Source organism: Acomys minous, assembly GCF_964271855.1.
Source record: "Acomys minous genome assembly, chromosome: 17".
Classification (NCBI taxonomy): Eukaryota; Metazoa; Chordata; class Mammalia; order Rodentia; family Muridae; genus Acomys; species Acomys minous.
In genome coordinates, this window is record NC_140500.1 from 53,075,518 (window position 1) to 53,138,238 (window position 62,721).

General features: G+C 50.8%; 1 protein-coding gene across 2 annotated transcripts; it reads right to left on the reverse strand.

The window, feature by feature from the left end:
- Positions 1-24,793: 24,793 nt before the first annotated feature.
- On the reverse strand, positions 24,794-44,075 carry HDAC11 (histone deacetylase 11). 2 transcript variants are annotated; one of them, XM_084765617.1, is made up of 10 exons: positions 43,921-44,075; positions 43,218-43,366; positions 41,518-41,618; positions 35,074-35,190; positions 34,485-34,527; positions 32,868-32,944; positions 31,898-31,960; positions 31,153-31,249; positions 27,154-27,332; positions 24,794-26,413 (listed from the first exon to the last, which is right to left on the reverse strand). In XM_084765617.1, coding segments are annotated over exons 1-10 (1,044 nt in total). In that variant the 5' UTR covers positions 43,923-44,075; the 3' UTR covers positions 24,794-26,197. The 2 variants fall into 2 exon arrangements, with proteins under 2 accessions (XP_084621743.1, XP_084621744.1); XM_084765618.1 differs by lacking the exon at positions 43,921-44,075 and adding an exon at positions 43,690-43,708.
- Positions 44,076-62,721: the final 18,646 nt, after the last annotated feature.

The window sequence follows — 62,721 nt, forward strand, 5'->3', positions numbered from 1 at the left end:
CCATCAAAGCCTGCAAGGCGTGACCAAGCCCCCAGAAAGGCAATACTAGGTGGCCCTTTTACAGATGAGAAGCTGCTGGTCCACACAAGCTCAGCTCCAAATGACTTGAGGAGTCCAGATGGTGTCACCTCACTGCCCACACCCTGGAACCCTTTTAGCTAGGACAGGCTTTCTGCCACTCTCTCCCCTTTTCTCCTGCTCTGCTGTCCTTCATCCTCTGATGTCCCTGCTGCCTCTCTTCCTGGCTGATTGTACTCAGCACTCCTTGATGTGCTTTGTACTGTGCCCTTCTCAGCCCTTCATGTCTCTCAACTGAGGCCCAGGAGAGCTTATAAAGCAAGAAAGCAGTGTGGCCAGGTGTCTGCACCTATCACAGTACAAACCTTCATGCAAATGAAGGATTGTGTTTGCACCAATCAGAGACCTCTTGCTGGGTACCAGAAGAAGCATCCCCTCTACCCCAAACCCCAGGGGACCACAAGGGCAGTGCAGCCTCTGAGTACCAGAGAGGAGTCTACCAACTGTCAGTTATGGATGCAAATTGGCCCAGCTCACATCTTAGCTTATTTAAAGGAAAAATAGACACTAAAAAGGGTGCTTAAAACAGGCCTGCTATTCACATTAGCAACACCTACTAGTATCTTTGTTGTTTGTTTGTTTGTTTGTTGTTTTTGTTTTTGAGACGGAGTTTGTGTAGTCCTGGCTGTCCTGGAACTTGCTCTGTAGATCAGACTGGCCTCAAACTCACAGAGATTCGCCTGCAGCTGCCCCGTGAGTGCTGGGATTAGAGGTGTGTGCTACAACTGTCCGGCCTCAGCTACTATTATCTCACAAAAGAAAAAAATAAGTAAAATAAATTAGAAAAATAGTATCTAACAGCTAAAGGGGGAGTGGTACCTCTGCTTTGTCTCACAGGGACAGAGGCCACCTGACATTTGTAGGGCAACATCAAGAGAGAGATGAGTCTAAACTCCCATCTACCGCTTGGTCCCCAGGGAGCAGCTAAGCAGCCAGCCTTGCTCCCTTTGCCTACAGCAAGCCAGCTGACAGAAGACCTCCTGCAGAGTCCAGCTCAGAGGTAGAACTGCCACCCACCAGCTGTGGGAGCAGTGAGGCCCCTCTGGGTTTAATCTGAGGGAAGCAGATGAGAGCAGCAGGGTGCATTTGACACACCATGTGTGTGCATAGGAAAGCACTGCTGGCACTGAAGGTGTGAGGTGGAAACGTGAGGGTGGGTATTAAATGGAAGCAACAGGGGTTCTTTCCCACCGCTGTGGAAGTACAAAAGGGGACAGTCAACTGGGGGAAAACAGGACTGGGCTCCAAGGAGACAGATGTAAATGATGACACCGTGTGAGTGTGTATTCTATAGAATCCTACAACAGGAAATTTTTATAAATATTTATTTATTTATTTATTATGTGCCACCATGTGGTTGCTGGGGATTGAACTCAGGACCTCTGGAAGAATAGTCAGTGCTCTTAACCTCTGAGCCACCTCTCCAGCTCCAACAACAGGAATTTTTTCTGAGTTGTTGGGAGTCAGGGATACTGTTCAGTGTGAGACCTTTGCCTAGCATGCTTGAGACGTGGGTTCCACCACTTGGGTGGGTATTATGGAACCAGTTACAGGAGGGTATTTATTTGGGTCATGAGAAAACAGCTGGGCACACACTGCAGACATGAGCCTAGAGAGAGCTAACGAGTGCCAGGCTGCTGCACCCTGCTGCTGGGCTCTATGGCCTTTGTCCTCAGCCCCAGAGCCAGAGATCATCTGCAGAGCCTCGTGTACGGTCTACCCCTTGGTACAGATGGCTTCCTGCTTGCCTGCCTATGGACAAAGCAGCCTCAAAGCCTGTAGATGCTGCCCCGAGCAAAGAGGCAGGCTGAGGGTTAGATAGCTACCCAAAAGCCTGGGCTTGCTGGGATGTGTGTGGGGTGTGGCCTGCAGAGTCACTCTGCATCCAGCCACATTGAGCCCTTTGCTCCCAGGAGCAATGGCATCTTCCTTCTCCTGCCTCATCTTCGCCCTGCCCTCTGTCATCATCTCCCCATCAAACTGTTTACACCCAACTCTGGCTCCCTCTTCTGTGCCCCCAGAGTTGGGACACAGAGTTGGGAGGAAATGAAGCAGGAACGAGTGAGGAAATGGTCTGTACCTGTATGTGGGTGTCAGGAGGAGGGTGGTGAGGCTGGGTATAACCAGGGTGCACTGTGAGGCTGTGGGCAAGTCCCCAGCCTTACCTAAGTCTCACTCAGCGGATCAGGATGTTGAGGAACAGCTCATTCTGCAGGATTTAGTGGCCTAGGCCCCACACTCAGGACAGAGAAGCATCCCAAAACTTGCTTTCTAAAGGGAGCCAGAGTCACATAGGAACCAGATATAGCCTGTGGCCTCTGGAGACTGAGTGCCTGCAAAGAGGGAGGTGGGCTTCTGTCATGCATGCCTGTCCTCCAACCCAAGCTGTCTTGTGGTGTCCTGGGCTCCAGGCTCTGATGACCCATGTTTTTTTATCCACAACTCTGGGAACTCCCAGCTGGATTTGTTGATGGTCCACATTCCCACATAGAGAGGTGGAATAAGGCTGGATGTTCTTGCCTGAGTAGCCTGCAGCTCCCTACCACCTGGCAACACTGCAGGTAGCACATGGTCTGAGGGAAGGGCTAGAGTATTTCGAGGCAGGAAATGACTGGGGGGTCCATCTACAGCTATAGGGAAGCCCTCATCCCTGCTGGTAAGGCTTTCCAAGTAAAACCAGTTGGGGGAGAAATGCCCATATCCCTATACCCCTTACCTATGCTTTGTATGAGAGCACAATAACCCATTGGTTCCCTAGAGTAAGCTTTGTCAGAATTATGCCCTTGGGGAAAGGCTGTTTCTCCTCTGGGAAGAATTTTAGCAACAGTCCCCCTCTCCCTGGGATGTCACCTCACGCTGTGATCACAGCTCTGTGCCCTGGCCTGAAGATTAGAGGAGGAGTGGGAGGGGCTGTCAGGCAAGAGTTTCTTTAGGTCAAATGGCTGCACTACAGGGAGTCTGGCACGGGCTGTCTTGTCTGTTCCTGGACATGGGGACATGGGAGCAGCAGGGGCTATGCTTAAGGTGAGACGGGTCCCTCCTGGTGCCAAATGCCCAGCAGAGAAGGCCTCCCCCAATAGCAAGCACTTCCGAAAGAATGCACCAGTGGGGTACCTCTTCAAGGGCATTTGCCTCACTGATAGCCAGCCACTGAGGCAAGGAGTTACAGAGAGGCCAGTAGAGTCAGTCCAGCCTCACAGTACGACAGGCTATACCATTTCCTTCCTTCTGGGTCCCTATCCCTGGAACCACAGGGCACATGCTGCCAGGTAGGGAGGGGCAGGGATGTCTCAATAACAGTAGCTCGGCCCCATCTGGGCTTTTTATATCTGAGCCCTGGGAGTTCCCAGAGATGTGGATAAAAACATGGGTCATCAGAGCCTGGGGCCCAGGACACCACAAGACAGATGGAAGAGGAAAGACCTTCCCCTTTGTCCTTCAAAGTCCAGACTTCTCAGTCTACCCATGGCATATATACTTGAACCTATGTTGCCTAGAGAACACACGGAAGGTTATCTGGGGACTTGGAGTGAAAGGAAGTCAGGCTGTGGCCCAGCCCCCACCCACCATGAAAGGCTCTGGTCCCCTTCAAGCAGGGTTCCACTTCCCTCAGTGACACTGAGGCCACCGGCCTAACCATCCCGGTGAGGCTGCTTAACCCTTGCAGACCCTAAGCTCATGCCCGCCATTGCCCAGGAAGCTCTGTCCTGGCTTGTGGACAAGCACTCAGGCTTGGGGACATATCCAACTGAGATGACTGAGGTGGCTGAGAAGTGGAGCCCAGTCAGGGGTGTGGGAGCATGGGGATTGAGCAATAAACTCTCCCAGCAAAAACAAAAACCAGGCCACCCTCACCAGACAGAGATGAAAAAACTCCTAAACAAACGGCAATACACTAATCCAGCCACTTCCCGGGTGCGTAGACAGCACTTCTGAATCAGGAAGCCCAGAAGGGCAGGAATCTGGCTCAGCAGTTATGAGTAGAAACTGTTCTTGAAAAGGACCCAGTTCTGTTGCCAGCACACAACCGCCTATAACCTCAACTCTTAAGGGATTTGATGCCCTCTTTCAGCTTTCTGGGCATCTGCACATGCATCGCACACGCACACACACACTTTTTAAAAAAATTTTTTTCAGAGTTTCTCTATGTAGCCCTGGCTATCCTAGAACTCACTCTGTAGACCAGATTGGCCTCTGAGATCGGCCTGCCTTTGCTTCCCGAGTGTTGGGATTAAAAGGTGTGCACTACCATAGCCCGGGTTTTTTGTTTTGTTTTGTTTTGTTTTGTTTTGTTGAGACAGGATCTCACTATGTAGCTCTGGTTGGCTCAGGCTTTGTACACGAAGCTAGCCTCAAACTCAGATCCATCTGCTTCTGCCTCTTCCTCCTGAGTGATGGGACAAAAGGCACCATCATGTCCAGTTAAATAAAATAAAATGAGATAAAAATAAATCCTAAAGGGGGTGTGGGGAGAGATGGGTCAGCAGTTAAGAGCACTGGCTGCTCTTAAAAAGAGCCTGGCTTAGATTCTGTAGTGATCTGAATGAGACTGGACCTCGTAGGCTTTCGTACATCCCGTGGGCTTTTCTGTTTGGGAAGGATTGGGAGGTGTGGATTTGTTGAAGGAGGTATGTCACTAGGGATGGGCTTTGAGCTTTCAAAACCCCTATACCATTCCCAGTCAGCATTCTCTGCCTCACGGTTGTGTTTCAGGATGTAAGCCCTCAGCTACTGTTCCAGCACCGTGTGTGCCTGCCTGCTGCCATGCTCTCTGCATTATACTTTAACCCTCTGAAACTGCAAGGCCCAGTTAGACTCACGTTGGTCATGGGGTCTGATCACAGCAATAGAAAAGTGACAAAACAAATTCCCAGCACCTCCATGGCAGATGACAACTGTCTATACCTCCAGTCCTAGGGAATCTGGCACCTGCTTCTGGCCTCCATGGGCACTCCATGCATGCAGGCAACATCTATGCAGATACAAATAATTAATATGAAGAAGAAAAAGAAGAAGAAGAAGAAAAAGAAGAGGAGGAGGAGGAAGAAGAAAAAGAAGAAGAAGAGGAGAAGGAGGAGGAAGAAGAAGGAGGAGGAGAAGAAGAAGAAGAAGAAAGAAGAGGAAGAAGTTTAATAAAGCTGAACTTCTCTCACAAAGGAGGCATAGAAGGAAGCTGAGAACTGACCCTACCTACATGAGCGGTCCCTTGTCTAGACTCCACTGGCTCCACAGCCCCTTGGTTGCCTAGATGCATAGGTACTTAAGCCCTGGACAGTTTCCTGAGCCCGCTTTCCCATCCTCCATAAGCCACTCATTTTTTTTAAAGGTCCATGCCATAGTGTTTTTGCAATCTACCACTGCAGCTCAGTAGAAAGAAGCAGGATCACAGAGACCTGCAGCCAGTGCCCCAGAGCCTTCCGTCTTCCCAAATGGCAACTCTGTCCCCTTTAAAAGCTAATTCCTCAGCCCCTAGCATACACTATGCTACCTTCTGAATTGAATTTAACTGTTTTAGGGATGTCATGCAAGAAGAATTATCCAAAGCTGGTCCTTTAATGAGCAGCTTGTTCACTTAAACAATCAAAATTCACCCACAATGCAGCTGTGTGTCCATCCAATTCCCTTCCTTGTACATGTAGGTGCCTAGCCTATTGTCTGAGCAGATGCGCTCTGCTTATCTCATTGTAGATACTTCTGCCTTAGAGCTATGCAGTTAGTGTGTGATGGGCATGGGTGTGCGAGCAGCTCTTCGCATCCCCACTCTCATGTCTTTGGGGCATACATCTTTTCTCTTTCCTACACAGACTCTTAGTTCTATCCAGGGGACTCAGGCCCCCCACCCACCCACCCACCCAGTTTCAAAAGAAGCAGGCCTGTTGTTTTCTAGGAGAGGAGTATAGTGATGTGGGAATACAGAGGGGACTCCCATGCTGCCATACCATCACAGCAACCAAGAGCTGGGCCCCGAGTGGGGCTGTGCTTGCCCAGGGTCGCTTTAAAGTCAAGACACATTCGGAGTCTGCATTCTGGCTTCTCTTGAAAGGCCAGTGGGTGTGTCTGAGCAGGATGGCCACAGCTAGGACCGATCGTGGCCCTAATCTGGGTCGACTGCTTTCAGACACTGATCCCTGAGCTTCCTATGCTGTGCTGAGAGCCTGAAGCTTCATGTCCCGCCGCCCCCCCCCCCACACACACACGCACACAGTGCTCCCTGATACCATGCAGTTTAGCTTGGGCTTTGGAGGGCCAGGGTGGAGGCTAGATGGTAAAGCCTTAAAGCAACAGGCTTTAAAGCCAGATGCGGACTGCAAGCTTCGTGTTGGCTGAGGTCTGAATACCAAGACAGTGATGTGCTGGCCCTGCACACAGTCCTCATTCCTGTCAATCAACTTGACACTCAGCCTGGTTCTGGCCACAGGGAAGGCTCTTCCAGAAGCATACAAATGTCCTGCCACACCCTGCCTGGAAGCCCTGATGCCTCCTATGTCATCAGGCCAGAAACCTGAGTCACTCAGCCTGGTCTTTAAGGCTTAAGAAATGGCTCTGTGATTTATTTTTCTTTCCCCCATGCTCACACCATACCCCTTCCTCTGATTTGAGGTCCTTTCCTCTCACTCTTGCCAAAAACTCCTACTCATCCTGCAGAAACCAGGATAACCCACTGAGGCAGGCTGGGCTCTGAGGAGAAGCACATACACTGAAGGTGGTGGTGGAAGCAGAGTGCTTGAGGACACTAGGGCAGTGAGGAAGAGGAGGGTCCAGCAGAGAGACTGGGACAAACACCCAAGGTTGGCTGCAGAGGACTGCCCAGCAGGGTCAGTGCTGGAGGCTGCTGGGGATTCTGAGCAAGAGAAGTGCCCCACGTGAGACTGAAAACTATGTGGGTCTTGGCAGAAAAAGGAAGAGGACGACAAGGCAGGATGGACTGGCCTAGAAAGAATCGGAGGGTACAAACTAGCTGGGAAGACAGAGGAGCCAGGTACCAGAGGGCTGCAGAGGGCGTGCAGTCAGTGTTTATGCTCTCCTGAGGCCCCTGTCCATCCTGTCCTGCCTTTACGTTCAGATAGATGAGGGGATAAAAAAGATAAACAGGGTAGGACTGGAACCAATCAGTTACCACTTAGGCAGCAGGGCAGCAGGACAGCAGGGCAGCAGGACAGCAGGACAGCAGGGCAGCAGGACAGGAGGACAGCAGGACAGCAGGGCTGCAGTACAGGAGGACAGCAGGACAGCAGGGCAGCAGGGCAGCAGGACAGCAGGACAGCAGGACAGCAGGACAGCAGGACAGCAGGGCAGCAGGGCAGCAGGACAGCAGGACAGCAGGACAGCAGGACAGCAGGACAGCAGGACAGCAGGGCAGCAGGACAGCAGGACAGCAGTACAGCAGGACAGCAGGACAGCAGGGCAGCAGGACAGCAGGACAGCAGGACAGCAGGACAGCAGGGCAGCAGGACAGCAGGACAGCAGGGCAGCAGAACAGCAGTACAGCAGGACAGCAGGGCAGCAGGACAGCAGGACAGCAGGACAGCAGGGCAGCAGGACAGCAGGACAGCAGGGCAGCAGGACAGCAGGACAGCAGGGCTGCAGGGCAGCAGGACAGCAGGGCAGCAGGGCAGCAGGACAGCGGGGCAGCAGGGCAGCAGGGCTGCAGGGCAGCAGGACAGCAGGGCTGCAGGGCAGCAGGACAGCAGGGCTGCAGGGCAGCAGTACAGGAAGACAGCAGGACAGCAGGGCTGCAGGGCAGCAGGACAGCAGGACAGCAGGGCAGCAGTACAGGAGGACAGCAGGACAGCAGGGCAGCAGGGCAGCAGGACAGCAGGACAGCAGGGTTGCAGGGCAGCAGGACAGCAGGGCTGCAGGGAAGCAGGGCAACAGGACAGCAGGGCTGCAGGGAAGCAGGGCAACAGGACAGCAGGGCTGCAGGGAAGCAGGGCTGCAGGACAGCAGGGCTGCAGGGAAGCAGGGCAGCAGGACAGCAGGGCTGCAGGGAAGCAGGGCAGCAGGACAGCAGGGCTGCAGGACAGCAGGACAAGGACAACAGGGCAGCAGGGCTGCAGGGCAGCAGGACAGAAGGACAGCAGGGCTGCAGGGCAGTAGGACAGTAGGACAGTAGGCTGTAGGGCTGTTCACCAGGTAGAGGCAGCCAGGGGTCACGTTAACAGAGATCTGTTCTATAGCAAGTGGGAGTGGTGGATAGCTTTGGCAAACTCCTCTCCTTCTTTGTCCTGCCTGGATGCCTATCTCAGCCTCTGGTCCATTTCTTTTATTCCCCCTCCCCCACCGCCATCAGCTCTGCACTGTAGCCACCCTCATTGGCTGTCCTGGGGAAGATGCCTGCCCACCCCCATTCAGTGCACTAGTAGCTTTGGCTTCTCAGTTCCAAAGAGTGGTCTTTCCTGCAGCCCCACCACACACATGTACCCTGGGAGCCAGAGACTCCAAATCCTCTTGGCCTTTACCCTGCCTGTATACCACTTGGGCCACAGCCCAGTCCTGAGTCTGAGTGGTAGTGGAGGTTACAAGTTTCCCAGGACCAGCCTGTCCCTGGCTGTGCCCTGTCATCCCAGGAAGACCATAGCTGCCATCTCATTTCCCAGCTCAGATGGCTGTGAGCTCACCACGCCCACTGCCCAGCCACTTAGCAGCTTCCCTGCAGTTTGCCACTGGGCTCAGCAGGCAGCCTGGATCAGCAGTGCTGCTCACCACACTGGTGACTCTAATCCTATGTGCAGACAGGCCTAGTCCCAAAGCCTTCCTTTCACAAGCGGCCTTTGTCTGGCTGGTCCTCTGCCTGCTCTGCCATCACTCCTTGTCCTCTGCCAGGAAGGAAGGAAGTTTCCTGCAGAGCTTCTCCCACCACAGACCTTAGGCCAGCGGCCCCCATCCTGCAATAAGAGCCTGCAAGGGCCAGATGTGGGCTCCGGCCTGTTGTTGTGCCTTGACCTCTGGGCTCATTAGTGTACTGTTCTGAGCCCACTGCTTGAACCTCCAGATGTTTTCCTTCCCAGACCACATTTAAGCATAGTAGGCCATGTCCCCTCTTCCTTGACAGTCCTAAGCATCACCAGCCCATTGCAAACCCCAGGCCTGATGCTCAGGTAGGCTCAAGCCTGAGACCTCCTGCCCATGTGGCTTGCTAGGTCGTTGCCGTGGCTCTGAGCAGACATGATGGCAACCCTCTTTCCTTTCTAAGCTGCCTTAGTTGCCTCTCTGTTGCTGTAACAAAACACGATGTCCAAGGCAACTTATAAAAGAAAGCATTTAATTTGGGGCTTACGGTTCCAGAGGGTTAGAGTCCACGACCGCCGTGGTGGAGTCATGGCAAAAGGCAGCAGACATGGAGCTGGGGCAGGAACTGAGAGCTCACGTCTGGTCCACAAGCACAAGGCAGAGAGAGAGCTCACTGGGAATGGGGCGGAGTGCTTGTGGAAGTCAGAAAATGGCGTCGGCTCCCCTGACACTAGAAGTATAGACATTGTGAGCCACCATGTAGATGCTATGGACCAAAGCCAGGTCGTCTGGGAAAGAAGCCAGTGCCTTTTAACTGCTTAGCCATCTCTCCAGTCCCCAAAAGGTGTTTGTTTTGCTTGTTTGTTTGTTTGTTTGTTTGTTTGTTTTTTATATCTTCATTTTAATTCAGTGATGATCTAGGGAATGTAGCTTAGCTAGCAACATGCTTGCCTGGTGTGCACAAAGCCCTGGGTTAGATTTCCAGCACCACATAAAAACTGGCGTGGTGGTCCATGCTTGTAATCCCAGCACCTGAGGGTTGGAGACAGAAGAATCAAGGGTTGGAAGCCACTCTTGGCTGCATATCATGACTGAGGCCAGCCGGGGCTACAGAAGACCCTGTCTCGAAAGAAAAAAAGAAGAAAGAAAAAAGTCAATGGGAAGTGTGGTATTTACAAATATCTTTGATGTCTGGCTTCATTAAAAACACCTGAATTCGAGGCTGAAGAGATGGCTCAGTGGTTAAGAGCACTGACTGCTCTTCCAGAGGTCCTGAGTTCAAGTCCCAGCAACCACATGGTGGCTCACAGCCATCTATAATATGATCTGATGTCCTCTTCTGGCCTACAGGTATACATGCAGGCAGAGCACTGTATGCATGATAATAAATAAATCTTTAAATAAATAAACACCTGAATTCGCCGGGTGTGGTGGAGCACGCCTTTAATCCCAGCACTCGGGAGGCAGGGGCTGGTGGATTGCTGTGAGTTCGAGGTCAGCTTGCTCTACAAAGGGAATTCAGGACAGCCAAGGCTATTACACAGAGAAACCCTGTCTTGAAAAACCCAAAAACAAAAACAAAAAACATTTGAATTCTTACAGTTGCTTCTTCAATCTGTCATGAAACTGATTTTTGTTGAACCTATGTGAAGAAAACCTAGTTTTTCACAAATGTGGGGTGAGGAAATGGTAGAGTATCTTCAAAGCCTTTTCTGATAACCCCGGATACTTTCCTTCGCTATGGCAAAGTCAGAGAGTGTCACTTTTTTCCTCAACCCCAGCTGCAGTATGGAGTATGCACCAGCGGGAGGGACATTTTCATGTGCGATCACCGGAAAACTTGTAGATTGATCTTGCTTTCCAAATGGCTCTCAACCACACAGGACTGTCTCACAACAGGCCTTCAACATTTGGAAAAATAATATCCTCATTTGCTCATCGTTCAAATGGTAACACACGCCAATATCCACTAAGCCTTGAACGTGGTGGTACCTCTGGCCTCATCCACAGAGGAGTCTTTATGCCCCGTCTCCTGGTTCCTATACACACTTTCCAATATTTTAATTTTCACTCAAAAAACTGGTATCTTATTGTTATACCCCCCAGTTACAAGGGCAACAGAGACAGGAAGATCATCAGGATTTGCTGGCTTTCAACCTCGCTAAGAATATATGAGCCCCAGGTTCTAAAAAGACCACGACTCAAATAGACAGAGTGTGAGAGAAGAGGGCACTGGTGCTCTTTTGTCCACACATACACAGGCACACATATTCACACCCAGAGACACATACACGCTTGCACAAAGTACAGCCTGATTCACCCTTTTCCTGTGTTCCTGTTGTCGTTGCAAATGTCAGATCTGTCCTGGCAGACCTAGAACTCACAGAGATGGGCCTGCCTCTGCCCTCCTAAGAGCTGAGATCACAGATGCGAGTCAAGCTTGAGTCTCCGGGCATTGCCAGAGACCTGCAGATCCTAGGGAGAACATCAAGAGCCAAGACTAAAGAAAGATGCTGTGAGAAGCCAGGTGTGAGACACCCTTAGAGTTCCAGGGCCCTGCTGAGCCTTAAGGACCAGGCATCCAGACACTCAAAGCCCAAGAGCAGAAACATTTGCAGCTACTGAGAGTCCTAGCCAGAAACTTTAAAACTAGCAGGTGCTGCCTGCTTCTTCTAGAAGCTGTGGGTTATGACAGTTGTCTTGTGCAGTGGCTGGACAAAGCCCAGGGCGACAAGCCCCCAGCTGATCACCTGGAGATATAAGCCTCTATCTTCAACAGCCTGGAGCCACAGGGCCCTGGCTTTCAGAGCTTGAGCCACAAATCTCTGGCTGTGCCAGTCGAGCCCTGGAACTCCCTTATGCAAGTACTGGGACAGCAGTGATAGGTAGGGTACAGCAGGACCACCAGCTGAGAGATGACAGCTGACAGCAGTCTGGTGGGCATGGGGACAGGTGAAGCTGGCCCTTTCAAACATCCTCTTTATGGCTGCTCTCACGGATGCCTATTTCACAAGTGGGTAAACTGAGGTTCAGAAAGAAAGTAGGTTCCCTTTTGGATCCCACAAGGAGGCTACAATAGAAAAGCCACCAGATTCCTGGAGCATTGTGCCCTCCACCCTGACTGAGAGTGGAAGTGCTGGGGTACAAAGCCCCCCCCCCCCACAAGGAAGGGGAAAGAAGCTCACAAGGTTGCTTGTTCTGGATTTTTCCATTTTCAGTCCTTACTCTGTGTCAGGCCCAGAGAGGGGCTTTTCTGAGCACAGACTATCCTAAACTCACAACAGTTCTGGGAAGAAGGAGACTCAAGCTAAGGAAACAGAGATGCAGAAAAGTTAACTGGCTCACAGCTAAGCCAGCTCTGACAGAACTAGGGACAGACCTAGGTCTGCTGACCCAACACCACACCCCGCCTGCTGCCCCAGAGGAGGTAGCTCCGGCAGTAGGGAGAGAAAGGCCACCATGAGAAGGGACTGAGGTAAGGAAAAGACTTTAGAAAGAGACCTTTCAACCCGTCCTCAGAATCCCAGCCTCTTAGCCCTGCCTATCTTCCAAGTTTCTCTATGCCCATGTAGCTTTACGTGCACTGTTCCTTCTACCTGAATTAGTGCTCCTAGTGCAGGAATGCATTATTTACCCTTATCTCATGTGTCTCTTCCTCCAGGAAGCCCTCCTGGACTAGGAGGGTCTTCTCATAGTTCCATATGCATGTTGATTCTGCTGAACTGCTACAGTGGACCAGAGGCTTGAGTTTCTTCAGCTAGGGACCCTTTCCAGGAGAAGGGAGGCCCCTGGCTCTGGCCCCATTGGGGCTGCCTGAAAGGACGCCTTTGAAGTGTGTTCCTCCCAGTGTTGCCCTAACTCTGGTATCCCTGCAGGCAAGAAGACTGCAATCCTGTGGATTTAGCAGATGAGCCAGATTCTGGGTCCCAGCCTCTCCTGTCATGTCTCCAGTGATGCCAAGAAATGGGCAGAGACCTGGAGACCTCAGCCTGGCTCCTGAGTATACCAAAAAGGAGAGCTCTGTCTTAAGTGAGCACTGTCCAGGGTGAGAACGGGAGGAGGTGGCAAGTGTAGGGCATCCAGAGTGCCAAGAGGGCTAGGAGGAAGTGTGCTCAGAGCTCCGTGATGGAGAGGGTGGGTCCCTGGGAGAAGTGGGGCGTGAGAGGCAGCTGAGGATGGTGGAGGGAGAGGCAGGAGGCTGTTTCCTAGGGACCAGGGCTAGCCCTGCTTTTTTCCTGTCTCCTACCCTCCTGTTTTCTTCCCTTTGGTCTTCACAAGCTTTCTGAAGAGTCAACCCTGGGTGGCACAGGAACAGGGGCAAGATGGGTGAAGTCACTGTTGAGGGAGTAGGAACAGTGACATTGTAGACTTGGGACCAACTTCCCAACCCAGGAACCTACTTCTCCAAGACCAGCTTTTGGCGGGCCAGCGCAGCCCTAGTGATGGCTCAGGATACCTCATGAGATGAACCCAGAGCTCTGGGCTGGAGCTCCCAGACAGGGCATGCCTGAGTCTTGCCAGCTTCCCCCCGCCTCCCTCAAGCAAGGGGGTTTGACACTGGAGCCAGATGCCTGGGCCTAGCTCTCTGGTTCTCAACTCTGTCAGCCACTGGGTACCCCCACCCCACCCCTGCACTAAGCAAGTGCCATCAAACACTCACCCCCTTCTGGCATACCCCAACACCAGCCACCCCAGGGATCTAGCTGAGTTCATTTTGTTCCCCACATCCTTTGGAAAAATATTCCCTCATCACCTGCAGAATCCGAGCCTCCCATGACTAGCCCTTTGTGGGCAGCACACACCCTGGCACTGGCCTCTGCCCAGTCTCCATCTCATGTTGACCCCTTGACAGAGCACTGGCCAAGCCTCTGGCCTGCCTTTTCTCCTCCCTACCATCTGGCCTGCATCCCTGGGACAGTTCCAAGTTCCCATATACACAGTCAGCCCCTGGGCCGGGACTGTTTTCCAGGAGTACACAGGAGCAGCCTGGAGGGGGCCTCTAAGGATGCGGAGCCGGTGCACTGTCCAACTCCCCGGGCTCCTCTGCAATGGCTACATTTGGGCCTTCAGTTCTGCATCTGAGACTACTTTATTCTGTTGGGAATCTTAGTTTCCACTTAGGAAAGAAACGGAGAAAGAGAGGAGAACCATCTTGTTCAGTCTTGTGGTCAGGAAGCATCTTAGGCTGGCGGCAAAACCAGGACCCATACTGGTCATCCCTAGGTTTAAGACTGTTCAGCCCCAAGCCCTCCTGACCCAGGGCCTGGTCTCAGCTGAGCAGACAGCATCCTCCTACATGCCAGTAGGGGGAGCTAGAGGTAGACACAGGCGTGGTGGTGGAACTAATATCCACACAGTGGCCAGTACTCCTTGGGTCTTACATACCTCCTCTGCTGCCTAGAAGCTTGAGTCTTGCTGTTCCTCCAGGCCCCAGAGGAGAGTTTTCATGAGGTTTCTCTTCCTTGGTCCTGTTACCTCACCAGGCTCCGCTTCAGCCAAGCCAACCTAGTGAACCTCTCTGCTCCTCTTCCCAAGGCCCTGTGATTTCTTGTCCCTTTTCCTGGAGACCACAGCCCACTGTCAGCCTACCCCTCCCCCACAAACCCGCTCAGGGTAAGCATGAAGATGGGATGGAGCAGGTAAGCTGTGCACCAACTGTGGAGAGAGAGAGAGAGAGAGAGAGAGAGAGAGAGAGAGAGAGAGAGAGAGAGAGAGAGACAGAGAGACAGACAGAGAGACAGACAAAGAGACAGAGAGAGACCCTACAGTCAGGTAAGCCACATGGCCAGGATTGCTGCATCAGAACACTATGACCAAAAAGCAACTTGGAGAGGAAAGGGTTTGTTTGGCTTATACTTCCTGATCATAGTCCATCACTGAAGGAAGCCAGGGCAGGAACCTGGAGGCAGGAGCCGATGTAGAAGCCTTGGAGGGATGCTTTATACTTGTTTGTTCCCCATGGCTTGCTCAGCCTGCTTTCTTATACAACCCAGGACCACCAGCCCAGGCATGGCACCACCCACCATGGCTGGGCCCTCCCCCATTGATCACTAACTAAGAAACTGCCTTACAGCTAAATTTTATGGATGCATTTTCCCCAACTGAGACTACTTCCTCTCTAATGACTCAAGCTTGTGTCAAGTTGACATAAAACTAGCTGCTACGGCATCTGTGTCTATGCAACAGCTACAGCCACTTATCCCTACTTGTGGATGCCCTAGGCATGAAAATCCCAAGGTGAGTCCTAAACCTATGTCAGCATCCTGTCCCCACACTGTACCACTGTCCTCTGACCTTGAAATGAAAGGGCACTCAGAGCTCCAACTTTTTTGAAGGAGGGAAAAGGTGGCAGCCGGAGAGTCTCGGGGCTCACCCAGGTCACCTCAGAGGGTGGGGCAGGAGCTGAGCTGCAAATGAGTGCTCACACAAACAACAGCAAGGGCTGCTGTTGCAGAAGCCAGGACATCTTGTTCCCATAGCAGGGCTCCAGGGAGCCTGGCCTGGCCACACCTTAGCTACACTGGACTGTCATCTGCCCAGCTGCATCAATGACCCCACCACCCTGGCCCAGCTGGGTTTTTTTTTTTCCCTGTGTAATGGGAGATGGAATAAAGCAGTTCTTGCCACTCTTTGGTCCCGACTCTGGGACTCTCCCAGGCTACAGGATGGGAGGAAACATCCTCACTCCTTGCCTCCTTCCAAGTGAGGCCATCGCATCCATGGGTGCTCATCGGGTAAGAAGGGTCCTATCCTGACCTTGAGACAAGGAGAGAGTAACCCACTAGTTCAAAGCCAAAGGGCAAGAGTCACAACCAGCCACTGGCTCGGCTACCCCAGCCTAGGTGCCATTACATGCAGAAGAGAGTCACATTCCTCCTGAGCCCGCTGCACTCAGGCTGAGCCCTCGCCTGCCTGCCAGTGGTTCCTTGGACATCGCAGGTGGAAAAACAATTGTGGTGTTGGCTGAGCTGGGGCGGCTGGAGGGCCTGGGTCTCCTCCTCCAAGTCCTGCAGTGCCAGGCCTGGCTGATAAACCGAAGAGGGAAAGAGAGGGGGGTTGTGGAAGGCCTGCTCAAGGGTGGGAGCAGCATCATGAATCTGGAGGAGACGCCTCCCCCAGAAGCAGGGTGAGACTTAAGCAAGTCTCTGGCCCTGGCTGCTACTGGCCTCTAGCCCCACAGTCTGGAAGGTGGGGAGCTCCCAAGATACAGCAGCTAATTTCTCTCTCAAGTGGATGACAGAGAATTTGCTAACCACATACTGCATGCCTGCATCCCTGGGCCATGTCAAAGGCAGAGGCTCTGGACCTGCTACTTACTTCTGACAGGGAAGAATAGTGAAGCCAGAAGTCACTCAAATACACTTGTTTCCAACACCTCAGAAATCCTCTCTGGATGGATAAAGCGAAGCCTCGGTGAGCATATGCCATCACAGGAGCTCAGCAGGGCACCCAGAGTCAAGCCCTGGCATTCAGCATCTCGGCAAGCTCTGGCCTCTTAAGGGCCACCCTGATGACAGATGGGCCTGTTAAGTACCTGGGATGTACCAGGCTGTTTCCATGAGCCCCCTGACCCTCCCACAGTCCCTCAAGTATGGTCAACATCAGAGAAATGGTATCTAACGTTTCAGGTAGGGGATCAGCTCTCAAGGGTCCCTCCGCGGACTGGAAAAGGCAGTGCTGGGACCCTGCTCCTGATCATCTGACCTCAGGGCCCATTAGCTAAGCTCCAAATCTCCTCGGAAACCTACTACTACTTAGATCGTGAGAGGTTGCAGTCTTGGCAGGGCACAGTGGGGTCAGGCCCCTGCCTGGGGGTGGGGGAGGCGGGAGGCAGGAGCTGTGCTTGCACAGAGGACAGCTGGGAGCTGGACCTTGGCTGACACCATCCTTTTTTTACAATGGTATGTTATTTATCCAGCTCCGCCACACATGTGAACTCCCTAGATAATTCTGACCCCCCTTCTTCTAAGCAACAGCACCATTATAATTTAACAACTGTAAGGGGACGCCAATGCAGTGCCTCCTCTGTATTCCTAGAGAATTTGTTTCGTGGCTTTTTGGGCATGGACAGCAGGGTGGTGAAGCAAGAGAGACTCATGCCGCTACCCAGAAGGCCCCCCCTGCATTAGCCAGTTTGTGTTCCGTTCAAAGTGGTACATGGAGACCATCACTAGTTGCCAACCAGGTTCTTGTCCCAGTCTCCTCCCAAGAGGCAGTGGACAGAGAGGACTGAGTAGGCACAAGCAGGAGATACTTTGTTACAGATTCATGATCAGTAACTTTACACGAGGTAAAGGAACTTAAAACGGATTGCCTCTCAGATAAAGTGACAGGTGTTCTAAACATCTGGAAACAGGACACCAAAGCCTGTGAGGCTTCAGAAGCCAAGGCAGGGATGTCCCCTAGCAGGCCCAGTTCTAGAAAAGAGTTCTGTTAATCTTTCTGCCCAAGGCAAAGGCCTCAGAGGGGTGTGTGGGGGGGGGGGGGTATAGGGCTCCATCTCCTGTGAGCCTACCTCAAGCAAATCTCATCTCTTCATCCTCAATTGAACTCTGCTGCCCTGATTGGCTGACTATAGGCATGGAACTCGATTGAAAATGAAGCCCAGTTGGGGAAGAGCTGTCAGACTTGGTGAGGAAGAGGAGGAACACCCCTGGCCCCCAACCCCATCCTGGAGCACACCAAAAGCTGCTAAACACTCACAGTCAGACTCGCCGGTCTGTCTGCGGACACTTGTTACAATGTTTCCCACAGTTCCTTTGGCCTGCCACTTCCCTGCTTTGTTCAGCCAGTGCTTTCCGTGGTTTCTGCAGGGGCCGAGGGACTAACAGCTATCAGCAGTGGGCTTTCAGGGCTTGGCCAGTCAGCTGCCAGAAGACTGTGGCTTTGTACTAGAGTCCCACACACACCTAACACTAAGGCAAAATACCCACTGCTGAGGGGCTTCCTAAGGAAAAGAGCTTTATTGGGTTCACAGTCCTGGAGCATTGGGGCAAGAAGGAGAGGTCACACTACCTGACAGGCAGACAGAGACAGGAGACAGGCTCTGGTTCTTGAGAGAACTATTTGGGGGTCCCCTGAGACCTACCTCCTTGCTTCTGAGGGCAGCATCTCCAGGAATCCCGGCTTCCCCTGCTCAGGATTCACCTTACAAAGGTCCCACCATCTCCACCTAGCCAACTAAGCACCAGGCCTCCTGTACAAGAGCCCTTAGAACAGTGTTTCTCGACCTGTGGGTTGCAACCCTTGGGGGGGATGTTAAATGACTCTCATGGGGATCAGCCAAGACCATCAGAAAACACAAATCTTTACATTGAGATTCATAAAGGTAGCAAAACTACAGTTACGAAGAAGCAAAGAAAATTATTGTGTGGTGGGGGTGGGGGTCACCACAACATGAGGAACTATATTAAAGGGTCGCAGCATTGGGAAGGTTGAAACCCACCACCTAGCAGTCCTGTCCTGTCTGCTGTCCCCGTCACTGGCGCCCTCTGGTGTAAGAGGGTCCCAGGCATCCTATTCTCTTGTTATACTACTGTTTCTTTGCCCTGGAAAGCTGAGCACCAGCTGGACATACTGTACCCCGAGGTGACTAGAGGGTCAAATCTCTGCATTGAGTTAACAGAAGAGTGTGCTTACCATGTCAATAACCCCTAACAAGTAGTTATCAAGCTAGCAGGCTCTGGAGACCACACAATGATTGAAACTGCAGACTTCTGCAGGCATGGCTGTAAGCCTGCACTGCAATTTTGGGTCAGGTAGTGAGGACTTCCTTAAGACACTTACCTACTCTCTGCTGGAAAGCTGTCCTAGTCACGAATCTACTGTGCCTCCTGGGTGATAGCAGCTTCTAGAGTTGCTCAGTGTGTAATCTGTGCAGCTGTTCACAGCAGCCATAGCTTGATATCACCAGGATCCCTTTTGTCCTTGCATTTTACCTATCCATACCCAAGACAGATTTTGTCTTCTCCAGCCCCTCCAGATGTTTTAGATGTAAATCCCAGTGTTGGCTCTCACCTCTGGCTCTTGGGTGGCTATGGTGACAGCAGGGTTTAGGCACAAGGGATAATCATCAGTTTAGCATCCTTCATAGGAAGTATGGTTGTTCTAAATGTAGTAACTCTATAAACAAGGTCCCTTCCCCCATCCCCCAGTGAAAATTAATAAGGATGCTAGTCAGGTTTGCTACATGTATCTCTAAATTGTAATCAAGGAACACGTATCAGTCACACTGGGCAAGGTTATGCTATATAACAAGTCACCCCAAGGGCACCTTAGCCCAACACAAAGATTTATTTCTTACTGTCCGTGGATTTGGACTGGATTGGAATAGAAGCCCTCCTCACCCTGGGATCTCAGAGACCCACAGTGCCCAGCACTACCACTTGAACTGTGTACCCGGCACCGCGTTGGTGGAGCATGCAGGACCGGGCAGCACAGCTCGTAATGTGCCTACAGGAAATTCCTCAAACCATTGAGCTCACAATTCACAGAACAAGTGTACAGCCACATCAGACCTCAGAGGGAATGGAGAGGGACGTCACTGTCCAGTCTTGAACCACACCGCACTTCTGTGACAACAGGAGTGGCTGGGGTTAGGCCCAAACTGCGACTCCAGAGAGAAACTTCCTCAAGGAAGGGATAGGGTGCCAGCTGGCCCCAAACAACTGCTTGGGGCAGCAGCCAAGGGTCAGTCAGCCTGGAGGGGAGACATCATGAAATCGCTCCCTAGCCTCTGGACCTTGTGGCCAGCTGGACCCCCAAAGGACCCAAAGGGACAAGAATTCTGGGCAGGGACAAACTCACACTCCAGCCAAGGAACAGCGTAGGTGTGGCTGCCTGATGTAAAGCTGGGTGTTGGCTCTCACCTCTGGTTCTTGTGTGGCTGTGGTGACAGCAGGGCGGGGCTGGGTTGGGGGGGACAGGGCTTGGGGGATAGGTGCAAGGAATAATCATCAGCTTAGCATCCTTCAGGTGGCTTTTCCCGATCAGGCTTGGACCAGCTAAGCAACCTGTTCAAGTTTATGATACCTTACACTGTGAAGCTGGGCAGAGATCTGGAGTAATCCAGAGCTAAGGGGGCCACCTTTGAAGCATGTGCCCCTGCCCCCCCAGGCATTCTTGGGGTTCTGAGGCCTTGGGGGAAAAAGCAGAGTTCCTTTAAAACAATGGTGGGCGTGACCACGATCAAGCGACTGGGGAGCACATTGGGCGGCTGCCGGCTCGTGTTTAAGTACATTCCTAAGCTACGAAGAAAGAAATAAAAGTGGTCCCTTGTCTGAGAGCTGAAGAGACAGCAATATTGTGGTATAACTAGGACCAGATGGGCTCTGGGAATTTCCAAAGGCATTTAGCATGTTAGAGAAAATAGCCTTGCAGACACATGCTATAATGGTGTCTGGCTGGCTGCATATCAGTTACGGAGACCATAACAGACCAGCAGGCTGTGTCTTGGCTGCAGGGTGGAGAGGATCAGCCTCTGATTGGGTCCTGCCTGTTCCCCTTTGGCCAGTGTGAGCCCCTTAGACATGGCCCCCTTACTGGAGCCTGAGAACAGCAAATTCACAGTTGGGAAGGGGTTGGGAAGAGGTTTGAAGCCTCTTAGCCAGATTGGTCCAAATGCCAGAACCTTCCACTAACACTTATTGTGGTACAGGGAGCCTATTCTCCCCAGGGGGCATTCAGGGGTGGAGCCAGAGCAAGCAAAGCAGCTCTAAGACACCTGGACTCCTCTGCCCTGGCCAGGAAACCATCAGTGAGACACATAGGCCCAATAAGCACTTCACATGCCCCCTGACATTCTGGGGTGCCTGAAAGCCAGGATAGCCCATTTGTGATGCTTTCCAAGCGACACTGGCTGTAATAGGATGCCCCTCACACTCCAGACAGGATATTCTTGATCAATATGGTAAGAACTGAGTCTTTGCTGTGTGGTGCGCCAGACACTAGAGGACCAACAGACCCAGGTGCCCATGCAGCGCCTCTGCTTCCCTGAGTCAGCCTCCCTTTGGTCCCTGGTACCTGCTGGGGGGGTGGGGTGGTAAGGCTCCCCGTCTCTTTGAGTCTCAGGTCCCCTGGCTATGCCTGGAGAGTGTCCTTGTTCGCTTTCTGTTGCTATGATAAAACACTAACCTAAAACAATTTGAGGAACGGAGGGTTTATTTCATCTTACAGGCCACAGTCCATCACTGAGGGAAGTCAGGACAGAAACTCAAGGCGGAAACTGAAGCAGAGACCATGGCGGAATGGCGCTCACTGGCTTTCTTAGCTGCTATCTTATAAAGCGAAGGCCCACTGGCCAGGAGTGACAGCACCCACAGTGACCTAGACCCTCCCAGTGCGTGTGTGTGTGTGTGTGTGTGTGTGTGTGTGTGTGTGTGTGTGTATCTGTGTCTGTATATATATGTAATGTATGTATGCATGTTTATTACAGGCCCCATAGACTCATCTGCAGATTTGAGCAATTTCTCAATTGAGTTTTATCTTCCTAGGTGATTTTAGCTTGAGTTAAGTTGACAAAAACTAACTAGCATCGAGGCTCGGGTTCTGGAGGGCCCTTCCCATGCAGATCCTTGTCCTCTCCTTAGACTGCTTCAGAAGTGCAGCAACTGGAGTCCTGCCCTCAAGAAACGTGGAGGATAGTGGGAAGATGGACACAGTCTATGGCCCAGCACCCAGCACAGGGCCTGACATCCAGAAAATCAACCAGGAGGCCTGCACTGGGGGAAGTGAAGGCTGGTGATTTACCCTGCCAGTGACCTAGGCCATTGGTGATAGGAAGAGCTGGTGTCAGATACAGTTTTGGTACCTAAGTGAGTTTGTTCACCTGATAGGCTAGCACTTACATGACCCCTTTTTAAAATGGGGAAACTGAGGTACCAAGTTCTCTCTCTCTCTCCCTCTCTCTCTCTCTCTCTCTCTCTCTCTCTCTCTCTCTCTCTCTCCTTTCCTGCAGGACAGAGACAAGGCTTGAACCAGCTGTCCGTATGTTTACCTGCTGCTCACCTGTTTCTGAAAGTGAGCCGCCACCATCTCAGGACAGGCAGTGTGAACAGTGGGTTCTGTGTGAAATGGCCAGCAGGGCCTGGGGTTAGGGACCTGGTTGGTGCTTTGCCTGCCTGGTCTCCTTTACCATCAAGACAAATCTGGAAATGAAGGCGTTAACAAGGCGTTGATGGGGGTCGGGGGTGGGGTAGGAACCGAGGCACAGACAGTGATGTCATTTGCCCAAAGTAGCTAAAAACTAAGTTCAAATCCAGGTATGAGTCCAGACCGGAATTCCCGTGAGACCACGGTACCTGAGAATGCGGCTGTCACCTAGGCTAGAGGGAGAAACTATTGTCACAATGGGCTTTAGAGAGGCTCTCCATTCCCCAGGGGCCAGGCCCTTGTCCCTAGAGCTGACAGCCTTGTTAACTGCCCAGGCTTTGCTCAGCCCCCAGGTATGAAACAGGGGTCTTGGCCTGCTCTACGGCCTGCTGGGGTGCACAGGCCATCAGCTGAAAAGCCTGGTGTCTTTTCCACATGAGCCTTTCAAGCGTGAAAGGCCTGCACTCAGCCCTATGACTCCTACTCTACCCAGTGCCAGCATGACTGACATTTTCCCAGGTTGGCCATCTGGTCTGGACTACAAGGGTACTGCCAGCTGCCTCTCTTAGGATGCTTGGTCAGCTGGGAGCTGGTGGGATCAGAAGAGGAGGGGGTGAGGAGACTATATCTCACCAGGACACATTTGCCAGAGGACCAGCTGTGAGAAAAGGCACCGTATCAGGGTCAGAGAACATGGGTCCATTCCTCTCCATGTGGCCTAACTGTGACCACAAACAAGTTACTTTATGCCTGTGTTCTTTTTGGTTTGGTTTGGTCTGGTTTTGTTTGTTTTGTTTTGAGACAGGGTTTCTCTGTGTAGCCTTGGCTGTCCTAGACTCACTTTGTAGACCAGGCTGGCCTCGAACTCACAGCAGTCTGTCTGCCTCTGCCTCCCGAGTGCTGGCATTAAAAGCATGTGTTACCACCGCCCAGCACATCTGTGTTCTTATCTGGAAAATGGTGCCGATGTGGCTGGGGATCTGGAAGCAGGGTGGTACATTCATTCTTGTCTTTGAACTATCTAGTAGGGCCCTCTTATAATAGACTTAGAGCGCCCTGTCGGGGCCCCTACAGCTGGACACTAGTGTTGCTACCCCATAGGAAGAGACCAATGAGTCCAGAGAGGAGATCCTTTCTCCCTGTCTCACAGCCTAGTAGCTAGGCAGAACACTGTGCTAGGGTCTGTAGTGACAAGGCTGAGGAAGCAAGCACATGCTTAGTGCCAAGTTCTGGTGGCCACCTGCGTCACCCTCCCAGACATACACAGCTACTTCAACCAACAGGACTTTGCAGGTAATGATGCTCTGGTCTCCCCAATCCTTGGGCACAGAGAGCTCCACCTCACAAATGGGGCAGGGGGAACTCCTCAGGATGCCGTCCAGGGATCTTACAGAGCCACGTGTAGCCATGACATCTGATCTGCTCTAAGCTGAGGGTGCCAAGGACTGATGGCTTTCCATGTTCTCTCTCCCCAGGGCCCCTCGGCCTCCAGCCAGTCTCTGCTCTTGATCACAGCATCCCATCAGCCTCTGAAAAAGCCCACATGTTCTCCTAAGCTTGTTTCCCTTTTATTCTTTATTTCTGTTTCTCAAAACCAGGCCCATCTGGAGGCCAGGATGGCCTAGAACTCACCGTGAAGTCTAGGCTTACCTTGCGCTGTCAAATAATCCCCCTTCAGCCTCCCAAGGCCTGGGATTACAGGCCCAGCTCCAGTGTTTTTATATTTTGCTTATTTTGAGGCAGGTTCTCCTGTAGCCCAGGCTGGCTTCAAAGCTGATTTGTAGCCAAGGATGATCTTGAACGTTTGATCCTTCTGTCTCCACCCCTTAAGTTCTGAGATTACAGGTGTGCATGACCCCCCTCGTTTTGTACACAGCTGGCGGTGGAGCTCAGGGAGTCATGGACAATAGGTGGATACTCTACTGAGTTACCTGGTTACCAACTGAGCCCTCCCCTGGGATAACGTTCAAATAGCGATGTACACGGGCCTCATCACCAGATCTGAACAAACACTTGCCTCCAGTGAGCATGATGCTTCTCCTGGCACACCCTGCTGTATGCAACAGAACTCATGCAGTATCTTACACAGAGGCATCTGGACAAGTCTTTCTGTAGCCCCCGTTATACAAATGAGACAGCTTGCAAACTACTCGAGCTGAGACCTTGGTTCAAATCCTCACTCTTTCACTTCAGGGCTCCCATCAAGGAACTAACCAACCCTTCCAACTTCCGTTTCTGTATCTATGAAGTGGGTACAAAATGGCTCTGAATCCAGAGTGCTAGGCAGAGGCTCTCAGGTAAATCATCCCACACCAGACCAATGTCTGCATCTTGTGCAGCTCTGTCAATTCCAGCCTTTATCCGTGTGCTCGCACTTTCCTGCCCACTTGGTTTCTCAGCCCAGATCCCATCAAGCTAAGCTGCTGGGGCATGTCTGGTCGCTCTGCCAAACTGACTGGTCGCTCTGCCTTCTTCGCCTACCTGGAGGCTCACCCTGGGACAACACATCCCTTCAGTTCCAACTGCTTTCACAGCGCTGCCTGACCCCTCCGCCCACTGGCCTGACTGGGGCCCCGTCCACTGCACAGAGCCATCATCTCAGCCCCCACTTTCCCAGATCCCAACCCCAAGTAATCTCATCCCCAGAGATGCCATACCTCCTCCACTTGATACACGCCCCTGCCTGCCCCTCACCCCTGCAAAGGATGAGCCTCACACCCTCACAGCTGATAGAACAGGACTGCAACCCTGCTCATTACTCAAAGACATGTGGCCTAGGGCAAACTCCTCACCCTCTTCCTGGAGCCTCAGTTTCCCTACCTGCTAAAATGGCAACCATGCTATCCTCAGGCCTCCGATGATGGAAAAACAACAACAACTCATCTTGGGCAGTGTCTGGATTGGTGAATTTTAAATCTTTATTTCCAGTGGTCCTCAGGAGGCAGGACTGTCTACCTCAGAACACACAGCAACAACCTGGAGCCTGTAATGGCACACTGACAGAAACTCCACAATGACAAACTGTGCTGTCACCACTCCCCAGTGTCCTTGGAGGTACCTCCAGTCAGATGCAGGGAGGTCATGGCAGAGAGGTGTGGGACTGCATTGTTAGTTCTGTGGGGTTTGATCCAGGTAAATGGTTTGGACAATCGGTGACCGTGGCACCCTCCCCACTCCAGCAGAGGGAGTGTGAAGGAAGCCATGGAGGCTGTGGGAATACCCCACATGGTGATGAATATGAGTCCTGTATTTGGGGCAGATCCAGGGCAGGAGAAAACCCAGCTGGCCCACATCCTCCCACCCCTGTGCCTTTGGTTAAGTTGGCAATCACTAGCTAGGGTGGGTGCTTTCCTGCCTAGGTCATAGAGGGCCCTCCCTGGCTGTCCCTTCAGGGTAAAATGGCTAGAAGGCAGATAGACCTTGGGGCCACAGACAGAGATGGAAACCGGACACTTTGGGTGAGGCCAGTGGAGACTGTAGCTCACCCAGGGTCTGTGCAGCCACTCTACATAAATGTTACCTTCGCTGCCCTCCCTCCAGGAAGCCCCGCCTAGGACTAGCTTGGCCACCAGCCCCCCATATGACTCCTGTTGCTGGGCCTCACCTTCCTCTCTTCTTCATCCTGGTCAGCAACCTCTTAAAAACTCCAGTTTGGGGGGTCACTCCTAAATTAACCATTCCCCCCAAACTTGCTCCCACGCTGAACAAAGGAGATTACTGCCAAAGTGAGGGCCTTGTGTGTCCTCAGCATCCCTCTGGACCTTGATTTATTGCGGGGAAGCCAATCTGGAGACTCCCACCAAGCTTTCTTTCTTAGGCATCCATATCCCTATCAGGGACTCCTACCTGTTGGCTGAGGACCCAGCGCCCCCTGGAGGCTGGCTATGGAAACTTTCCGCAGACCCACGGGCATCAACGCTCAGAAAGGGGGCCTCTTTAGACCCAAGTGAGGGAGTGAACCAACCAGGTCAGCTTGGGCCCATCTTCTAGCTGATCTGGACAGCAGGTGACCCTATCCCAGAGGTCCCTCCCTGTGGCTAGAGCTAAGCGGTCTTCCCTGACTCTTGATGACCTGCCTGCATCCCGTGTGGGCTCCTCCCTGGGACTCAGCTCTTCCACCCCAAGGCCCAGAGGCCCTTGGGCACCTGGTGGGGAGTGGAGGAGCGGCCAGCAAGGCTGGCTCCTGCTCTTCCTGCCCCTCCACGCTCACTGGCAGCTGTCTTCACAGCAACAAACACAGGCAGGTGGGCGGGTGGACGGGGTGAGGGGGCAGGTTATGATAATGTTCTGTGAGCAACTGTCAAGGCACAGCACAAGAAAGCAGAGGAATGCTTGAGTTCTGTGCCGAGACGCAGGGAAACTCAGGCCCAATGAGCCCCAGGTCATGCAGATTGAGGATGGAGTCGGCAATAATACGGGCTGTGCGCTTCTGGTACCCACCCGAGGTCACCATGAGGATGGGTATATCATGGGCTCGAACCACCCGGAAAACCACTTCATCCCGCTTCACAATGCCCTGTGGGAAGAAAGGAAGGGTGAACTCAGACAGGCCCGAGTTGCCATGGTGCCGGAAAGCACTGCTGCAAGCCTAGCCCTGCTGTGGACTGCGGCTGTTTTAGCTCATCTCCTCCCAACAGAAGGAGAGAGCCCGTATTTTTGGCTGCTGCCAAACTTGAGAGCATGACTTCCCTGCCCTACCAGAGCCAGAGCACACAGCTTAGGAGATAGACAATTGCCCACAAATGTCCCTCCCTGGGGAGGGAGGCAAGATGTGTCTCTGGGCTGATGGACACATGCCCTAGGTAGCCCTAGGGTCAGTTTGAACATGAAATATCCCCCACAGGGCCATATGTTTGAACACTTGGTCCCCAGCTGGTGATGCTGTCCAGGAAGGTGCTAGACCTTTAGTCTCCTGGAGAAAGTGTGTCACTGTGGGTAGGCTTTCTTTGACATTTTATATCTGGGCCCCACTTGCTCCTCTTCCCCCCCCCCCCCCGCGCCCTGCTTCCTGTGTACAGATGAAATGTGGCATCTGCTTCCTAGCTGTCCCCCTAGCCTCATGCTCCTCCTGTCATCTTCCCTGCCATGACAAACTGTATTCCCTCAAAATCTGTGAGTCAAAATAACCCAACTCCCTACACTGACACATTTATCGGGATGTTCTATCTCAGCAACGGAAAAGTAACTAATACAGTCAGAACATGCCCATGCTAAGGATGTGTCAATCCTCAAGGTGGCCCCCATGTTAGGACATACCGCTGGGCTGATGGACAGCCCCCCAAGGCGGTCCCCCTCAAGGACGTCTGTGCCCGCGTTGTACACCACCACATCAGGCAGATGCTCCTGGAGGGACCGCCTCACATTCCTCTCCACCTTTTCCAGGTATTCCTCATCTTCTGTGCCCCACTCCAACTCCACCTTCCGCCTGATGGCCTCTGGGAAAGAAACACAAGTAGCCGTGAGTTCGAGGCAGAGAAAATGAGGCTGAGGGTTGGAAAGATGTGGGGACTTGTTGACGCCCACAACACGACTGACTCCGTCTGTGTCTGGCCTCCAATTTCACCAAAGCTGAGTAGCAAAGGGGCACCTATGGGAGTGCAGGTGACTAAAGATGAGACCCTTCACCCCTGAGGGCCTAGAGACCCTATCCTTGAGCCCCAACAACACTGGACACCCCCTACATATTCAAGCCCAGGTTCCAAATAGTCCAAGGTCAACATAGGCCGAGCCAGCAGTGGACTTACCTCGCCACCTGTGCATAAACAGCCCTGGATGTTTTCATCTTAAGTGTCCCCCCAAGAGGTCCACCTGTTGAGGGTTTGGTTCCTAGTCTATGGTGCTACTCTGTGGTGCTACTGGACCTTTAAGAGGTGGAAGAAATGATGCTACTTGGGAATGATATATCAGGACCACACCCCTTCGTGCATCTCTGTCTTCAGCCATCATGAAGTGAGAAGCTTTTCCTACCACACATGTAGCCATGGTACCCTGCAACAGGGCCTACTGAGCATAGACCAGGACCAAGTCATGGGCCAAAGCAAACCTTTCCTCCTTGCAAGCTGGCAGCCAGCTCTGCTAAGAGGTTGCTGTTGACCTTGGTAGTGGTCCCATGGTAGTGGCATCTTTAAGATTATCCTATAAATTCTGTCTCAGGGACAGAAAGCTATGCTACCCAAGGAGTGGCCAGGTTGCTGATTTCAATCCTGATCTCAGAGCCTTTGGGTTATGCTTGAGTCCATTTTTGCTGTTTAAAAAAACAAAACAAAACAAAACACTGTCCTCTAAGAGGCTCCACCTAGCAGGGGATCAAAACAGATGCTGAGACTCACAGCCAACACTGGGCAGAGCACAGGGAGCCTTGTGGAAGATTGTGGGTCAGGACAGAAGGACCAGAAGGGGCAAGAACTCCACAAGAAGACCAACAGAGTCAACTAGGCTGGGTCAGTAGGGCCTTACAAAGACTGAAGCACCAACTAAGCAGCATGCATGGACTGGACCTAGGTCCCCTACACATATGTAACCAATGGGCAGCTTGATCTTCATGTGGGTCCACTAGTAAGTGGACCAAGCACTGTCTCTGACATGGACTCTGTTGCCTGCTTTTCGATCACTTCTCCCTAGTGAGGCTGCCTTCCCTGGCCTCAGTGGATAAGGATGAGCTCAGTCCTGACTCGACTTGATGTGATGGGGTGGGTTGGGGGGGGGGGCTCCCCTTTTCTGAAGAGAAAGGGAAGGGGCTATGATCAGAATGTAAAGTGAATAAATAAACTTATAAAATATTGTATTATATTTTCACTTAGCTTATATTGTATTTTATTTTAATTACATGTATATGAGGGTGCGTATATTAGTGCAGTGCCTGCAGAGGCCAGAAGAGGGCAGCAGATCACCTGGAGCTGGAATTATAGGAGCTGATATGGGAGTTGGGAACTGAACTCAGTTCTTTTTAAATTGAGTTGTGTTGTTGTTGTTGTTGTTGTTATTGTTGTTGTTGTTGTTGTTGTTGTTGTTGTTGTTTTCTTCCAGCCCTCTTGCTTTTGGTACCAGGTCATGGGGGTATTGTTGTGACATATTTTAGGAATACTAATGGGAACATCTGAACATTGGGCAGGAAAAGTCATTGAGTACTCAATGGCTCAGGGGGCTGCTCTGTGGGAGCTTGATGGAATGCTGAGAGCAATGCAGACAACAGAGGCTGGGGCTGTGAGGCTTCAGGGGGAATCATAGGATCCAGCAGGCCCACAGGGCCTGTTTTCTAGTAAGAATCTGCGGCTCTAGTCACCTGGAGCTTAAGGACCAGCTGTGACTAACAAGAGACCTGAGGCACTGAGGTGAAACCTTTGCCTTGCTGGGACAATTAATACTAGTCAGTTGGGGCTGAGAATTAGTAATGATTAAGAAGCAGCTAAAAAAAAAAAAGAAAGAAAGAAAGGAGGAGAGGAAGAAGAGGAGGAAGAAGAAGAGGAAGAAGAAACTAGCATCATTAAGGCAAAATCTTCTGGGGAAGTGTTTCCTCAGGCTCAGCGCACAGAAGCAGAGGTGCAGAGGGGCCAAGGCTGTATATTGTGCTGGAACCTGAGTTTTATGATATGTAACTCTCCCAAATGGTACTGGTTTTGAAGGCCAAAGGGGTCATGGAGAAAAGTTGAGGTTTGGTACTGTGTGGCAGCATAAGAGACCCTGAAGAGAGGCCAGGAGATGCTATCAATAAAGGTGCACCCAGTCACAGTGTAGACTTCAGAAATCCTAGTACCATGGGATGACCAGCAGCTGTGGAGTGCAGCTGGCCTGAGCACAGGACACAACATGTGTATACTGCAGAGACTGGAAGTAGAGAAGTAGCCCAGGCCCTTTGCAGCCCAGAGGATTATGGGTGGATCCCAGATGTCAAGCACTGAATTTTTTTTACACCATTGGATTTTTGGGTTTGCTTTCATTTGATTGTGACTGTGCCCTAGATCTTCCTTCACAAAGTGAGAAAATGGGTTTATTTTGATTTTTATGGGAACCCAGTTATCTGACTATGAATATTTTAGAGAAACTTTGAACTTTAAAAGATATTTTAGGTGTTTTAAAGAGACTGAACTTTTAAGGTGCTTGAATTTTTAAAGCCTAGAACTTTTTTAAAAGTCAGAATGTTGCCGGGCAGTGGTAGCGCATGCCTTTAATCCCAGCACTCGGGAGGCAGAGGCAGGTGGATGCCTGTGAGTTCAGGGCCATCCTGGTCTACAAAGTGAGTCCAGGACAGCCAAGGCTACACAGAGAAACCCTGTCTTGGAAAACCAAAAAAAAAAAAAGTCAGAATGTTTTATATTATGATATTAACATACCATCCTGGGGACAAATGAGAAAGGAAAGGTTGTAGTTGAATAGTGACGTGTTTGTGTGTTGACAAAGGGTCAATTATGTTGCCTAGTATTTTATGGCCAAGAAAAGAGAAGAAACTGAGCAAGTCAGGAGGAGCAAGACAGTAAACAGCATCCCTTCATGGCTTCTGCTTCCATTCCTGCCTTGGGATTCCTGCCCGACGTACCTCATAATGGACCATATATAGACTGTAAGTTGGAAAAAACCCTTTCTTCCCTAAATTGCTTTTGGACATGATGTGTTTGTTTGGCTTTTTTTTTTTTTAAAGACAAGATCTCTCTGTGTAGCCTTGGCTGTCCTGGACTTGCTTTGTAGAGGGTTTTTTTTCCCCTTTGGGGTTTGGGTTTGGGTTTGTTTTGTTTTTTCAAGACAGGGTTTCTCTGTCTGTGTGTCCCTGCCTATCCTGATTCATTTTGTAGACCAGGCTGGCCTCGAACTCACAGTGATCCACCTGCCCCTGCCTTCCAGAGTGCTGGGATTAAAGTCATGTGCCACCATGCCTGGCTGGTCATGGTGTTTTATCTCAGCAATAGAAATCTAACCAAAACACAAATCTTCTGAGCTTACCTCAGTTGTCTTTATGTTTTTTTATTGTCTTCTCTCTCTCTCTCTCTCTCTCTCTCTCTCTCTCTCTCTCTCTCTCTCGTCATCTATGCTTACATCTAATGCTTACATCTATGCTTCACATCTAATGTGAAGCCCTTCTATGTATTTTTCTGGACAAGTATCTAGTTTCTATGGTCTTGAGGGTCACGTGACTCCCTCAGGTCTCCATGTGCTTGTGGGTACAGTGGGAGCACCCACTTCATGGGAATACTACAGATAAATGAGGTGGCATAGCCATACCCACCAGGCACATACAGAAGACAGAGTTGGGATGAAACTTACCTTTAGCAAAGCGGTCCCCAGGATAGATGTGGCGGTTATAAACATCCATTATGTACACACGCTTGTCACCCATGAAGTCTCGCTCATGTCCATTGCCCTGTGGGCAGACACAACCGTCACTGCAGGCAGATGCTCTCAGGAAAGGGGGACCCCAAACACCACAGGAACTGATTCCTGCTTTGTGGCGTGAGTGGCTTGACCATAGGGACATAGTGTCAGACAGCTGTCAGGCAGCAGAGCTGGACACACTCCAGACATGACCGCGTAGCCTCCTTCAGAACCTGCAGTATGCTTAGCCCTGATTCTCACCCTCTCTGTGAAACAGGGCAGTATCTGGCCTGCTACCCTCTTGGCTCTGCAGGGATGTTTTTGGAATCAGGACATGGAGAGCAAACCAAAGGGCTGTGCATATGTGACTTGATTTGCTTGGAGCAGAATTTAGGGAGCAGAGCAGGTGAGGCTTATAAAAGGCCTCCTGCCTGATATAAGAGTGATCAGCCGGAGGCAGTGGAACCCCTAGGGTTCAAGGACAGGAGCAGTGATGAGGATCGACCACCCTAGCTGGGCTGAGCCAAGTCCAGCTAAGTCTGCACCTTGAGCAAAAGAGATTAAACTGGCTGAAGCACACTTGGACCATTTCCTGAAAGAGGGTACCCCACAGTGTGGGGCTGTGTGTCAGACAGAGGCTGCCAGGGACATGGGAAAGGGGCTCTCACCATAGGAAAGTGCTGGGGCCTGGGCTCACCTGATGGGCGTCGAGATCAATGATGGTGGCCCTGGAAATGCCTTCCACACGCTCAAACAGGAACTGACAGGGAGAGAAGACGTATAAGGACTGGAAAGGCCAGAGGACCCAGCCCTTTGGGGACCAAGGGTTGAGGGGTCAAGAGGACAGTAGGCAAGACATTGCTTTCCTAGGAGTGCTGAGGTACTGGGGGAAATGGGGGGGGGGGTCAGGGAAGGCTCTGGAGACAGGCAGTGTACTATGGCCTCAAGGTTGGGAGATCAAGTCCAGAATTCCCTGGGGAATGTCGGGGTTGAACTATCAGCCCGGCAGTCTTTGGATTTAACTCCTCAGACTTTGCTTCATTCTATGACGCTAAATCCTGATGCCTCTTCCTCCTTGAGGGGAGCCACTTCCATCTTCCCCTCCAAGTTCTCCTGTGCCCTGTTCTAACCGCCAGGCCTACTGCCTGTGAGAACAGAGACTCCCATTAGCCTGGCACACACCATGAGACTGGGCAGAGAGCTCATTGTGGGCTCAGAGGTTCCACATAACCACAGTCCGGGGCAGGCTTCCTCATTTGTGATGCTCCAGGGTTCAGTGAGGGGAGGTGCAGGGGGAGGAGCTGGGCCCTGGTTAGGATATGAAGTCTACGGCAGCTGTGCAGAGCACCGTTGTCACCGCGATCCCAACTTCTCCTTGGCCCATTCCTCCCCTTCTTCCTCTTCTTCCTCCCTGCTTCATGCCCTCCGCCATATCCGCAGCCCTGAAACCTGCCTGCCTTTCCACCCACCACCTACTCCCAGCGCTAGACAGACCCTCTCATGGCCAGAATGAGTCCCGGCAGGTTGAGCAGATAGGGAAGAAGTCCTTCTGCACTGTGAGGAAGTCCCTCCCCGCTGTGAGCCCACTTCCCTGCCCTGGAGTGTGTGGGAAGCTACGGCGGGGGTGGGGGGTGGAGGGACAGTACCACAGGTTCAGAGAGACACACCTTGATAGCCAGTGTGATGTCTGCATAGGCACAGAAGCCCCCACCGCGGTCACTGGAGCAGTGGTGGAAGCCGCCACCTGCAGAAAGGCAGACAGCGGTACTGGTCAGAGCCAGGTCCGGGTGTCCTCTACCTCCCTACCACCCCTGCATCCCGCCCCCACCACTTCCTGGTGGGATTCCAGGTTGGCCAAGTGAACAGGACACCTGGGCATGTCATCACTCCAGGCCAAGACGTAGCTCTATGCCAATAGCCACCTCACCCCACAGTAAAGGCTACTTCTCAGAGAGACCCAGCCATGTCAGCTAGCTGAGATGCCCTGGGGTTCCCATACTAGGGGAGGGGCCGCACCAGCAGGTGTGCCTTGGACCCAGGTGCTCCTCATAGTGGACAGAGGGGACTGGGAAGGGTACTCCTTGGGCCATGCTACCCCTAACTTTGAGACACAGTCTGGGAGCCCTTTCTGACTTGGACCAGAGGGATGCTGTTGCCTGCTTCCCTCTAGAATGGCTAGGAAACTGCTACAGCCCCTGACTCCCTGAAGACCCTGGGTTACAGGTCTGAAACGGAGTTCCAAAACCACCCATACCCCAACGGTGTGAGGCTGGGGCCATGCAAGTGAAGGACTTGCCTCTTCCACTCCCTGGGGGACCCCTAGCAGTCCACCCAGCTTGCTGAAGCCTCTCTCTAGCCCAGAAGAGAACTCCATGTTCACCGGTATCTTTTACAGATGAACTGCCTCGGGCACAGAGAGGATCAACAGCATGCCCAGAGAACACAGTTAGCAGACAGCAGCACCATCGGTGAAGGCCAGACTTGAGCCGGACCTAGATGTTCAACTTTAACCAGCCCCTCGTTTCCATGGCACAAGTGTCACCGAGCTCCTCCATGAACTGAGAACCATGTTACAGGCAGGCAGGGCACAAATCACACAAGCGTTTGTGCAAATTGGGCATCCTAGTACCACGGCTATGCCAGGTCTTGATGCTGGGTAGCCAGCAATGCACGCAGGGAGAGGCATGGCCCCTGGCCATGCAGAGTTCACAAAAAGGGATCAAGGCCTGCTACAGGACCCCCGCTCAGGCCAGCAGCACCTTCTCACTATGTTCAGTGCCTCGTAAGATAACTATGCAATAGCAAAGGAGAGGCTGCTGGGGAAAAGGTTCTTCAACTGTCAAGGACTGTGAAGGCAGATGTATAGGGGCCACACACAGAACCAGGGAGCGTTGGCCCTCAGGATCCCTGAGCTGCCACTGAGCTTGGGCCCCTCCACTCAGCATATGACCAAGGCCTGTCCACTGGCCTAGGTCCCAAAAGAATGAAGCCATTCAGTAGAGCCACATGGAGGCAACTAATACCATGCAGACATGCCCAGGGACCTGCCTAAGGGATGGGGCAGGCTCTCCAGGTGGGAGAGAGCTAACTTCCTGTCCTTGAAATATGTAAATGTTGGACAGGGCACTCTCAGGACAAATCTCCCACACAGAGGTACTGGTGGGGCCTGCACGGGAACAAAAAGGCTGCAACCCCATTTCCAGGCTACTGAGCGAGCTCTGAGGGCTTCTCTGACCTTCTGTCCCCACACCCTTTCCACATCCACCAGGACAGCCAGCACTCACCGACATTGATGGCCCAGCCTCGCTCCACAGCAAGCTTCCCAGCCTTTGGAGACAAGCAGAGGGTTGGAGTTCAGGCCTTACCCTGAGGTACGTGTGCATTCAATCTAAGCCTCGAGCAGAAATAGGCCACAGGTGGAATCGGGCAGCACCCAGGGGGAAAGGACCAGACAGCCGGCGTGGGGGTGGGTTTGGGGAGGCCCTTCTGATTTTACAGGGAAAACCTCAGACTCTCAAGTGAAGTGAGCCCAAAAGTCCCGTGTGGCTTTCAAACGGAAAAGAGACAGTCTGCCTATGGAAATTATGCGAGCTGGTGGCTGCGATCCTGCAGGCATTGGGTGTGAGTGAGCGATAAATACAAAACTCCACAGTGTCAGAGGACAAAGACCATGGCTGGGACAGACCTCACTGATTCAGACACAAAGTGTCCCTCGACCAGCTCCCCATCCTGTAAGTAATGCTACTGTAAAATATACTGTTGTTGGGTTACAACACAGTAACTCAAACTGTCATTGGGTGGGGAGGGACCCTACAGGGCAAAACGGGGAGCGGGGAGGATAGGGACCAGACGTGCACACCCCACCCAGCCTACCATGATGGTGCCTCCAGTCTGGGTCCGCAGGGGCCTCAGCACCTTCCTCTGCACAAGGAAGTTGGGGAGAAAGATGACAGGGGGGATCTCAGTGATGGTAGCCACCACAAAGGACCACTGTGGAAAGAGACATGGAAGTCAAACTCGGTGCCAGGCCTGAGCATGGTGGCTTCCCTCCCTCTGTTGGGAAGTGACAGCTGGGAGCCACTTCCCTGTCTATCCTAGCTGTAAGCCTGGGCTCTGTGAAGTTGAGCAGTCAGCGTTCTGAGGCACTCTTCTGCCCTCTTGCGTCCAGAACAAGGACTGCAGGTTCCTCTGCGCCCTGCTGCCCAGGCTGCCCAGCCAGAACCAGGAGGGCCTTGGCTCTGACGCTAAGTGCCAGGCAGCACTTCCTAAGCACTTAGGGCCTATGAGACACACCCAGATGGGCTTGGGGGGTCCTGTCTTGTGCTGGGACACTTGTAAGCCAAGGCGCTATGACAAAGAATCAGTCTTCTTGGGAAGGACGGGAGGGCTTGTGGAAGACAACATCTACGAAAGGTAGACAGTGAACGAGAGTCCCCCAGATGCAGGCATTAGGCCAAAGATGCAAATTAGGGCGAAGAATCTAGTCCAGGAATGACAGGAGCTGAGCACGGCAAGGCAGAGCCTTTTGTGGCTCAGGACCTGGTCTGCTAGCGCAGGCTCACAGCATACTGTCGGAGCAGTACAGGGGCACAGAAAAACAGAAGCCAGGACTAAAACCTAAACTCACAAGGAAGCCCCTGCTGCCCATCTCCAGCTGATGTGAGCTATTTTGTTACTTTTCCTGCACTTCCGATCCTGCCAACCCCTGAATTTTGTTACTTTTCCTGCACTTCCGATCCTGCCAACCCCTGAATTTTGTTACTTTTCCTGCACTTCCAATCCTGCCAACCCCTGACGCCTCTCCTTCCTGCTAGGTGCTGCAGAAGCAGGACTTGAGGTGTCTCGCCCCCTCTGCTGCTCCTCGTTCTTTTACTTTTGTTGGAGACACCGTCTCCCTACATATCCCTGGGGTGTCCTGTTACTATGTAGCCCAGGCTGGCCTGCAACTCAGAGGTCCACCTGCCTCTGCCTCCAGAATGCTACCCTGCCTGTTCGGCTATTATGGACAATTATTCCTTGCTTTCACTAGGCCAAGGCCCATGTCTAAATGGAGTCATACTTACCTGGAACCTGAGTACACCCTCTTGCATAAATTATGCCTAGATTGCTTATAACATGGACCATGTTATACTCTGAGAGGAGTTTATGTCACAGTTTAGTGATTAACACACGAAATTTGTATGTTAACATGGGTACCATATATATATATATTTTTTTTTTTTAGAATATTCTTTTTTAAAATATTTATTTATTATAATACAGTGCTCTGCCTGCATGTACACCTGCAGGCCAGAAGAGGACACTAGATCTCATTGTGGATGGTTGTGAGCCACCATGTAGTTGCTGGGAATTGAACTCATGACCTCTGGAAGAGCAGTCAGTGCTCTTAACCACTGAGCCATCTCTCCAGCCCAGAATATTCTTTCTCCCATTGTGATTGGTTGGCCTGAGAACAAAGGAAGGACCTAAATATATGGAGTCTTTTGTCTTGTTTTGTTTTGCTTTGCTTTGTGTTTTGGTTTTTCAAGACAGTGTTTCTCTGTGTAACAGTCCTGGCTGTCCTGGGCTCACTTTGTAGACCAGGCTGGCCTCGAACTCACAGAGATTTGCCTACCTCTACCTCCCAAGTGCTGGGATTAAAGGCGTGCGCCACCATGCCCAGCAATATATGGACTCTTGCCTGTAATTATGAATCAATTTTGAGCTTACAGTCATCCTGTTGTCCTACCTTGGGAGGTGGGGGCAGAATAAAAAGAAGTTTAAGGCAACTTTGGCTGCACAAGACCTCGTCTCAAAGAACAAAACAACAACAGAAATATGTTGTTTAATTAGAATCTCGTGCCCTCGGTTACTTCAGACATATTTCAATGCTGGCCAGCCACTGTGGCTGGCGGTTGGCCACCTGATTTAGGACATGCCCATCGCAACAGCTTTATCAGGCAGCACTGCTTCAGAAAAAAAACTTGTTGGTGACCAAATAAAACATTGGTGCAGGGGAAAAGGGGCCTGTGGCTCGGCTTGGAGGAAGGAGGAAAAAGGGGCTTGGCAGAGTGGGCTGTGGGCCAAGGATATAGTAGTTACAGTGGTCAGGGTGTGCGGCTGTAGAGCCTCACAGTGACACACAGCGCAGTGAGAAGAAGACAGAGCTACTGAGAAGAGCTCTGGTGTGGAGGGGACAACAGGGGACAGATAAGATTATCTGGGATGTGTAGCAGGCTAACCAGGGGACAGGCCAGATGAAGTAGGCAGGGCCCACATAGAATGCCTGGTGACAAACTCAGGTGGGGCAAGGGCTCCAGAATGGTCGGACTGGACGTGGTGCTGTGACGGGACTCTGGAGTCCCCCCTGGGCTCTGCCTGAGTTGTGTGGTTTGGGGTGCAGCCCTTTCCCTCTGTGTCTGACTCCTTGTCTGCAAACCAGGGCCTGAAAAGAGGGAGGTGGAGAAGCCTGTCCTTACCTCCATAAAACCCTGTCCTAGCTGCCCAGAGGCTACACAAGAGCTGCACATGGCCACTCACATGTCTGGGTCGCCATCCAAGGCTTCATGACATCTGTAGCTATCCCCCTTAGATGGACACTAGTACCATCCAGACTAAATCTAAAACAGGCCTAGGGGCCCATGCCTATAAATCCAGCTGCTCGGGAAGCTAGGCAGGAAGATCATGAGCTCAGAGACGAACCTTATCTCAAAATTAAAAAGGTTTGTTTTTTGGTTTTTTTTTTAAGAGGAGACAGATGATGTAGCTTAGTAACTGAGTGCTTGCCTAGGGTTGGTCTCCAGAATGGAGAAAAGAAAAATAACTATAAAACAAAAGAGCCTAAAGTCCCAGGGATCCCTGGGCGTTCTCACTTCCCTTGCACTGCCAATCAGTCCAGTGCTTTGTGCTGAGTGCTGTACTCTTGACTGGATGTCCTCTTAGGCTCCCGGCTGCTTCTATCTTCTATTGGTTATTTCATTTTTGCCTGATATATACTTAATAAACTCATTCACCCAAAACTCATATGGCTATGCTGATCTTTTCTTGGTACAGAGCTGGTGCATACCCCAAATAATCAGAATTGGGTATTCGAACATATGTGTATGGGTGTATCCATAGCAACATTGATGATCACCAAAATGGAGAGATAACTCACATGTACATAAGCTAATGGATGGACAAACAAGATGTGGTACACCACATGGTAGAATAGTATGCATCCATGAAGAGGGATGTGTTGGGGGTGGTGTATGGCTCACATACTTGAGCTCCCCACTGGGGAGGAGAATGCATGACACCCGTTCAACTTGCTGTGCAGTGAGGCAAGCCAGAGGCCCACGCTCACACACTGTTTGATTCCATCTGTACTAAGTACAAAGTACGTGAGTCTGTGGAGACGTGCTAGAGATGGGCGGGGACCGGGCAGAGGGCAGAGGGCAGAGGGCAGAACACACCCTGAGAGTGAAAAGAGTACTCGGTAGGATCAGGTTTCCTTTCAGGGTGATGGGAAAGATTGTGGGTCATGATATCACATGGAAGATGATGGGAATGCTGAACTTTTAAGACAGTGGCTTGTAATGTATGTAACTAGCCACATTTTCTTTTCTCTTTTAAGATGAGCCTCTTGGGGGAAGAACTGACCAAGTCAAAGGCCCAGGCTCCCATTCCCTATAGCCTTTCCCATCTTTTGCCATCTAGGTGGTTGGAGGTGAGCCTCCCTCCCACAGGACCTTTGCAGTTTTGACTCCTGCTTGGACTGCCCTCCCCTCACCTCACACCCTTCCTTCACAGGCCTTCCACCCTTCAGGCCTACTGGCCTCACTGACCTCCAGCCCCTACCTTGCTGCCCCTGCACCCTTCCCCAACTTTCTGTGGGCACTTGGTACACGGTCAGCTAGCTGTTTCTTCTCTGCTCTCCATTGGAGAGGGACTTGGTCTCTGGTTCCATTCCATCCCTGCAGGACCCAGAACAGCGTGCATGCCAGTTATGGACTTGCTAACGGTGCTCAGGGACAAACATCAGGAGCTGCCCAGCTGTGACCTCCTTCCTGGGGCAGAGTCCTAGAGGTCACACAGCCCTAGGTTGTACACACAGTAGATGCTCCTGCACCAATGTTATGCTCCTCTTTTGGTACCCTGGTCATTGGGATGGGAGGCTGCAAGCACTGCACGGTTCCCATCCAGGGCAGGTGTGTGGGCAGAGCAGATGAGGCAGAGGGAGGGGGGATGGTCCACAGCATGAACAGAATGACCCAAGAATAACAACCCTGGGAACCACAGACAGACCTTCCAGGCACGGCTGGGGGTGGCCACAGCAGAGAAAAGGGACAGACAACGCAGAAATGGTGTGGGAGAGGTGTACTTCAGCTGTGGCACTAGACAATGGGTCTCACCTGAGTGGCAACAGCACCTCACCCATCACTCCCCCACATGGTACTTGGGAAAAAAATTCACATTTCCTCCTCAGCACGCCAGACCCAGTGTGGCTTGGTGCTGGCTGGCCAGGTAACACACGACCTGGCATGTTATAAAAGTTATGTTTCCCCCTCTTTGATCTGGCTTCCAGAGAGCTCTGAGGCACATGCTACTTCCCCGTCGTCTTATGTGTTATGCAGATATATCTGGGTCCCCTGCCCTGCTCTTACTTTCTATCTGGGACCCACAGACGATACTGCTTCAAGAATTTTGGCACCAAAAGCAGGCAGGCAGCCCGCCGTATAGGATTCCCTGAAGGTTTCTTATAAATGGGCGGGATCCTGTTAACTATGCCACCAGCCCCCACCTCATCCAGTGCCCACTCTGTTTTTGGTTCCCTCCCTGTCCAAACTCAGAGTGTCCTACCCCTGGTTTTCCATTCCCCATCCCCACCCGCACCCCGCAGCCCCCACCCCCGCACCCCTGGCTAGGCTCCTGGGCTACGCACTAACCACGCATGTCTCAGCCCCAGGAAACCAGGGCAGCCAGGCACTGGGCTTCCAGCCAACGCCTCGCACCTCTCTCCTGGGAGTCAGGACGCAGCGTCTTCCTGGCAATCTTTCATGAGATCACACTGTCATGGCCCATCTAGAATTCTCACAACTCAGGCCTCGGCTATCAGGAAAAGAGGCCAGCAGCTGTGGCCCTAGTCCTGAATAGATCCCTGCAAGGGTCCTCCCCATGTTTACCCACCCCCTCCCCCAGGAAGTGACCTTGAGCAGGCACAGCCTACTTCGGAGCCAAAGTCTTTTCAGACAGACTGAAGCACCTTGCTGACTTCTGCCACCTGTGGAGTCCTCAGGTCAAGATGACTCTGACAGGAAGCTTGGGGGGCAGGGACTCCCACGCTCTGAGGCAAAGACTCAATGGCACCCTGATGCAATTCCAGCCAGGGCAAGCTGGCAGCCACGGGCCTCCCACACCACCCTGTCGCATAAAGGACATACTAAAGACTTTGACTCCCAATAGGAGCTTGACGCCTCCCTCCTGTGCAAAGCGGCCATGGGCACAGTGGTAGCCCAGTGTGGTCTGCAGCTGGGATTTAAAATCTTATAGTTAGCACATTCAGAATCAGGGTGGGGGGCGGGGGCGGGGGCTGAGGCTAAGTGATAGGGTGCTTGCCTAACAGGCATGAGGCCCTTAGTTCAATCCCAATAATCATTAAAAAAACAAAAACAACCCCCCCAAGAAAGCCCAAAGCAAAAAAAAAAAAAAAAAATTGAAAAAAGAAAGAAATCTGAGAATATCATTTAATAATCAGCATTCTGGCTTCTCTTGAGAAAGCAGGTACTGTAGTGATGCTGGGTCCGACTGTGCGACAACCAACCACACGGCCCACACGGCCCACACGGCGGCAGGGGAAGGGTCTTCTGCAGTTCACCCCAGATGCCTCCACCTGCCCCCACCCTGGTCTTTATGTTCCCTGAGGGACTCTGGGGTTGTTTGAAACCCATTTTTGCCCAAGAGTTTTCATTTACAAGGAGTCCTTAGAATAGCGTCTCAGCCCACTACAAAACCAGGAGAGTGAAGTAGCCTTCGTGAACAGGACAAGGCCTCGTGTCCCTCCCCCTCCCACTGAGGTGATCCCAGCAGGGGCCTCTGAGGCCTGTTCAGGGCACAGGCTGAAAAGTCATTAATATGCCCAAAACTTCTAAGGGGCTCTGCACACCCTTGCTTTCACATACCCTGAAAATGGGGAGCTAACTACCCAGAGATACCTTCTTACGGCCCCCTCCTTATCTTAAGAACTAGAGTCTCCCATGTTCCCTGGTGCTAGGGACAGGAGTAGGGACCGCCACTGCTCAGCTCCCCCCTACCCTAGCCACTGCACCTGGCCACAGCCCACAGATCCCTGTACTGTACCTTGAGCTCATTGAGATAGCGCCTCGTGTGCACCACCAGCAGGTCCTCCTCCGAGGCCTCCCGCGCCTCCACCAGCATGCCATCCGACAGCAGCTTCTCTTCTGGAACCACAGAGCAAGCCCCTGCTTCCTTTCCAACTCTCAGGCCAGGCCGGGCCCACTAAGACCCTCCCTCAGGCTCCACGCTGGCCCCTTGGCAGCCCCTCAGCACACAGCGAACTTGTGGGTATTCTGAGAATGGCTGCCCCCCTAGGCCAGTGTGGCCAGTGGCTGGGCCCTCTGCCCCAGGGGGTGTTGAACTTGAAAGGCACAGAAGTCTCCACACTTCCGTGTTGCTGACAGCCACCAGGTGAACTTAGGTACAACTGACTTCCAGCAGCAGATGGCACAAGGAACAGGAATGCTCTCAAGGTAGAAAAGGCCCTTGGTAGCAACCCTCCCTCCACAGGTGGCTCAGGGCAGTACTGCCTCTCCTCAATCTCGGCCAAGCCTTGCTCAATCCCCTTTGCTAACCAAAGGAGAGCAGCGGCTCCCAGGCAGCAGAAGCCAGGGCTGAACAACTGCTGTTTTCAGAGTACTGCCTTCCTGCTGCGACCTTCTATTTATGGCAAGTGAAACTGCCTTTTCCCATTTTGATGACATGGGTTTCCTTCTAAAACAAATTTAAGCTTTAAAAACTCTCAAAGCTCATTTAATATATATATGCAGTAAACACAGGAGGAGGTAGTACACGGGGGCATCAGGGTATCTGTGTGGCTTAGGGTGTTTAGTGTCTGTTTCCTGTATATGATTACCAAAGATTCATGTCATTTTTCAAGAGAAACTGAGGTTGAGACCAGGCACTTCCCCCAGAGTACTGTGAGACTGGGCCATGATGCTCTGGCTTCTAGAGAAATCAGAATCTAGGGTCTATTCTCAATGAGTCATGCTCAGAAACCAACCAGTCCCAGCCATTCCTACACAGAGATCCAGGCAGGGCTCCCTCTCACAGCATTCCCCACGACCTCTGACACCTCCAGACTCAGCCCCAGGAGCTTGCCCATCCTTCCCCACCCTCAGAAGAGCAGGAGTAGAGGGACAGGTTGCTCCCTCCCAGCTGAGGGAGATGAGGAGCCCTTCTCTTGAGCCACTGGGAGAGGCAGGAACCCAGGGGCCAGCGAGAGGCCCAGCAGGAAACCATTTGTGCAGGCAACAGGCGTGCAAGGCTAGCATCCCAGGCTTACGCCAACACCAGGCATCAGTTGTGTGCTTTCTACTCCATGTTTTCCTTTGGATGTTCAGGCTGGTCCCTCCAGCGGAGGGAAAGGCTGTATCACTTGCCGTAGATAGGAGGTCACCAGGGGAACAAAAACAAACCCAACAGAAACAGCTGTGTTATTAGCGTCTAATCCGATCCTATTTTCTGCACGATGCAGAGCTGGGAGCTTGCTCTGGGTTATTTAGGAAGGCAGACGGGGACTAGGTCTAACTGGAGGGGATATGAGACAGGGCCGTCGTGCTTAGCAGCCTGCCTACAGAGACACTTTAAGAGCAGGGCAGAAGGCAATCAGGGGACTGAAATCAGATAAGCATGGGATGCAGGTCTGAGGGGGGTGATAAGGATGGAGAGAAGAAAGAAATGGAGGAGGCAGATGCAAGTCTGAGGAGGTGAGGATAGGGAGACGGATGAGGCAGATGCCAGCGTAAGGGGGGCCTTCTTACCTTTCAGGAAGTTGATCACCTTGCCCCATTTCCCAGCATCAAAGGGGTGCAGCTTCTCCAGGCCCATGAAGGTGATGTTGTAACGCGGCGAGTACACGATGGGCCAGCGTTTCTCTGGTACATGCTGGTACAGCTGCGTTGCGTGCGGCCTTCGATGTGCAGAGAGAGAGACAAATGCAGATATGGAGGGCAGCCTCCTTATGGAAAGCAGTCTCCCCCTCCCCACTCGCACCAGGTCACTTAACACCAACAGGAATGAAAACAGCTTCTTCCTGAGCCCTAGCTGGCTTTAACTAAATCAGCTACCAGCACAGTCCTCACAGTAGCTCTGGGGACCAGGTGTGCCCAAGGTCACATGCCAGTGCCAGGTGTATTCAGGAGTACTGGCGCCAAGGCCCAAAGGCCTGCACTGGGGAAGGCGGGGTGTGGGGTGAAGCGGGGTGGAATGTGGCTGTCTCACGAGTCGGCTCACGCAAATGAGAAGCTGGGAACAAAATGCGCTGGGGGGTGGGGAGTAGCGTGTAGATCGCAATGGCAGGAGGCTGTGCCTTCGTAGCAGCCCTGCAGCCCACCGCGGTGCCCTGGGGAGAGGAGACCCACCGTTCGCCCTCGCGGTCTCCCAGCCCGCCCCCAACTGTCCCGCCGCGCCCACAGAGATACCCAGAACCCAGGCTTGGCCCCATGCGCAATCCCACACACTCACATCCCGCAGCCGGCCCTGCCTGCTCTGGCCTCCTCTCCGCACCGGGAGGGGGTGGGAGGGGTGCAGGAGGCGGGGCTGGCGTTGAACACGCCTCCAGGGCTCTGGGAGCTGGGGGTGGAGCTCTGGCGTGCAGTAACGTCACAGACGACTGGACGGTGCTGGCCAAGAAGAGGCAACCAATGGCGTGCCGCCTGGAGGCGTGGTCATGTGCAGCTCCGCCCACATTCCCAGGGAAGAAATAAACAGACACTTGCTTAGGTGACGTGATGGCGGGCTTCTCAGCACCTTGCGGGCTTCTGTGGCCTCAGTGTGGGAGTGGTAGATCTGTTCTGGGACTACATCCCCGCTGTATGTTCCTTCCTGGGATGAAGCCCTCAATTCCTGTACCATCTGTGGCTGCTTCACCATGGTATAAGCAAGCACTCCCCACTTGTCATAACATTCCCTGAGCCTCAGTTTCCCTATCTGTAGAAGAGGCTGGGTGATGCCATCTTTAGGGTATACAGTCCTATGGATCTGAAGATTTCTCCTGTGCCCATTCCCCCCTGCATCCTGACCCTGGAAGCTGACCCAACAGCTGTCTGTGTGGCTGGAACTGGGAGGAGGCCCCAACAATTGAGCCCAGAAGAAGAGACAATGGGCTTCTGTTGGCCCAGCTGTGTCCATCAACCAAACAGAAGCAGCTGACCCGAGGGCTGCCAGGAGCTAGCATGGTAGCTGGGGCTCCAGGGTCATGCTAAGGGAATCAGCTACATTTTTTGTTTGTTTGTTGTTTGCTTGCTTGAGGGTGGGGCATCGTGCCACAGTGCGCATGTGTAGATCGGAAGCTTGCTCTGTGCGGACAAGTTTCGCCCTCCACCTTTGTGTGAGTTCCAAGGACTGAACTCAGGTTCGGTGGCCTGAGCACCAATAACATGTATTTGCCAGCTGAGTCCTATCCTGGGCTGACAGCTTTGAAGAGTGCCTCTGGTGTGTCTACTGTTAGATTTTTTTTTTTTTTCAGAAAATAGCACATAGACTGTGAAAGATGCTGAGGCAAATTATCCATAGGAGTGTAAGGTCAATCACGAGTTACCGCACCAGCCATAGGTAGTGAGGCAGAGCCTGAGGAGACAGAGCTTTCAGTTGGGGGTGGGGCAAAGGCAATTTCTTTTCTTAGAGGTTCCGGGGAGTTTCCATACCATGTGACCTAGCCTATGAGCTAGGAGTTACAGAGCCTGGACCACAGTAGATAAGACAGTGAACCTGTAGATCAAGGTTGCTTTGGGTTTGGTCAGGAAGAGGGAATGGCATTGGCGTGCCACAGTGTGGGAGGGGAATATTCCTTATCCCTTTGTGATCACGAGGCTCTCAAGCCTGTGTGCCGCCCAGACTGGGCCATCTGCCAGGGTCTCGGCCTTGGGAGGTTGTGTCAGTTCTATGAGCTTTCACTGATGCATCTAGAGATGAGCAAGGTGATGTTGACTGTTCACCTTGCGCAGAAGCTGAGAGCCTGCAGGGTGACATCAGATCTTACTTGCGCGCCTGTTGGTAATACAGCACTAGGTCAGTCCCCAAAGCCTCATGCAACCCTGAAAAACTGTCCCCATTTTATACAAAAGAAACCGGGGGGTGGGGGGGGATGGGAAGTGAAGTCACTTGCCCAAATATCAAGAGTGTGGATAAATGTGTAAAACTTAGTGACAAAAACACAACATACTGCCAGAGAGGCTGGTCTCATCTCAGGGGACTTGCTCTGGGGTTTGGGAAAGCAGCCCAGGTGAGCATCAGGTTGAGAAAATGAGTCAGAGCATGCAGCACCTAGGAGCTGAGGCCCAAGAGAGCAGAACCAGTGTAAGAGTATGACCTAAGTTTTGTTTTTGTGGCTGAGGAGGGAGATGGCCTGAAAAGCACCGGAAATTGTTAATCCCTTCAGACTGTCACAGCAGGCTGGACTGTCTGTCTGCACTGTCATGTGTGAGAATAAGCTGTGTGGTTTGAGCAGCTGAAGGGGGGGGGGCAGCTCTAGCACACCTGTTAAGACCCAGCAACAGGGCCACAGCTGTGTACACAGCAGACAGAGCGGAGAGCCTCGGCCAAGCCCAAGGGTTAGTGGGAGAAACAAATCTTTATGTTTTACAATGTGCATGGGTTCTTGCCTGCGTGTGCAGTGTCCATGGAAGCCAGAAAAGGGTGTCAGGGCCCCTAGAATTGCAGTTACAGATAATTATTAGCCACCATGGGGTGCGAGGTATTGCCCTCCAGGGCTCCTGGAGTAGCCGCAAGTGCTTTCAATCACTGAGTCATCTCTCCAGCCCCCAGGAGGGGCAAACCTTAAAATAGGAAGCAATGGTCATAATTACTAAATGTAGTATTATTGTAAACTGTTCAGGCTGAGGCTCTGAGGAACTGATGCAGCCCTGGCCCACAGCAATCACAGAAGGCTACTGTGGGTTTTCAATTTGAGCAGTGCATCTTTATAATGCCATCATGATAAGACACTGACTTACTGAACATTGTATGTTTATTATCCTTTCCCTTTCACACCATTCAAATCATCTTGGGATGCATTTCAATTAAAAATGAACAAGAGGGGCTGGAGCGATGGCGCCGAGGTTAAGAGCACTGGCTGCTCTTCTGGAGGCCCTGAGTTCAGTTCCCAGCAACCACATGGTGGTTCATAACCATCTATAATGAGATCTGGTGCCCTCTACTGGCGTGTAGCTGTACATACAGACACAACAGTGTATCCATATAAATAAAAATCTTAAAAAAAAAAAAAATGAACAAGAGTTGCAGATGTGGCTCTATGGTAGAGCACTGGACTTAGCTTAGCCCTGGGTTGGATACCACAATCACCACCACCACCACCACCACCACCACCACCACCACCACCACCACCCAATCGGAACACAGAATTTCCTATGCAGTATATAGGTGGTAGGGGTCCTAGGGGCTCCCAAGTGGAGCTTTCTGACAGCTGCCAAGCTCAAGCAAGGCTAAGCTGGCGCCACCGCTGATTGACAGCCCTCCCACTCCAGACTAAACTGACAGGAAGAGCGCCAAATACACCTGAGGCTGGGAAGCAGGCTGCAGATCCTCAAGGATCACACCGTTGCCTTAGCAACATCACCATAGCAACAACAGCAACGACTGGCTCTTGGGCATTGCCGCAGTTTCTGGTGCAAAGGTAATCAAAGCATTGCTATGGCAACCACAAACTGAGGCAACTAGGTTTGACAGCTCAGTGCCCACTTCCTTAACATCAAGGGTGAGGGACGTGGGACCTGTCGACCTAATTAAGAGCACCTTCAAATTTGGGTAGGCTTTCTCTTTCTCCACACGGGTTTGACAGCCGTATCCTGATTGGCCCCATTTTGTACCTTACTTGTGTGTACACGCATTCAGCCAATCGGAGCTCAGTTGGCCCTGTTGCTGAGCGGATACTCTCCGAAGGGGCCAGTCTCTCCTTGAAGCACTTCTCAGAATAAGAAAAGAATGGCTTCAGAGTTTGGTTTCTAGAGGACTCCCGCTCCCCAGGGTCTGGCATCGAATGGTTTTTAGAGAAAGAAAACCAGTTTGAGGACTTGCCTTAAAACAGGCCCATTGGGGACTCATGGAGCCAAGACACCACCACACCTGGGTCGCATAGGATCTTTGGTTCCTGCAGCTGACTGCAGAAGAAATCTGCCACCTCTGCCACTCCTGCAGCTTTCATCGGTGGGGTGGCCTCCTTTCGATGGAAAGGCACCCCCCAAGGCCCTCCAAGAGCTTTCAGTCTCTAACACTTCCGGACCACCTCAATAGTCCCTCAGTTAGCACCTCGGAGGCTGCTGAACGCAACAGCTGTAGCATAACTGCCACCACCCCCAGGGTTCCAGAGTCTTTATCTTCCTGTTTACATGGTTACTCTTCCATGGAAGCGGCCTTCAGAGAGGCTGTGCTCACTCGTATTGAGCTAAGTGGCTGGCTGGTATGCATCCTCTGACCCATCAGCCCTGGCTATTCAGAAAAGCTCCGAAAGAGGCAGGGGCAGGATAGGGTGGACAGAGCCTCTGTCCCTTACAGCTCACAATCACCCTTGCCTGTGCACCCCATCCTTTCCTGTCCAAACTTCCTACTTATTCTAGAGGAAGGGAACCAAGGCTTGGAGAGGCAGGGCATAAGTTTGAATTCCAGTCTCCCAGAGAGCAGCAGCACCAGCCTCCCTCCCGTTGATTCCCTTCTGTCATGGTTTGTCTGGGTTGCAGAGTCCGCTGAATCTGGAAGAGGCTCGCCTCTGGGAGCATCTGTAAGAAAGACTAACAGGGCACAGAAGGTTCTTTGCCAGAGTAGATGGCACCTTCTGGTGACAGCCCAAGTACAAGGAGGTCCAAGGGGGGGAAACCTGTGACTTCTACAAACTTTTACATTTCCTGGAGAGAGAAAGAGAGAGAGAGAGGGTGGGGAGAGAGCAGAAGACAGAGACAGAGAGATAGAGAGAGACACACACACACAGACAGATTGAAAGAGAGAGAGAAAGAATTTATACAAGCACCCACGTTATGGAATGCATGTGCAAGTCAGAGAACAACTTGCAAGAATCTTTCTTCCCACCATGTGGGTCTCAGAGATCAAACTCAGATCCTTGGGCTTAGTAGCAAATGCCTTTACCCACCGAGCCATCTCACCAGGCAAAGCTGTGGCTTTGTGTGTGTGTGTGTGTGTGTGTGTGTGTGTGTGTGTGTGTGTCTGCTTGCCTTCCCTCTTGTTTGTAAGTGCATCTAATCTGCTATTGCTGCTGCTGCTGCTGCTGCTGCTGCCGCTGCCGCTGCCACTGCCGCTGCCACCACTTGGATGCCATCACTGACATCAGAACCAGCTTCTTTAGCCTTCCAGTAGTGACTAAGAGCCAGCAGCACTCTGGAATTCTCAAAGCCTCCAGCATCAGATTGGGGCTGCTGAGGTACCCGGCTTCAGAGACTGAGCAGCTACTGTCCTGGCTTTTCCAGTGTGAACACAGCCTTGCTGGACTACCCAGCCTATATCACAGTTTAGCAAATCTTCTTTGTGAGGAATGTCCATTCTGTGGAAACTCTAACTGTGCCCTGTACCCACCTAAAACAGGCTCTCACATCACACGCTCTCGTCACCTAAGACACATCTTTGCAAGCCTTCGCACAGCAGTGTCTACTCCTCTACTCCCAGTTGCACGGTGTCCCCTGTTGGACCAAGTTCATCTCCAGCTCCCAAGCGTCTCCACACTGCAGCAGATCCTGCAAACCTAGACATCCTCAGGAACAGTGAGAAAATTTCATTCCCACTAAAAGATCCTCCCCAAATGACATCATGTTATACCTTTATCAGCAGCACAGAAGCCTGTCTTGTCCACACTTTTACAGGTGTTGCCAACCCAACAGGTGGCACCACCTCCTGGTGTGTGTTTAGCATAGCAACTTATATAGTGTGCACATTGCCTTCACTAGACTCAAGGACTTGGTGCTGTGTGGTCCCAAATCCATGGAGGCCTGAGTCCTTTCTACACAGTGCCATGGGCTTTACATAGCACATACCCAAAGCCTTCTGTGTACCTTGCTTAACATTAATTATTAATCTTATTTTAATTTCAATTTGAGATAGGGTCTCATATAGCCCAGGCTGGTCTCAAATTCCCTATATCATGGGAAATGACCTTAAATGCCTGATCCTCCTGCCTCTTCCTCCCCAGTGCTGGGGTGACAGGCATGTGCCACCACACCCAGCTTCATCCCATGTACTTTGAGTGACAGGCATGTGCCACCACACCCAGCTTCATCCCTTCGAATCATCTCTGAATGAGTTACAAGCCCTAACGTGACATCACTGTGTAAACAGTGGCTACACTGCTTTTTAGGGGATTGTGACAAAGTAGACAGTCTACTCGCTATTATTTTTAAATGTTCTTTATTTTATGTGTATAAGAAATTTGCCGGGGCTGGAGAGATGGCTCAGTGGTTAAGAGCGCCGCCTGCTCTTCCAAAGGTCCTGAGTTCAATTCCCAGTAACCACATGGTGGCTCACAACCATCTATAATGTAATCTGATAAAGCATTCATATGCAATAGATAAAATAATTTTTTAAAAAAGAAAAGAAAGAAATTTGCCTACCCGTATAAATGTGCACCACTTGAGTGCAATGGCCTTGGAGGCCGGAAGAGGGTGTTGGATCCCCTGGGACTAGAGTGACAGACAGTTGTGAGCTGCCTACGTGGACGCTGGGAATAAAACCCAGGTCCTCGGGAAGAAAAACAAGCACCCTTAACTGCTGAGCCATCTCTCCTGCTTCTGTTTTTATTATATTTTGGTTATTTTTTTTTATCACATTATTGTTTTATCTTTATTCATTTTGTCTTTTACTTGTAAAGTCTTTGATTTATTTTTTCAGTTGATTATATCCATATGAGGGACCCTCAGACAAGTCACACACAGAAAGTGTTCAGGGCACTGTTTTTTATATCCAGGGCTAGGTAACCGTCATCACCTTGTTTGTTTGTTTGTTTGTCTTTATTGTGCTATAGACTGACCCTGGTCTTTGTGGATGGTAGGCAAAACTTTACCTATTCCTAGCTCTCTTTTTAATTTAATTTAATTTTGGTGTTATCCTCAAACACGGTCTTGCTGCTCTTCCCAGGCTGGCTGTGAACTCACTCCACATAGCCCAGGCGTCTGGGGTTACAGGCCTGTGTCAGCCTCAACTGCGCTAGCAGACATTTCTCATTTCCCTGATCCCTGCCCGCTCTTCTGTGCTCCTGTGGAGGGTGCCCGCCTTAAACATTTGCCTTAGAAGGTTTATATATATGCAGTTGTATAATATGGGGCATTAGGTTCTGACTTCTCCCACACAGCACCACATTTTCAAGGTTTGTCCATATTCCAAGACATATCAACACTTCACTCCTTGTTGTAGTGAGGAACACTGCATCATGGGCATGTGTTGTTGTGGGCTATGGTGAGTAGCACTGCTGTGACCATTTCTGTTCAGTCTCTGTGTGGACACAGGTTTTCATTTCTCTTAGATAAAAACTTGGCGTATAAGCCGGGTGTGGTGACACACACCTTTTATCCCAGCTCTTGGGAGGCAGAGGTAGGCAGATTGCTGTGAGTTCAAGGCCAGCCTGGTCTACAAAGTGAGTCCAGGGCAGCCAAGGCTATACAGAGAAACCCTGTCTCAAAAAAACAAAAACAAAAACAAAAACAAAAACAAAAAAACCAGAAACTTTGATGTATGGGAGGGTGTGTGTGTGTGTGTGTGTGTATACACGTTTATGGAGGTGGGTGTAGATAAGTACACATAGAGGCAACCTTGAGTGTCATTTGTCAGGAGTCATCCCCCATGATGACTTTGAGACAGGATCTCTCACTGGAACCTGGGGCTCCTCAGTTTAGGTGGGCTGGCTGGCTTTGGGGAGCCACAGGTCACCACCTCTCCAGGCCTGAGGTTACAAGTACGTACATGTGCCATCACGCCTGACGTTTCACACTGTTTCTGGGCATCAAGCATGTCAATGCTCATGTTTGAATGCTTTCCTGACTGGGCCATCTTTCTAGCCTTTGGTCTTGTTTTAACATCTATTTCCTTTAGTTCTGAGTGAGGTTAAGTGTCTTTATGAGCCATGTAATTTACTATACTTTGCTGACTTTAATATTGGGTTGTTTCAGGAGTCCAAATTACTAATCAGAGAGATAATTTATAATCGCATAATTTGCCATCTGTCTTCTGACTTCATGTAGAGCATTTGTGACATCCAGATCATAAAAATGGCACCTACCTATCAAAGTGTAGAAAATCCAGAAACATAAATATATGTGAAATGAGAAGCAACCACAGCTTTTCCACCCAGTTCAATGGCTGTTAACAATCCCTCACTTTTTATAAAAAAAGTTTGTTCATTTATTTAGTGTGTGTCCACACGCACATGCATGCCATAGCACATATGTGTAGGTTAAAGGACAACTTTTGGGAGTCAGTTTTCCCCAAGATGAGGTTCAGGAACTGAACTCAGGTCATCTGCTTGGCAGCGGTTTATGCATTTACCTGCTGAGCCATGTCACCAGCACCAACATTCTGCTGCTTTTGAATATGTAAGAGTCTGTGTCCCGTATGCTTTTACATGCACCCAATAGCTTACTTTACTCCAACACTGTTGTAGGCTTGCAAATTCCTTATAATTTGTGGTCATGCAAATGCATAATTTCGTTGCTATGTTGTTGGACATTTAAATGACTTATATTTTTTGCTAGTATAAATGACACTATCATCAAAATTGTTTTGTACAGAGATTTGATTTTTTTTTTTTTTTTTAATCTGTGCAGGGGTGGCATTACCTGAAACCTCAGCTATTCAGGAGTCTGAAGCAGGGGCATTATTTAAGCTCTTCAGTATAGGACCAGACCGCATACTAGGTAATTTAGCAAGATCCTATGTCTTAGATTTTCCCTCATGTTTCAGATCATTTGTTGGTTGGCTGGTTGGTTGGTTTTCTGAGACAGAGTTTTTCTGTGTAACAGCTCTAGCTGTCCCGGAACTAGGCAGTTCCAGGCTGGCCTCTACCTCGTAAGGGCTGGGATTAAAGGCATGCGCCACCACCGCCTGGCCAGATCTTTTTTTTTTTTAAGTTAAATAAAACAGAGTGACCATGAAGCCAGATGGGTGACCACACCTATGATCCTAGTACTTGTGAGATGGAAGCTAGAGGCTAGCCTGGTCTACATAGCGCCAGGCTAGCCTGGCCTATAGGAGACATTGTCTCAAAAAAAAATGAACAAGCAAACAAAACAATGACAATGATATAAAAGCCTTTGCTATTCCTTACCAAATGACATTTTACGAATGATAAATTGAGATAGCACCTTCCTTGCTCACTTCTATAAGGTGGGACAACTCATGCCTTGAATTACAGAGCTCTATACGTGGTAAGAAGGCTTCATCGATACCTTGCCTGCAAACCCAGGCAGGAGGTGCAAACACGGAAGCGTAGGGGAAAGCCGTGTGTCAGCCAGCTTTTACTGTCTAACTAATAACCACATATTTAAGATTGAAAACATGGATTGTTTCTCACGAGTCTGTTGGTTTTCTGGGTGTTTTGGTTTATTGTTTTGTTTTTTTTTTTTTTTTTAAATCTGAATCATACCTGGCTGTGGTCAGTTAGTGAGTCAGCCTTGCCTGGGATGACTCAGACCCTAGCTTTGTCTTTATTAACCTGGATTTCTTACCTTGTTCCTCGCAGCTAACCTAAGCAGTGCCCGGTTTCCAAGCAACAAAGCTGCAATCATCGAAGGTTCGGGGGTTTTTTGTTGTTGTTGTTTTTCCATTTTTGCATGGATTAGATCTCCCTCTGATCAATTAGCCAGAGGGAGTCACATGGCCCAGCCAGTAGCCAGTGCTGGGGGAGCGGGAACTACCAAGGGACACGAACATTTGAAAGCAAGGATAATTGTAGCCATTATTGTAATCATCCGCCACAAGCTGCATCCTCAGCAGATGGTAATGCAGTCTCCATGGCAACCAGCCGTGGACCACTCCTGAGGCCCAGATGGGCTTCTGACCTCTGCCTACACATGATTGGACATGGCATTCAGTCCCTAGGGTGTGGTCCCTAGGGGAGCCTTGGAATCCCAGCCTACAGGCATGAATCTGCAAACAGCAGTTAAGCTTAGATATAAAAACAAACAAACAAGCAAAACAAACAAACAAAGGTACGATTCACCACAGCTGGCTTTACAGAGCTTAATCCTCTAGAAATGATAATTGGTCTTCTGTAGAATGCATGGAGGGTGAGGAGGAGCCAGAGATGCAGAGGGAAGTATTCAATGTCAGAGGGAAAGCATCCCAGAAGCACATCACACTTGTCTGGAATCAACCAGCCTCCTCCTCAGTTAATAGCCTCTAAACAGCAGCCTGGAGAGGCTGTGTGAGCTGCCCAAAGTCCCCAGGGAGCTTCTGCACCAGGAGGAGGCTGAACACCGGGCTCTCTCTGCTCTGCTGGGCTGAGACTGGGCTTTGTAGCGAAAGCTCCATTTCTTAATTAGAGTCCCCTGCTTAATTAGCTGCTTCCTAAGCAGCCGGTGCTCCCTGTCTGGAAATCTCAACCGCCAGCATCGGCTCTAAATCGCTGTGACCTCACTCTTCAGATCTCCGGTTTCCACAGGGGGGTGGGGGGGATCCACTTCCGAGTCCTGCCCAGCAGAGCAGCTGGGGAGGGGCTGGGACACGCAGGCAGCATGCGGAGGAAGTTGCTTTTCCCATCACACAGCAGAAACTTCAGAGGGCTTCCCAGGCACGGGGGGGGGGGGGGGGGGCGGGGGGCATTCCTGTGCAGCAGGCCGACTTAAGGCTGGATTTGCCCATAACTCCCCACATCCTGAGCCACAGTGATCACAGAATGTCTCCCTCAAGTTGGAATCATCAGGTTTACCAAATAAAATTGCAAGATGTCCAGTTGCATTTAAAGTTCAAAAGCGACAAGTAATTTTATAATATTAGGCAGATCCACCTGGGCTGTGTCTACCTTCTCTAGAACAGGCTGCCACCAACGCTGCTGTCTGAAACACATTCAACAGGCGTCCCGGGCTTTATCCCACAACTCCACTGCACTGGATAGCCGGTTGCACTCCGCCAGCAGAGATGGACTGGGAAATGTAAGTAAGATAGATCCATCATACAAGAATAAGTAGGGTGCCGAAGTAATGGCTCAGTGATTAAGATCACTGGATGCTTTTGCAGGGGACCAGGGTTCAGTTCCCAGCACCACATGGCAGTTCACAAACATCTGTAACTCCAGTTCCAGGGTATCTTAACACCCTCTTCTGGCCTCGAGGGCACAAGACATGCTTGTGGTAGGTACACAGGCACATATAAGGGTAAAACACCCATACACATGAAGTAAAAATAAATACATCTTTAAAAACAAATGGGAGCTGGAGAGATGGCTCAGTGGTTAAGAACACTGGCTGCTCCAAGGTCCCAGGTTCAATTCCCAGCACCCACATGGCAGTTCATAGTGTCTATAACTCCTGTTCCGGGGGAGTCTGACTCCCTCACACATGAAGGCAAAACATCAATGTACATAAAACAAAAATAAGTAAGCTGGACAGTGGTGGCACACGCCTTTAATCTCAGCATTTGGGAGGCAGAGGCAGGTGAATCGCTGTGAGTTCGAGGCCAGCATGGTCTACAAAGCGAGTCCAGGACAGTCAAGGCTACACAGAAAGACCCTGTCTTGAAAAACCATTAAAAAAAAAAAAGTAAATTAAAAACGAATGGTAAAGAAGCCAGATTCCTTCAGGGTCAACACAGCAGGTGACTTGTCATCAGTGCCGTTCTGAGTTAGCCGACTATAAATGAGTGTGAGGTCAAAGCATTCAAGACGGCTCAGTGGTTGCAAGCACATACAGGATGGGATTTGATACCCAGCACCCATGTCAAGAGACTCATCCTCATGGAACTCCAGCTTCAAGGGGACCTAATGTCTCTGGCTCCACAGATATGCACACTCACATACGCATGCCTGTGTTTGAGTATTTGACTCATAACTTTAAAAAAGATAAATTACTACTACTCAGAGAGAAGCACAGGACCCAGAGGGACTCCCACTGGGTGGGCTTGTCTACCCCAGTCAGCAAGCACCCTGCAGACATAAAACATTTTGCCTTACTTCAGATTATGTGGTTATTTTTCTCAGGACCCCAGACTCATTTCTTTATTGTTTTGTTTTGGGTTTTGGTTTTTCGAGACAGGGTCTCTCTGTGTAGCCTTGGTTGTCCTGGACTCGCTTTGTAGACCAGACTGGCCTCGAACTCACAGCGATCCGAGTGCTGGGATTAAAGGCGTGTGCCACTGCCGCCCAGCTCCAGACTCATTTCTAACAACCCTGATGAGCAGAGGCTGGGGACTCCCAGATGGTCACTCACTCCTGTGTGCTCTTTGGCAATTCCAGATAAGTTTCTGAGCTTTGGTTTCCTGAGCTGGAAAGCAGATGGGTTTTAACAGTTGACTGACTTTTTCGTGGAACAAGTGAAAGGGCACATTTCAAACCCCACTCTGGCCTGCAGGTGTGCTATGAACCTGAACACTGATTGGAGCTACTGAGTACAACACGCTCAGCTGACCGATGGGAGGCAGACAGTGGGACTGTGAGAAAGACATCTGCAAGAAAGCGCACGGCTATTGTTCACGTGACTTTATAAGTGAAATCTGTATGGTTATGAACTGATAAGAAATTACAATACTTTAAAGGAAAAAATGTGGGGTTGGAGAGATGGCTCAAGGGTTAAGAGCACTTGGCTACTCTTCCTAAGGTCCTGAGTTCAATTCCTAGCAACCACATAGTGGCTCACAACCAACAATAATGAGATCTGGTGCCCTCTTCTGGACCTCAGCTGTATATGCAGGCAGAACACTATATACACAATAAATAAATAAATCTTTAAAAAAGAAAAGAAAAAAAGGGGAAAAATGTGCAGTCCTGGGAAAACTCCCAATGAGCTCAGTGCCAAGAAGACTGAAGGCTCTCCTCTATACAGCAGACTTTCACATCACCCTCCACAGCTCCTGTCCTCCTCAGGCAGGGACTAACCCCACAGGCTGCCAGCCCATCAGCTCAGGCAGAATCACACTCATCTTGCCTCTTGGGCATGGAGATGCTGCTTCAGCTGCCAGGGAAGGGTTGACATCTAGCAGCCTAGATGATGGAGCTGGGTGCTGGTGGCACTGCTGGCCCAGCAACCTCTCTGGGAACTCAGCCCTCCCTCCCTCTCGACCCAGAGTGTTTAATACAGTTTGGATATGGTTCATCCCCCTAAACACTGAATTTGGCCTCCAAAGCTCTCTGCTAGTAGTATGAACAGAGTGGAAATTTAATTCAACCCTAGCGTTCAGAGGTTGGGCGTTAGGGAAGTGATTAGATTACACTGTGAGGCTGCAGCCCTAATGACTGAATTCTGGTGAGTTTACCAGAAGAGCGCCAGAGGGCCAGAGGAGAGGATTCAGTGTCCCAGCTGCTCAGCATGTCTCTGGTGAACTAAGGACGACAGGACTTAGACACCCCCCCCCCTCCAAGTACCTGCACTTCTAAGTGTCACACCATCTTCATGACAGCTGCTCAAGGAGCCATGCCAGTACAGCCATCTAAAGATGGGCGATCCTCACATTCGTTAGGACCTTATGGCTACATGCCCTGAATGGCTGGAGCAAAATTTCAGAGAGCTGGGATGCCCCCATGTCCTCCTGTTACCACCATGCTCACCCATCGTGTTTGCCCACAGCTCACCCACCCCTTGACTCGTGGGTTAATTACTTTTGCCCGTTGCTATGACAAAGTGCCAGACAAAAGCAAGTTAAAGAAGGAAGGGTTTATTTTGGCTCATGGTTTGAGGGTGTGGCTCATCGTGATGGTGAAGGCATGGTGGAAGGAATGTAAAGCGGCTGGTCACATCACATGCATAGAAGACGAGAGAGAGAGAGAGAGAGAGAGAGAGAGAGAGAGAGAGAGAGAGAGAGAGAGAGGTGAATGATGCTGGGACTCAGCTTGTTGTCTCCTGTTCATTTGGTCCAGGAGACCAGCACATGGAACAAGATCTTCCCTACATAGTCCAACCTCTCTGGGAACACCCACACAGACATGCTCAGAGGTGTGTCTCCTAGGGCATCCCAACACTAAATATTACGGAGGTGGAGAGTTGGCTCAGCAGTTATGAGTACCGGCTGCTCTTCCAGAGGACCAGGGTTTGATTCCCAGCACATACATGTTGGCTCACAATTATCTCTAAGTCTAGTTCCAGGGGAATCTGATGCTCCCTTCTGGCCTCTGCAGGTACCACATGTACACGGTACACACACACACACACACACACACACACACACACACACACACACACACACCTCATATACATAAAAAGTAAATACCTGTTAAAAGATTAGCCAGAGCATCCCCACCTACTTTAACTTTGCTACCCTGCTCCATCCCTGACAGAGGCTCTTTCTAGTTCTGTCTATTGTGAGTCCCCCGAAGGCCCATGTAGTAGAGGCTTGACCCCAGCCTATTGCACTCCTGGGAGGAAGTGGAACATTTAAGACTTGGGAGTGACTGAGGAGAAGAAAGGTCTTTGGGGACATGCCCATGGAAGACATATTATGCCTTCACCTCTCTCAACTGTCTTTTGGGCCAACACCCATGAGGTGAGCAGCCATCTCCTCCACCTATTCCCCACCAGCACATGCTGCCTCTCTACAGGCCCTGCGCAGTGCCCATGGCTTGGAACTTTTAAAACTCTGAGCCAAGTGAACCGATCATGGCTCCCTAGGCATGCCCCCGACTCCTTCCTCCTAACAAGCTCTCGGCCTCTCTGGCAGCCTCCTGGAATGCTTGATCCAAACTCAAAAGAGTATGCTGTGATATCCCCAGAGATCAGAGTCAAGAAGAGCCTGGGCAGAGGCCACTAACTGTCACTTTTAAGACATTGAGGCCCTCACTGAGATTTACTTCCCACATCTAGGAAGGGTAGGTGGGAGATAATGTGTGCTCACTAGTTTTTAATCTGCTTGACACAAACCTAGACAGATCTGAAGAAATCTCAATTGAGGAACTTTCTCCATCAGACTGTCCTGGAGTCAAGTCTATGGCAGCACTTTCTTCTCTTTCTTTCTTTCTTTCTTTTTTTTGTTTTGTTTTGTTTTTTCAAGACAGGGTTTCTCTGTGTAGCCTTGGCTGTCCTGGACTCACTTGTAGACCAGGCTGGCCTCGAACTCACAGTGATCCACCTGCCTCTGCCTCCCAATTGCTGGGATTACAAGTGTGCACCACCACGCCCAGCTGGGGGCAGTTTCTTGATTAATGACTGATGTGGGAGGGCCTAGCTCACTTTGGGCTTGGGTGGTGTCACTCCCAGGTCACATAAGAAAACAGACTGAGCGAGCCAAGGGGAGCAAATCAGTAAATAGCATTCCCCATGGTCTCGGCTCCAGTTCCTGCCTTTAGTTTTTGGTCTGATTTACCTAAACAATGGAGCTATGTAGGCCAAATAAAACTTTTTCTCCCAGAGCTACTTTTGGTTATGGTGTTCATCACAGCAATAGAAAGCAATTTTAGGGCCATGCCATGGTGGCTCATGCCTTTAATCCCAGCACTCGGGAGGCAGAGGCAGGCGGGTCGCTGTGAGTTCAAGGCCAGCCTGGTCTACAGGGCGAGTACAGTATAGTCAAGGCTACACAGAGAAACCCTGTCTCGAAAAAACAAAACAAAAAACAAAAAGAAAAGAAGGAAGAAAGCAAATATAGATAGTACGCCTCATGTTGAGGCTAGCTGTGAGACCAAATGACTACTCCACTCACTGCAGAACCTCACTGCTGAGTTATTGCCACTGACAGGTACTTGTTAACTATCCTGTCATATGCAAATTCAACTGGCAAAAAAAAAAAAATCAAAAGAGGAGGAGGAGAAAGGGAGCTTTAATGCAAAATTCCTCCCCAGGTCCCTTCAAACTGCACCTGATTTTCACTGAGGAAAGGCAAAGCCATAGCCAAAGTTAAAAGAGGAAAACATTTAACTGTTGTGTTTTTTTTTTTTTTGAAGGACAATGTATTTGTTAGTTTTCCATTACTAAGCCAAAATACCTGAGAAAATGAACTAATAACAGAGAGTGCTTGGCACTGGAGAGTAGCTTAAAGTGCATGCTGCTCTTGCAGACTTTGGTTCCCAGCACCCACGCTCAACAGCTCACACAGCCTGTAATTCCATCTCCAAGGGATCTGACGCCCTCTTCTGGGCTCCATGGGTATCTGCACTCACTTGCACATACCCATACACAAAACATACTCACATAGTTTTGAAATATGATAATATATCTTTAAAAGAGAAAGAAGCTGGAGATACGGCTCAGTGATTAAGAGGCTGCTCTTCCTGAGGACTCGGGGTTTAATTCCTACGAACCACAAGATGGCTCTCAATAAGCGGTAACTCCAGTCCCAGGGCACCCAACACCCTCTTCTGGCCTTCGTGGGTACTGCATTCACATAGTGCACAAACGAGCATGCAGGCAAACGATTTGTACACAAAATAAAAAGAAATAAAAATGAGAGATTTATTTTGGCCCGTGACTCTGGAGGCTGCAGTCCAGGGATGAGTGGTCCAGAGGGCAGTGCATCATGATGGGAAGGTGTGATCGAACAACCTGCATTGTCATCCAGAAAGTGGCAAAGAGAGAGAGAGTAGGTTGGGGGCGGGTCTCCCAATCTCTTTCAAGGGCACACCCAAACAACCTACATCTATTTCTCATATCATCCAGAATCCACATTATATCAAGGCCTATTTTCTTTTTGTTTGTTTGTTTTGTTTTGTTTTGAGACAGGGTTTCTCTGTGTAGCCTTAGCTATATGGGAACTCGATATGTAGATCATGCTGGCCTCGAACATATACAGATCCACCTGCCTCTGCCTCCTAAGTGCTGGGATTAAAGACGTTCTCCACCACTGCCAGGCTCAAGTCCTATTTTCTTTCTTTCTTTTTTTTTTCTTTTTTTAAAAAAGATTTATTTATTTATTATTATGTATACAGTGTCCTGTTTGCATGTATACCTGCACACCAGAAGAAGGCACTAGATCTCATTATAGATGCTCATGAATCACCACGTGGTTGCTGGGAATTGAACTCAGGACCTTTGGAAGAGCAGGCAGTGCTCTTAATCTCTGAGCCATCTCTCCAGCCCTCAAGTCCTATTTTCTATAGAGGATAAATTAAGGGTAAATGCCAAAGATAAGTTAATTATAATGGAATTTGAGTTTCATGTAGAGGATTCAGAACCGAAGCTTCACATAAGACAGAATTCTTTAAATATCTTTCTAGAAGCTTCTTTTCTTAATCACTAGATCCAGGACCCTCTGAAACAAGGGGGTCAGTCCTGGCGACTAACAGCAAGCAGGGGAAGGAGAAGCCACGCCCACACTGTAACTCTAATGCTCTCCTTTCTGCCACAAGGTGGCGCTGTGAAACAGCAGTCCAGCAGAATGCAGCGAGCTGGTGGCTCTCTGCTGGCACAGAGGTCCTTACAGTTCCAGTCAGTAAATCATCTCAGGTGGCTTAAGTCAGCTCATGGTGGCCTAAACCAGAACAAACAGGCATAAGTCACTAGAGGCAATGGGTGCTGAGACTTGAGCGACTAATGTCACAGCCATCACAGCCATCCTATCCGGTCGGTATGGTCTGACTATGAAATGTACCCCACAGGCTCACGTGTTTAAAAACTTGTTCTGAGCTGGGGCATAGTGGTGCACGCCTTTAATCCCCGCACTCGGTAGGCAGAGGCAGGCGAATCGCTGTGAGTTCGAGGCCAGCCTGGTCTACAAAGCGAGACTAGGCCAGCCAAGGCTACACAGAGAAACCCTGTCTCGAAAAACCTAAAAACAACAACAACAAAAAAAACTTGTTCTGAGCCAGGGGCGGTGGCACACGCCTGTAATCACAGCACTCAGGGAGGCAGAGGCAGGCAGATCTCTGTGAGTTGGGGCCAAGCTAGTCTATGTAATGAGTCCAGGACAACCACGGCTACACAGAGAAACCCTGTGTGTTGGGGGAGGGGGTGACTGGGGGGGGGGGGGGCGTGGCGAATCCTTGAGCCAAATGAATCCTTCCTCCCTTTTGTTGCTTCTGCCAGGTGTTTTGTCACGTGATGAAACTGTAACTAACTAGAGATTCAGGGTTGTTTTGGTTTGGGGGTTTTGTTTTGTTATTTTTTATTTTTATATTTTACTTTTTATTTATTTAGATGTATTTATTTTATAGGTATAGGTGATTTGCGTGCATGCATGTATATGCACTACATGTGTGCTTGGTGCCCGTGGAGTTCAAAATAAGGCATCAGATTCCCTGGGACTGGAGTTACCAGGGACACTTGTGAGCCTCCATGTGGGAAGAGAAGCTGGACCCTCTACAAGAGCAGCAAGTGCTCTTAACTGCTGAGCCAGCTCTTCAGCCTCATTGTATTTGTTTTTAATTTACACAAGTTGCTTCTTAGAAGTGATATGTTACTTTGTCATCTAGGTAAATTAAACAACAGCAACAACACTGAAGAACACTCATTTTGAGAAGCTGAGTGGCTCCTGTCAGAGAAATGCAAACAAAGCAAGGTCAGAAGGAGGGGGGGCAATGGGGGGATGAGGCAGGAGTGACCCAGCAATGCCGTACTGGAGGGAAACAGGAGGCTCTTACACTGGAGCATAAATTCAGAGTAACCTGGATTGCTGTGGAACAATCTTTTTCCAGTGAAAACATAGCATCAAAAACGGAAAGAAACAACTAACAAGTCCCAGGAAAGCTCTGAAACCTAGCAGATTCACAAGTACCCTTCCAGCCCAAAGTTATTGTTCTATTGTTTTCTGTGGATGTGATATAAAAACACTATGACCAAAAAGCAACTGGGCAGGAATGGGTTTATTTGGCTTGCAGACCCCAGCCTATTACCAGGGAAGGCCAGTGCAAGGAACTCAAAGGAGGAACACTGCAGATGCTATGGGGGAACACTGCAGATGGGCTTGCTCTCTTGGCTAACTTTATTCTTGCTTATTTATGTAATTATTAATTGATTGGTAAATTGGTTTATTTGATGAATTATATTGCATCACTTTTCTTTTTTTTCTTTTTTTTTTTTTATTCTTCTATAATATGTTACATCCCAACTGCAGTTTCTCCCCCGCAGTCTTCCCCACCATCACCTTCCCCCTCCCCCAGGTAACCCCTCCCCTCAGAAAAGAGCAGTAACCCCCCTCTCTGCCAGGGACATCAACCAAACACAGCATAACAAGCCACAATAAGAC

What these genes read in the sequence shown, in the direction of transcription:
- HDAC11 (XM_084765617.1), bottom strand. An exon ending in TTGATCTCGACGCCCATCAG is followed by an intron (nt 31,250 to 31,897) that starts GTGAGCCCAGGC and finishes GTCTGCCCACAG; the next exon opens with GGCAATGGACATGAGCGAGA. An exon ending in TGGGGACCGCTTTGCTAAAG is followed by an intron (nt 27,333 to 31,152) that starts GTAAGTTTCATC and finishes TTTCTTTCCCAG; the next exon opens with AGGCCATCAGGCGGAAGGTG.